The sequence below is a fragment of the Pelophylax lessonae genome (genome assembly GCF_965119305.1).
Source record: "Pelophylax lessonae genome assembly, chromosome: 11".
Classification (NCBI taxonomy): domain Eukaryota; kingdom Metazoa; phylum Chordata; class Amphibia; order Anura; family Ranidae; genus Pelophylax; species Pelophylax lessonae.
The window spans coordinates 128,720,184-128,792,272 of NC_138778.1; positions in this window are offsets into that span (position 1 = coordinate 128,720,184).

The window sequence follows — 72,089 nt, forward strand, 5'->3', positions numbered from 1 at the left end:
GCTGAAAATAAATCAATTATAAAATGCTAGTGGCTGAAAAAAAATGTAAAGTATAAAAAAATAGTGCCTGAAAAAAAATTGAAATATGAACCGAAAGTCATTGAAAAAATGTGAATTACCAAACACTAGTGGTTGAAAAAAAAATTGAACCCTGATGGCTAAAAAACTAGTGTTTGAAAAAATGGAAATTACCAAACACCACTGGCTAAAAAAAATTAAAACACAGATGGCTGGAAAATGTAAATTACCAAAGACTAGTGTCTGAAAAAAGAAATTAAATATGAAACACTTGTGGCTAAAAGAATGTAAATTAACAAATACTAGTGTTAAAAAAAAAAAACCATAGAGGTTGGAAAATGTTTATGATCAAACACTAGTGGCTGAAAAAAATGGAAATATGAACCGAAAGTTGTTGAAAAATTGAGAATTACCAAACACTAGTGGCTGAAAAAAGAAAGGAAACCCTGATGGCTGAAGAAATTAAACTGACCAAATACTAGTGGGAAAAAAATGAGGCACTAGTAGACAGTAAAAACGAAATGAGAATTGCCAAACACTAGTGGCTCACAAAAAAAAAATATACAGATATATAAAACACTGATGGCTGGAAAAACGAAAAACTAGTGGCTGAAAAAAAATATATAAAACAACGATGGCTGAAAAATTTAAATGACCAGAAAATTTAGTGACAAAGAAAAGGAGAACACTAGCAGATAAAAAAAATGTAACTTTCCAAAAACTAGAGGTTATTTTTTTTATTTTTTATTTTCAAATCGGAATCAATAGTGGTTGAAAAAATGTAAATTACCATACACTAGTGGCCGAAAAAAACAAATTAAATATAAAATGCTTGTGGCTAAAATAATTTAAATAAACACTAGTTTTAAAAAAAATAGAGGTTGAAGAATGTTTATCACCAAACACTAGTGGCTGAAAATAAATCAATTATAAAATGCTAGCAGCTGAAAAAAAATGTAAAGTATAAAAAAAAAATAGTAGCTGAAAAAATAGAAATATGAATCGAAAGTCGTTGAAAAATTGTGAATTACCAAACACTAGTGGCTGAAAAAAAAAATGAATCCCTGATGGCTGAAAAAATTGAAATGACCAAATACTAGTGGAAAAAAATGAGGCGCTAGTAGACACTAGATGTTTTTTTTTTTTTTTTTCAAATAAGAAACAATACAGGTTGTGAAAAATTTAAATTACCAGTGTATCACAATATATATATGTATATATATATAACACTGATGGCTGGAAAAACTTAAAAACTAGAGGCTGAAAAAATAATTAATATTTGAAACACAAGTGGCTTGAAAATGTGACATTTCATTATACTAGTGGCTAAAAGTATATGTAAAATATTAAACAGTGTTTGAAAAAATGGAAATGACCAAAAACTAGTGGCTGAAAAATACCAAACACCAGTGGCTAAAAAAAATAAATTAAAACACAGATGGCTGGAAAATGTAAATTACCAAAGACTAGTGGCTGAAGAAAGAAATTAAATATGAAACACTAGTGACTAAAAGAATATAAATGAACAAACACTAGTGTTAAAAAAAAAATAAAAAATCTATTGAGGCTGAAAAATGTTTATGACCAAACACTAGTGGCTGAAAAGAAATCAATTCTAAAATGTTAGTGGCTGAAAAAAATGTAAAGTATAAAAAAAATAGTGGCTGGAAAAAAAAATGAATCCCTGATGGCTGAAAAAATGACACTAGTAGACACTAGAGGTTATTTTTTTATTTTTTTCAAATAAGAACCAATACTGGTAGAAAAAAATGTAAATTACCATACACTAGTGGCTCACAAAAAAAAAAAAAAAATATATATATATATATATATATATATATATATATATATCTATATATAACACCGATGGCTGGAGAAACTAAAAACTAATGGCTGAAGAAAAGAAAAAACATTTGAAACACAAGTGCCTTGAAATTGTTGCATTTCATTATACTAGTGGCTAAAAGTATGTAAAATATGAAACACTAGTGTTTGGAAAAAATGGAAATGACCAAAAACTAGTGGCTGAAAAATGAAAAATACCAAACACCAGTGGCTAAAAAAAAAAAAATTAAAACACAGATGGTTGGAAAATGTAAATCACCAAAGACTAGTTGCTGAAAAAAGAAATTAAATATGAAACATTTGTGGCTAAAAGAATATAAATTAACAAACACTATTGTTAAAAAAAACCTATAGAGGTTGAAAAATGTTTATGACCAAACAGTAGTGGCTGAAAATAAATCTATTATAAAGTATTAGGGGCTGAAAAAAATGTAAAGTATAAAAAAATTGTGGCTGAAAAAAATTGAAATATGAACCGAAAGTCATTGAAAAATTGTCACTTACCAAGCACTAGTGGCTGAAGAAAAAAAATGAAACCATGATGGCTGAAAAAATTGAAATTACCAAATACTAGTGGAAAAAAATGAGGCACTAGTAGACACTTAAAAATAGTTGTGAATTACCAAACACTACTGGCTCACAAAAAAATATATACATATATATAAAACACTGATGGCTGGAAAAACTAGAGGCTGAAAAAAGAATTAACATTTGAAACACAAGTGGTTTAAGAAAGGTTGATGGCGGAAAACTTTTAAATTACCAAACACTAGCAGCTGAAAGAAAAATGAAACGGTAATGGCTAAAAAAATGTACATTTCCAAACAGTAGTTGTCTTTAAAAAAAAAAAAGAGATAACAGTAATGGTTGAAAAAAATGTAATCTATCAAACACTAGTGGCTGAAAAATATATATAAAACAATGATGGCTGAAAAATTGAAATGACCAAACACTAGTGGCAAAGAAAAAAATAAAATGAGAACACTAGTGGATAAAAAAAAAGAAAATGTAACTTTCCAAAAACTAGAGGTTATTTTTTTATTTAATTTTTTTCAAATCAGAACCAATAGTGGTTGACAAAATGTAAATTACCATACACTAGTGGCCAAAAAAAAAAACAAAACAAATTAAATAGGAAACGCTAGTGGCTAAAATAATTTAAATGAACAAACACTAGTTTAAAAAAAAAAAAAACCTATAGAGGTTGAAAAATGTTTGACCAAACACTTGTAGCTGAAAACAAAAAATGAAACCCTGACAGCTAAAGAAATTGAACTGACCAATACTAGTGGAAAAAAAAAATGAGGCACTAGTAGACACAAAAAAAATGAGAATTACCAAACAATAGTGGCTCACAAAAAAATATATATACATATATATAAAACACTGATGGCTGGAAAAATAAAAACTAGAGGCTGAAATAAGTAATAACTTTTGAAACACAAGTGGCTTAAGAAAATTTGATGGCTAAAAAAAATGTAAATTACCATACACAAATGGCTGAAAATAAATCAATTATAAAATGCTAGTGGCTGAAAAAAATGTAAAGTATAAAAAAATAGTGCCTGAAAAAAAATTGAAATATGAACCGAAAGTCATTGAAAAAATGTGAATTACCAAACACTAGTGGTTGAAAAAAAAATGGAACCCTGATGGCTAAAAAACTAGTGTTTGAGAAATGGAAATTACCAAACACCACTGGCTAAAAAAAATTAAAACGCAGATGGCTGGAAAATGTAAATTACCAAACACTAGTGGCTGAAAAAAAGAAAGGAAACCCTGATGGCTGAGGAAATTAAACTGACCAAATACTAGTGGGGAAAAAATGAGGCACTAGTAGACAGTAAAAACGAAATGAGAATTACCAAACACTAGTGGCTCACAAAAAAAAATATACAGATATATAAAACACTGATGGCTGGAAAAACGAAAAACTGGTGGCTGAAAAAAAATATATAAAACAACGATGGCTGAAAAATTTATATGACCAGTACATTTAGTGGCAAAGAAAAGGAGAACACTAGCAGATAAAAAAAATGTAACTTTCCAAAAACTAGAGGTTATTTTTTTTTATTTTATTTTTTCAAATCGGAATTAATAGTGGTTGACAAAATGGAAATTACCATACACTAGTGGCCGAAAAAAAACAAATTAAATAGGAAACGCTAGTGGCTAAAATAATTTAAATGAACAAACACTAGTGTTAAAAAAAAACTATAGAGGTTGAAAAATGTTTGACCAAACACTTGTAGCTGAAAACAAAAATGAAACCCTGACGGCTAAAGAAATTGAACTGACCAAATACTAGTGGAAAAAAAAATGAGGCACTAGTAGACACAAAAAAATGAGAATTACCAAACACTAGTGGCTCACAAAAAAATATATACATATATATAAAACACTGATGGCTGGAAAAATGAAAAACTAGAGGCTGAAAAAAAGTAATAACATTTGAAACACAAGTGGCTTAAGAAAAGTTGATGGCTGAAAAAATGTAAATTACCAAACACTAGTGGCAAAAAAAATTTACATTTCCAAACAGTAGTTTTTCTAAAAAAAAAGAGAAAGTAATGGCTGAAAAAAAATGTAATCTATCAAACACGAGTGGCTGAAAAAAAAATATATAAAACAATGATGGCTGAAAAATTGAAATGACCAGAAAATGAGAATACTAGCGGATAAAAAAAATGTAACTTTCCAAAAACTAGGGGTTATTTTTTTTGTTTTATTTTTTTCAAATCAGAACCAATAGTGGTTGAAAAAATGTAAATTACCATACACTAGTGGCTGAAAAAAACAAATTAAATATGAAACACTTTAAAAAAAAAAAAACTTATAGAGGTTGAAAAATGTTTATGACCAAACACTAGTAGCTGAAAATAAATCCATTATAAAATGTTAGTGGCTGAAAAAAATGTAAAGTATAAAAAAATAGAAGTATGAACCAAAAGTCATTGAAAAATTGTGAATTACCAAACCGTAGTGGCTGAAAAAAAATGAAACTCTAAAGGCTAAAAAAATTGAAATGACCAAATATTAGTGGAAAAAAAGAGGTGCTAAGTAGACACTAGAGGTTATTTTTATTCAAATAAAAACCAATACTGGTTGGAAAAAATGTAAATTACCATACAATAGTGTCTCACAAAAAAATATATACATAATACACTGATGGCTGGAAAAACTAGAGGCTGAAGAAAAGAAAAAACATTTGAAACACAAGTGGCTCGAAAATGTTAAATTTCATTTTACTAGTGGCTGAAAAATGAAAAATACCAAACACCAGTGGATAAAAAAAATAAATTAAAACACAGATGGCTGGAAAATGTAAATTACCAAAGACTAGTGGCTGAAAAAAGAAATTAAATATGAAACACTTGTGGCTAAAAGAATGTAAATTAACAAACCCTAAAAAGAATGTAAATTAACAAACACTAGTGTTTAAAAAATTAATAAAACCTATAGAGGTTGAAAAATGTTTATGACCAAACACTAGTGGCTGAAAACAACAATGAAACCCTGACGGCTGAAGAAATTGAACTGACCAAATACTAGTGGAAAAAAAATGAGGCACTAGTAGAAACTAAAGAAAAAATGAGAATTACCAAACACTAGTGACTCACAAAAAAAAATATATATATATATACATATACAACACTGATGGCTGGAAAAACAAAAAACTAGAGGCTAAAAAAAGTAATAACATTTGAAACACAAGTGGCTTAAGAAAAGTTGATGGCTGAAAAAATTCTCGCAGGCAGGCACTCTCCCTTTATCATTACAGTGAGCCATGTAAGTGCATTCCTTTGATTTTAATTCTTTCTTGTCAGATTAAATTTGGAATATGTATAATATGTATATATACACTGATTATTTGCAGACCACCCTCCCAAGGCACCCCTGAAGAAGGAGTGTTTCTCCGAAACGTGTCGGGTGTTCACACGGGGGTTCTATGGTGGATGTTCAACCCTGTAATGTGACGTATGATTTTGCTTGCCTCTGCTTTTATTTTTTACCTTTTGTATAAATAATTTCAATAAAGTGACATTTGTATTCTTACCTATGTGCAATTTTTGAAACACTAGTGCCTTAAAAGTCCCACCCACAGGGGAACCAACTGGTTTTTTGATTTCCAAACAGTAGTTGTCTTTAAAAAAGAGAGAGAGAACAGTAATGGCTGAAAAATATATAATCTATCAAACACTAGTGGCTGAAAAAAAATATTTGAAACAATGATGGCTGAAAAATTGAAATGACCAGAAAATTAGTGGCAAAGAAAATGAGAACACTAGCGGATAAAAAAAAAATCTAACTTTCCAAAAACTAGAGGTTATTTTTTTTTGTTTTATTTTTTTAAAATCAGAACCAATAGTGGTTGAAAAAATGTAAATTACCATACACTAGTGGCCGAAAAACACATTAAATATGAAACGCTAGTGGCTAAAAGAATTTAAATGAACAAACACTAGTGTTAAAAAAAAATAGAGGTTGAAAAATGTTTATGACCAAACACTAGTAGGTGAAAATCAATTATAAAATGCTAGCCGCCAAAAAAAATAAAAAATATATAACGTATAAAAAAATAGTGGCTGAAAAATTTGAAATATCAACCAAAAGTCGATGAAAAATTGTGAATTACCAAATACTAGTGGACAAAAAAAAAAAATTAGGCACTAGTACACACTAGAGGTTTTTTTTTTTTTTTTTTTTGTTCCAATAAGAACCAATACTGGTTGAAAAAAATGTAAATTACCATACACTAGTGGCTCACCCAAAAAAAAAATATATATATATATAAAACACTGATGGCTGGAAACCCTAAAAAATAATGGCTGAAAAAAGAAATAACATTTGAAACACAAGTGGCTTGAAAATGTTAAATTTCATTATACTAGTGGATAAGCGTATGTAAAATATGAAACACTGGTGTTTTTAGAAAATGGAAATTACCAAAAACTAGTGGCTGAAAAATGAAAAATACCAAACACCAGTGGCTAAAAAAAAAAAAAATGAAAACACAGATGGCTACAAAATGTAAATTACCAAAGACTAGTGGCTGGAAACAAGAAATTAAATGTGAAACACTAGTGGCTAAAAGAATATAAATTAACAAACACTAGTGTTAAAAAAACCTATAGAGGTTGAAAAATGTTTATGACCAAACACTAGTGGCTGAAAAATAAAATGCTAGTAGCTGAAAAAAATGTTAAGTATAAAAAAAAAAAGTGGCTGAAAAAAATAGAAATATGAACCGATAGTCGTTGAAAAATTGTGACTTACCAAACACTAGTGGCTGAAAAAAAAAATGAATCCTGGATGGCTGAAAAAATTGAAAAAATCTATTGAGGTTGAAAAATGTTTATGACCATTTTGGAGAAAAAAATAAGCCACTAGTAGACACTAGAGGTTTGTTTGTTTTTTTTCAAGTAAGAATCAATACTGGTTGAATAAAATGTAAATTACCTTACTCTAGTGGCTCACAGAAAAAAATTATATATATAAAAAACACTGATGGCTGGAAAAATAAAAACTAGAGGCTGAAAAAAGTAACTTTTGAAACACAAGTGGCTTAAGAAAAGTTGATGGCTAAAAAAAATGTAAATTAACATACACTAATGGCTGAAAATAAATCCATTATAAAATGCTAGTGGCTGAAAAAAATGTAAAGTATAAAAAAATAGTGCCTGAAAAACATAGAAATATGAACCGAAAGTCATTAAAAAAATCTGAATTACCAAACACCACTGGCTAAAAAAATTAATTAAAACACAGATGGCTGGAAAATGTAAATTACCAAAGACTAGTGGCTGGAAACAAGAAATTAAATATGAAACACTAGTGGCTAAAAGAATATAAATTAACAAACACTAGCGTTAAAAAAAAAAACCTATAGAGGTTGAAAAATGTTTATAACCAAACACTAGTGGCTGAAAAATAAAATGCTAGTGGCTGAAAACAATGTAAAGTATAAAAAAAAATAGTGGCTGAAAAAAATAGAAATATTAACCGATAGTCGTTGAAAAATTGTGACTTACCAAACACTAGTGGCTGAAAACATTTTTTTATCCCGGATGGCTGAAAAAATGTAAATGACCAAGTACCAGTGGAGAAAAAAATAAGCCACTAGTGGCTGAAAAAAGAAATTAAATATGAAACACTTGTGGCTAAAAGAATGTAAATTACCAAATACTAGTGTTAAAAAAAAAAAAAACATTAGAGGTTGGAAAATGTTTATGATCAAACACAAGTAGCTGAAAAAAATGGAAATATGAACCGAAAGATGTTGAAAAATTGTGAATTACCAAACACTAGTGGCTGAAAAAAAGAAAGGAAACCCTGACGGCTGAAGAAATTGAAATTGAAAAATGAGGCACTAGTAGACACTAAAAAAGAAATGAAAATTGCCAAACACTAGTGGCTCACAAAAAAATATATACACCTATATATATAAAACACTGATGGCTGGAAAAACGAAAAACTAGTGGCTGAAAAAAAATATATAAAACAATGATGGCTTAAAAATTGAAATGACCAGAAAATTAGTGGCAAAGAAAATGAGAACACTAGTAGATAACAAAAATCTAACTTTCCAAAAACTAGAGGTTATTTTTTTGATCTTCTTTTTTTTTTTTCAAATAAGAAACAATACAGGTTATAAAAAATGTAAATTACCATACAACAGTGTATCACAAAAAAAAATATATATATATATAACTAGAGGCTGAAAAAAATAATTAACATTTGAAACACAAGTGGCTTGAAAATGTTACATTTCATTATACTAGTGGCTAAAAGTATATGTAAAATATTAAACGGTGTTTGAAAAAATGGAAATTACTAAAAACTAGTGGCTGAAAAATACCAAACACCAGTGGCTAAAAAAAAATAAATTAAAATGTAAATTACCAAAGAATAGTGGCTAAAGAAAGAAATTAAATATGAAACACTAGTGGCTAAAAGAATATCAATTAACAAACACTAGTGTTAAAAAAAAATCTATTGAGGTTGAAAAATGTTTATGACCAAACACTAGTGGCTGAATATAAATCAATTCTAAAATGTTAGTGGCTGAAAAAAATGTAAAGTATAAAAAAAAAATAGTGGCTGAAAAATAAAAAATGAAACCCTGATGGCTGAAAAAATTGAAAGGACCAAATACTAGTGGAACAAAATGAGGCACTAGTAGACACTAAAAAAAAAATTGTGAATTACCAAACACTAGTGGCTCACAAAAAAATATATACATATATTTATATAAAACACTGATGGCTGAAAAAAAGAATTAACATTTGAAACACAAGTGGCTTAAGAAAGGTTGATGGCTGAAAACATTTAAATTAAGTTGTCTTAAAAAAAAAAGAGATAAAAAACAGTAATGGCTGAAAAAAATGTAATCTATCAAACACTAGTGGCTGAAAAATATATATAAAACAATGATGGCTGAAAAATTGAAATGACCAAACACTAGTGGCAAAAAAATATAAATTAAAATGAGAACACTAGCGGATAAAAAGAAAAAAATGTAACTTTCCAAAAACTAGGGGTTATTTTTTTTATTTATTTTTTTTTTCAAATCAGAACCAATAGTGGTTGAAAAAATGTAAATTGCCATACACTAGTGGCCGAAAAAAATAAATTTTAATATGAAACGCTAGTGGCTAAAAGAATTTAAATGAACAAACACTAGTGTTAAAAAAAAAACCTATAGAGGTTGAAAAATGTTTGACCTGAGGGATGAAGAAATTGAACTGCCCAAATACTAGTGGAAAAAAATGAGGCACTAGTAGACACAAAAAAAATGAGAATTACCAAACACTAGTGGCTCACAAAAAAATATACATATATATATATATATAAAACACTGATGGCTGGAAAAATTAAAAACTAAAGGCTGAAAAAAAGTAATAACATTTGAAACACAAGTGGCTTAAGAAAAGTTGATGGCTGAAAAAATGTAAATTACCATACACTAGTAGCTGAAAAAAAAATGAAACACTAGTGGCTAAAAAAATGTACATTTCCAAACAGTAGTTGTCTTGAAAAAAAGAGAACAGTAATGGCTGAAAAAAATGTAAACTATCAAACACTAGTGGCTGAAAAAAAATATATAAAACAATGATGGCTGAAAAATTGAAATGACCAGAAAATTAGTGGCAAAGAAAATGTGAATACTAGCGGATAAAAAAAAATGTAACTTTCCAAAAACTAGGGGTTATTTTTTTTTTTTTTTCAAATCAGAACCAATAGTGGTTGAAGAAATGTAAATTACCATACACTAGTGGCCAAAAAAACTAATTAAATATGAAACGCTAGTGTTAAAAAAAAACCTATTGAGGTTGAAAAATGTTTATGACCAAACACTAGTGGCTGAAAATAAATCAATTATAAAATGTTAGCGGCTGAAAAAAGATGTAAAGTATTAAAAAATAGAAGTATGAACCAAAAGTCATTGAAAAATTGTGAATTACCAAACAGTAATAGTGGCTGAAAAAAAAATGAAACTCTAAAGGCTAAAAAAATTGAAATGACCAAATACTAGTGGAAAAAAAAAATGAGGTGCTAAGTAGACACTAGAGGTTATTTTTATTCAAATAAGAACCAATACTGGTTGAAAAACATGTAAATGACCATACAATAGTGGCTTACAAAAAAATATATACATAATACACTGATGGCTGGAAAAACTAGAGGCTGAAAAAAAAAAAACATTTGAAACACAAGTGGCTTGAAAATGTTAAATTTCATTATACTAGTGGCTGAAAAATGAAAAATACCAAACACCAGTGGCTAAAAAATAAATAAATAAATAAAACACAGATGGCTCACAAAAAAATATACAGATATATAAAACCCTGATGGCTGGAAAAACGAAAAACTAGTGGCTGAAAAAAATATATAAAACAACGATGGCTGGAAAATTTAAATGACCAGAAAATTTGTGGCAAAGAAAATGAGAACACTAGCAGATAAAAAAAATCCAACTTTCCAAAAACTAGAGGTTATTTTTTTTTTTATTTTTTTCAAATAAGAAACAATACAGGTTGTAAAAAAATGTAAATTACCATACAATAGTGTATCTAAAAAAAAATAATATATATATATAACACTGATGGCTGGAAAAACTTAAAAACTAGAGGCTGAAAAAAATAATTAACATTTGAAACACAAGTGGCTTGAAAATGTTACATTTCATTATACTAGTGGCTGGAAAATGAAAAATACCAAACACCAGTGGCTAAAAATAAATAAATAAATAAAACAGATGGCTGGAAAATGTAAATTACCAAAGACTAGTGGCTGGAAAAAGAAATTAAATATGAAATGCTAGTGGCTAAAAGAATATAAATTAACAAACACTAGTGTTAAAAGAAAAAAACCTATAGAGGTTGAAAAATGTTTATAACCAAACACTAGTGGCTGGAAATAAATCAATTATAAAATGTTAGTGGCTGAAAAAAATGTACAGTATAAAAAAATAGTGGCTGAAAAAAAAGAAATATGAACCAAAAGTCGTTGAAAAATTGTGAATTACCAATCACTAGTAGCTGTAAAAAAAAAAATTAAACCCTGATGGCTGAAAAAAATGAAATGACCAAATACTAGTGGAAAAAATGAGGTGCTAAGTAGACACTAGAGGTTATTTTTATTCAAATAAGAACCAATACTGGTTGAAAAAAATGTAAATTACCATACACTAGTGGCTCACAATATATATATATATATACATATATATAAAACACTGAATGCTGGAAAGAGAAATAACATTTGAAACACAAGTGGCTTGAAAATGTTAAATTTCATTATACTAGTGGCTAAGAGTATGTAAAATATGAAACACTAGTGTTTGAAAAAAAAGAAAATTACTAAAAACTAGTGGCTAAAAAATACCAAACACCAGTGGGTAAAAAAAAAAAAAATAAAATAAAACACAGATGGCTGCAAAATGCAAATTACCAAAGACTAGTGGCTGAAAAAAGAAATTAAATATGAAACACTAGTGGCTAAAAGAATATAAATTTAACAAACACTAGTGTTAAAAAAAAAAAAAAAACCTATAGAGGTTGAAAAATGTTTGACCAAACACTAGTGGCTGAAAAATAAAATGCTAGTGGCTGAAAAAAATGTAAAGTATAAAAAAAATAGTGGCTGAAAAAAATAGAAATATAAACCGATAGTCGTTGAAAAATTGTGACTTACCAAACACTAGTGGCTGAAAAAAAAGTGAAACCCTGATGGCTGAAAAAATTGAAATGACCAAATACTAGTGGAAAAAAATGAGGCACTAGTAGACACTAAAGGGTCTTTTTTTTTTTTTTTTTTTCAAATAAGAACCAATACTGATTGAATAAAATGTAAATCACCATATACTAGTGGCTCACAAAAAAAATGATTATATGATATATATATATATATATATATATATAACACTGAAGGCTGGAAAAGCTAGAGGCTGAAAAAAGTAATTACTTTTGAAACAAAAGTGGCTTAAGAAAAGTTGATGGCTAAAAAAATGTAAATTACCATACACTAGTGGCTGAAAATAAATCAATTATAAAATGCTAGTGTCTGAAAAAAATGTAAAGTGTAAAAAATAGTGCCTGAAAAAAAAAACAGAAATATGAACCAAAAGTCATTGAATAATTGTGAATTACCAAACACTAGTGGCTGAAAAAAAAATATATTAAACCCTGATGGCTAAAAAACTAGTGTTTGAAAAAATGGAAATTACCAAACACCACTGGCTAAAAAAAAAAAAAAATTAAAACACAGATGGCTGGAAAATGTAAATTAGCAAAGACTAGTGGCTGAAAAAAGAAATTAAATATGAAACACTTGTGGCTAAAAGAATGTAAATTAACAAACATTAGTGTTAAAAAAAAGGAAAAAAAACATAGAGGTTAAAAAATGTTTATGACCAAACACTTGTGGCTAAAAAATAAAATGCTAGTGGCTGAAAAAAATGTATAGTATAAAAAAATAGTGGCTGACAAAAGTAGAAATATGAACCGAAAGTTGTTAAAAAAATTGTGAATTACCAAACACTAGTGGCAGAAAAAAAAATGAAACCCTGATGGCTGAAAGAAATGAAATGACCAAATACTAGTGGGAAAAAAATGAGCCACTAGTAGACACTAGAGGTTATTTTTATTCAAATAAGAACCAATACTGGTTGAAAAAAATGTAAATTACCATACACTAGTGACTCACAAAAAAAAATTATACTAGTGGGAAAAAAAATGAGCCACTAGTAGACACTAGAGGTTATTTTTATTCAAATAAGAACCAATACTGGTTGAAAAAAATGTAAATTACCATACACTAGTGACTCACAAAAAAAATTATATAGTGGCTGAAAAAAGAAATAACATTTGAAACACAAGTGGCTTGAAAATGTTGAATTTCATTATACTAGTTGCTAAGAGTATGTAAAATTTGAAACACTAGTGTTTGAGAAAATGGAAATTACCAAAAACTAGTGGCTAAAAAATGAAAAATACCAAACACCAGTGGCTAAAAAAAATAAATTTAAACACAGATGGCTGGAAAATGTAAATTACCAAAGACTAGTGGCTGAAAAAAGAAATTTAAATATGAAACAGTGGCTAAAACAATGTAAATTAACAAACACTAGTGTTAAATAAAAAAAACCTATAGAGGTTGAAAAATGTTTGACCAAACACTAGTGGCTGAAAAAATAGAAATATGAACCGAAAGTTGTTGAAAAATTGAGAATTACCAAACACTAGAGGCTGAAAAAATAAATGAAACCCTGATGGCTGAAAAAAATTGAAATGACCAAATACTAGTGGGAAAAAAATGGGACACTAGTTGACACTTGAGGTTATTTATGTTTTATTTTTTCAAATACCTAATACTAGTTGAAAAAATGTAAAAAAAATAATATATGGCACTTATGGCTGAAAAAAACTAAAAACTAGTGGCTGAAAAAAAGAAATAACATTTGAAACACAAGTGGCTTAAAAAGTTAAATTTCTTTACACTGGTGGCTAAAAATATGTAAAATATGAAACACTAGTGTTTGGAAAAATGAAAATGACCAAAAACTAGTGGCTGAAAAAAGGAAATTACCAAACAGTTTCAGCTGAAAAAAAAAAGAATTCTTAGTGGCTAAAAATTTAAATTTCCAAACACAAGTGGCTGGAAAAAAATAAAATTACCAAACACTAGCAGCTGGAAAAAATGAAACACTAGTGGCTAAAAGTAATTTTCCAAACAGTAGTTGTATTAAAAAAAAAAAAAAGTGGCTGAAAAAATGGCATCTATCAACACTAGTGGCTGAAAAAAATATATGAAACACTGATGGCTAAAAAAAATGTAAATTACCAAACCGTAGTGGCATAAAAAAAAAAAAAAAAAAAATGAAGCAATAGCGGATAAAGAAAATGTACATTTCCAAACACTAGAGGTTATTTTTATTTTTAGTAATTTTAGTTTTTAATAGTGGTTGAAAAATGTAAATTACCATACACTAGTGGCTGACGAGAAAAAAAAATATGTATATACATATATGAAAACACTGATGGCTGGACAAACTAAAAAATAGTGTTGCATATGTTATTTCTTTTTTCAGCCACAAGTGGCTTAAAAAAGTTAAAAAATTTTGTTCACTAGTGGCTAGAAATATGTAAATTATGAAACACTAGTGTTTGAAAACATGGAAATTACCAAAAACTAGTGGCTGAAAAATGAAAAAGACAAAACACCAGTGGCTAAAAGAATACATTAAAACACAGATGGCTGGAAAATGTAAATTACCAAAGTCTAGTGACTGAAAAAAATGAAACACTAGTGGCTAAAATAATATAAATTAACAAACACTAGTGTTAAAAAAAAATCAATTATTAAATGCTAGTGGCTGAAAAAAATGTAAAGTATAAAAAAAAGTGGCTGAAAAAAATAGAAATATGAACCGAAAGACGTTGAAAAAATTCGTTTTTTGTCTTACCGTAAAATCCTTTTCTCTGAATTTGACGAACGCAGTCTCTGTTTTTCATAACAGTAGGGGGCAGTATAACCCTACTATGCGTCCGCCAATTAACTTCAGAGAAAACTATTTTACTGTAAGACAAAACTCCAATTTTCTCTATCGTTCATTGACGAACGCAGTCTCTGTTCTTCATAACAGTAGGGTTATACTGCCCCTACAGGAGTAGGACACTAGGCAGAAAAAAAGTACTGGCTACGTCTATGGGCAGTCCCAGGGGGTATACCCTCTCTCCCTGCTATAGGATGTCAGTTTTGTAACAAAGCAGTGTCAGAGAAAACAATACCAACCCAACTCAAATAGAGGGGTGGGTACTGCATCCGTCAATGAACTTCAGAGAAAAGGATTTTACGGTAAAACAAAAATCCAATTTTCTCTATCGTTCATTGATGGACGCAGTCTCTGTTCTTCATAACAGTAGGGACTTCCCAAAGCAGTGCCATAAAACATGAGGGGTGGGAACAGCAGAAAATAATTCCCCAAGGCAACATAGAGCTCATCAGAACAACAAGATGAGACCCACCTAAAAAGCATTAAACATTAAGGGAGACTAAAACACCCTTAAAAACGGCAGCCTGCAAAACTTTACGGCCAAAGGAGGCATCTTGCAGATGTCAGCACATCCACTTTATAACATTTTGTGAAGGTGTGAACAGACGACCAGGTAGCCGCCTTGCAAACCTGAAGCATAGATGCCTGATGGAGAAAAGCCCAGGAATCACTAAGCGCCCGAGTAGAATGCACCATAACAGGGAAAGGTGGAACCTGATCCTTAATTGAATAAGCCTGCACAACAGTCTGTCTGATCCATCTGGAAATAGTCGCAGCAGATGCAGGCAGCCCTTTCTTTGGTCCATCCGTGAGAACAAAGAGCGAATCTGACTTTTGAAAAGACTCAGTAGACGCCAAGTACACCCTGATTGCCCGAACCACATCCAAATTATGCAGTGCAAATTCCTTAGGATGGTTAGGTTTAGGACATGAGGGCAACACAATGTCCTCATTTAAGTGGAAACTGGAAACCACCTTCTGAAGAAAGGATGGATCCGGACGAAGCACCACTTCTCCCAATCTGTTGGTTCACAGGGATGAACAACAGGACAACCCTGCCAGTTCTGACACCCTGTGCGCAGAAGTAATAGCCACCAAAAAGGCCACCTTCTGGGATAAAGTAAGCAGGGGAATCTCTGGAATATTTTCAAAAGGTGGTTTCTGGAGCACCGACAGCACCAAATTAAGATCCCAAGGTGGCAATGGCGGTCGCACCGGAGGTGCTAAGTGTCGCACCCCCTGGACAAAGTTACGCACCAGGGAATGGGTGGTTAATGGCCTCTAGAAGAAAATAGCCAAGGCTGAAATCTGACCCTAGATAGTACTCAAGGCCAATTTTTAATCAGCTCCCCATTGAAGGAAGGCCAAGATCGGAGCCACCGAGTAAGAGCAAGGAGGAATCCCAATAGACTCACACCACGCAATATACGACTTCCATGTATGATGATAGATCCTTCTAGAAGTCGCTTTCCTTGCTTTAAGCAGAGTGGGAATCACTAAAGCAGACAATCCCCTGTCCTTCAGCACCTGGCTTTCAACAACCAAGCTATCAAAGTCAGCCACAGTAAAGCAGAATGGAAGATCGGCCCTTGAGACAGTAGATCCTCCCTGAGAGGAAGTCTCCAAGAAACGTCTGTGACTAGCCTGACCAAGTCGGCGTACTAAGCTCGGCGAGGCCAGTCCGGAGCCACAAGGATCACCGGAATCCCTTCCGCCTCGATTCTGTGAAGAAGTCTTGGCAGCAACTTGAGAGGGAGAAAGGTATACATCAGCTGATACTGACCCCACAGAGCCACCAGCGCGTCTGTGGCATCTGCCAGCGGGTCCCGAGATCGGGCTACAAACCTCTGCACTTTCCTGTTGATCCGAGATGCCAACAGATCTTCATCTGGAGTGCCCCAACGAATGCACAGCTGCTGGAACCCCTCCGGATGGAGAGACCATTCCCCTGGAGTCAAGGCCTGCCGACTGAGATAATTCCCCTGCCAATTTTCCACTCCTGGAATGTGAATGGGGGAAAGAGCTGAAACAAAATGTCCCACCCAACGAAGGATGCTCGCCCCCTCTAAGGCTGCTAGGGCACTCCTGGTGCCCCCTTGGTGATTGACATAAGGCACAGCCGTGGCATTGTCCAATTCAATGAATGCGCACTGACTGTCCAGTGGACTATGCAAAGCCTGATCAGAGGCTCTTGGCTCCAGAATATTGATCGGTAACCTGGATTCCTCCAGAGACCAGACCCCTTGAGCAGAAAGCTTGATAGAGCACCTCCCCACCCGGACAGACTGGCATCCGTGGTAATCACTGTCCAATATATAGGAAGGAATGATTTTCCTAGAGTGAGCGCCGGGGACCAAAGCCACCATTATCAGGGACCCCCTGGTCACCTGGCTCAGCTGGATCTGGTTGTCCAGGGAATTTGGATCTTTGTTCCATTTGAGAAGGATTTCCTTTTGGAGTATTCTCGTGTGGAATTGAGCAAAAGGTACTGCCTTGAAGGATGACGCCATCAGTCCCAGAACTCTCATACAAGTCTGAAGGGACGACCATTTGCTGGTCAGCAATAGCTGAATCACAGTCTGGTGCTTTTGAAGTTTTTCCAATGCAAACAGATTCCATCTTCGATTTTTGAACTCGCACGAAGCAATTCAGTGCTTTTAGATCCAGAATTGGACGCACCTTGCCCTCCTTCCTGGGGACCATAAACAGCCCTGAAAACGGAACTCGAACTATTACTCCTTGTTGTAACAGGTCCTAAACCGCCCCAAAGAGAGCCTTTAAGCGATCTGGGGATAGTTGCACAGTGGAAGGGAAAAACCTTACCAGAAGGAAAGACCGAAACTCGATCTTGTAGCCGGACTGTATGACCTCATGGATCCACTTGTCTTGTAGCCGGCATAGCCACAGGTCCGGAAACTGGCAAAGACACCCCACCCCAGATACGGGTAAGGGCGCACCTTCAGGCCAAAGGGGTCTTATCCGCCGGTCTAGAGGAACCCGACTTCTGCTTTCCAGACCAGTGTCGCTTGGAGCCACCCGAGGAGCCCTTGAAGGACTTTGATACTTTATCACTCGCCCCCGAGGGATGAAAAAACTGTGTGCTGAAAAGGTTGGACCCTGTCTACATCTTTACCCTTGTTAGCCTGTGGGAGAAAAGTACTCTTACCCCCTGTAAGACCTTTGATAATGTCATCAAGGGTAGCCCCAAACAGGCGGTCATCCTGAAAGGGAAGATCAGTCAAAGCTGCCTTAGAGGTCTGATCTGCAGACCAGTATATTAGCCAAAGTATACGCCGGAGGACCACTGCTGAAACCGACAGTCGGGCAAATATTTGAGCCGCATCCAGTGAGGCATCGTATACAAAATGCAGTCCCTGAACCAACTGGTCCGTCAGCTTCGCAAAGGCAGAGGGAAGTTTTACCCACTCCAGGTCACGGCGTAGTAACTTAGCCCATTCAGTCAGTTTGTGACACAAGGGCAATAGTAAACACTGGTCTGAGCACAGACCCCGCCAGGGAGTATATTGCGGGCCACAGACCCAGCCTTTCTATCTGCCAGGTCCTTAACCACTTTCCACCCGCCCACCGTCAAATGATGGTGGAGCGGTGTGGCTCTTGTTCTGGGACAACGTCATATGACAGCGCCCCAGAACGAGCTCTCCAGCGTACCCGCGGGTGCGCTCAGTGCGGCGATCGTGGCCGCGCCATGTTGCTAGGACACGACGCGACCCCGATCTTGGTAAACAGCCAATGACTTGGCTCTTTACCCATGTGATCGGCTGTATCCAATCACAGCCGGTCACATGTAAATTGTTTTTTGGCTCTCCTCGCCTCACTCTGTCAGAGTGTGTGGCGAGGAGAGCCAATCAGTGGCTCCTCCTCAAAGAGGAGGCTTGGACAGGTAATCAGGGCACTGATCATCAGTTCCCTGATTACAGAAAAGTGAAAAGAGTGCCCACAATCAGTGCCTGCTCATCTGTGCTGCCCATCAGTGCCACCCATCAGTGTGGCATATTAGTACCTCCTCATCAGTGCCGCCTCATCTGCGCACATCAGTGAAGGAGAAAAATTACTTATTTTCAAAATTTACTGACAGAAAATAAGAAAAACGTTTTTTTTTTTTCAAAATGTTCTTTTTTTCTTTTTTTTTTTTTAATAAGAAATAAAAAACCCAGCGGTGATTAACCACTTGCCGACCGCCGCACGACTATCTACGGCGGCGGTCAGCCCCTCACAGGCAAAGTGACGTAGGTCTACGTCGCTCGCCTGTGAGGGTTTAGGGAGCGAGCGCGCGCCGCCGGAGGCGCGCTCCCGCTCCGCATGGTCACGGACCCCCCCGCGCGTGTGACCGGCGGACCCGATCGCCGCCGGCCACTCTGCGATCGGCGGGGGAGAGGGAGAAAGTCAGGCAGCTTGTGTAAACAAGCTGCCTGTCATTCTCCTCTCTGTATGAGAGATGATCACATGGATCTACTATGTAGATCCATTGATCACTCTGCATACAGTTGAAGCCACAGCCAATCACAGTTAGAATCACACCCCTAGGGACACACACAGCCCCTCCCTCTCAAATAAAGTTAACCCCTTCACTACCAGTGTATTTTTACAGTAACAGTGCATATATATAGCACTGATTACTGTAGAAATGTCACTGGTAACCCCAAAAGTGTCAAAAATGTCAGTCAAGGGTACGATCAGTCCGCCGCAATGTCGCAGTACCGCAAAAAAAATCGCAGATCGCCGCCATTACGCGTTAAAAAAAAAAAACAACAAAAATGACAAAAATCTTTCCCTTTGTTAGTAAACGCAATAACTTTTGCGCAAACCAATCAAAATACGCTTTTTGTGATTTTTTTTACCAAACATAGGTAGCATAAAACAAATTGGCCGAAAATATTAAAAAATTTTGATTTTTACATTTTTTTGGGGGGGAAAAAGGGAAAAATATTGCTATTTTTGCAAAATTTACGCTCTTTTTTTGTTTATAGCGCGTGATCAAAAAATCGCACAGGTGATCAAATACCGCCAAAAGAAAGCTCTGTTTGTGGGAAAAAAAGGACGCCAAATTCGTTTAGGTACAGCGTCGCACGACCGCGCAATTGTCCGTTAAAGTCACGCAGTGCCGAATCGCAAAATACCCTCTGGTCGTTTAGCAGCCAAATCCTCCGGGGCTTAAGTGGTTAACAACCAAAAGAAAGCTCTATTTGTGTAAAAACAATTCTAAAAATTTCATATGGGTACGGTTTAGCATGACTGCGCAACTGTCATTCAAATTGTGACAGCGCTGAAAGCTGAAAATTGGCCTGGGCAGGAAAGGGGTGAAAGTGCACTGTATTGAAGTGGTTAACTACTTGCCATCCACTCACGTTGCTGCTACTGCAGCAGAGCGGCTCAGCTAGGTCTGGCGACGTAGACCTATGTCGCACGCATTCACTGCGAGCCGATCCTGGAGTGATTGGGCTCAGAACCAATCAGTCATCAGATGCAGACCAATGATTTTTGGTCTGGATCTGGTGATCGGTCCTGCCCAATGGCATCATGTCCCCTGCCTGTGTAATATAAACACAGGCTGGGTAAGTGATGTAATCTTCCCTCCTGGAGCCCTTTCGGTTCCAGGAGAAGGAGACAGCTAAACGTGAGTTCCAGAAACACTACACTGACACTAACACACACAGGTACACATTTAACCCCTTGATCACCCCCCAAACCCCTCACAGTGAACACTATATACAGTGGTATACAGATCTTTTACTGATCACTGTATTTAGTGTCACTTGTGACCCTAAAACGCGCTTGCGCTAGGCCCAAATAGGTTTAGAGCACCTAAATAAAGTTTTAACCCATTGATCACCCCCAGTTAACCCCTTCACTCCCTATCACACTGTGCACTAAATGCAGTATATAGGTAGCTACTGATCACTGGAAATGAAAAAAAGTGCACTGATAATTGTGATGTGCTGCTACCAAAGATCCAATGTGTGGAAATGAATGTTGGGAAAATTAATTTGGTGCACTACAATGTGATCGGATGTTTACATAAACAATAATAAAACATTTATATATAAACAAAGCAATAAATGTATTATCCACCAAGTGAATACAAATGCTGAACAAAAAGTGGTAGGTGTTCATACAAGTGCTGAACAAAAAATTATAGAACAAATCTTAATGTCCAAAACAAGTGCTGAACAAAATCAAATCTCTTTCCAAAGAGAATTGTAGTGTAGAAATTGTGACGAAAATAAACTGGTGATGAACTGATTTCGGCAAGATGTGACCGTTTCCCACCACCTCTTAAATGTGCTTCTTACCAGAGTTAAAGATAAAAAGGGCATATAAATGATAATCGTTTCCAAGAAACCTCTGATGACACCTCAAAAACTCGGGGTGAATCAATAATCCCTTCACCAAGTAAACAGGCAGCCTCTTACCAGATGAAAAGAAATGAAGAGCGTTTTAAATCATTCCTTTCTCCCTGTACTTGAAGTGATGGAAATGTTTCTCCTGGCACTTGCACTCAGTTTAACATCCATAGCAATTCAGCGTCAGGGTCCCACCAGACCACCGTTATTTAGCGTCAGAGTCAATTACACTAACAAACACACACATACATACATACACCTCCATTACTATGTCTGGATTATTGGGGGGTGGTTAAAATAATAATAAAAAAAAATGGATCTAAAAAGCCATGTATATTTCATATTATGCATATAAGATTCTGAATGGTGCAGCGTCCATCTTGTTTTTAAGGTGAAAAAGAGTTCATATGTTCATTTTCAAAATGTCTCTTACAAGCTTACAATAGGGTCTTATAATTTCAACAGAGGTCTTCGTATCTATGTGGTCATAAATAAGGTGATACATTGACATCTCTATCAGATAAGACTCGGTCAGCCTGACGCTATACCAGATGTTAAGGGGGTAGTGCCAGTCTGTCTATAAGTATTTAACAATGGACAATACCCCAGTATACTCTAGCAGACATTTAAAGATGAACTATATAAGTTTTAAAAGAGACATCATTATGTGTGTGAAGATATTAGCACTAATTATGTCATTATATTATGTAAGGCATATACATATATATTTAGGAATGTTATATCACATTTTGGGTTTATATTCTTACAGTAGTAATCTTACATAGGATTATTTTTCTAATAAGTGTAAAGACATGTGTATCTCGTCACTAATTACCACATTTCAGCTGAAGTTTGTGATTGAGTGTTCAAGGTGTTGTAAATTCTACAAACCAGACGAGATGTCTGACAGCCTATAGCATGGTCAAATAAGTAATGGCTTTTCACTAGCCAACAGGTCAAAGGTCATCAGATAACAATATATTCGAATTATTATAACTACAAAATCTAATGAACGGTACGATACTGCCCTCTATAGACGAAATACCAAATGCAGTTTTGGGATATTTTAGATATTTCTCATATAGAAATATTATATTGTATTAAAAATAATTATTATTGAAATGGCATTACTTGCCAAGGTGAATGATGGAGATACAGATGGACATTTATGTATGTACTGGGAGTATGGACAAAGTTTTATGTTGTGTTTTAGGATTACTCTTACATATAGAGAAATCATCCTTTAATTTTATTATACATACATTGGGTTAATTATCAGAAGAGGTGTGTCTCTGACCTCACCAGTTAAGGTATAGAATATCCCGACCAATGGGGATAATGTTTCATCCCTCTGGGTTTAACTTATGGTAATTTTTATAGCCCTTTGTTCATACCATATAAAAGAACAACCCAGATGAGAGATAGGACACACATTACATTACACTACTGACAACACACCTTACACTTACATCACACACGCTACCACGTCCATCTATAGACTCATCCAGACATACTCCATCTTGCTACATCATTCATCTGAAACTTTGAGGGACGCCAAACGAAACTCCTCCCTCACTGGCATCCATCTTAGGACTCTGGTAACGACCATTTGAAGCTAGCGGCCATCTTAAGTGTGGTAAATATGCCTTGCTATGTTATTTGATTTTATTCAATATTGTTTATTCCTTCCTTATATGTTTTATATTGCATATTTAAGGGTAATAAGATTACAATCCCAGCCGTATAAACCATAGTAGATTTTTCTCTAAAAAGCTGATTTTTGTTTTTATACATTTTTATTAATATCAGATTTAGCGCATTATTGCGAATTTCGTCTTCCGTTTTGCATGGCTTATTCTCACTCCATCTGCAGTGGAATGACCTTCGGCCGTGTGATTCACAGACAATTGTGGTTTGTTTATATAGAACACATGTAACGCTAAGCGCTCCGGGTCCCGCAGCTTCCCCGGAGCGTCATCGTCCCCGACCGTGAGCGCTGTCCCCCTGCATGTGGACCCGGCAGGTAAGTGACTTGGGATGCGGTCCGCGCGGCGGGACGTTCCCGTCCGTGGACCGCATCCCAAGTCACTTACCTGCCGGGTTCCGTCCTGTCGTCCTCTCGGCGCGCGCGGCCCCGCTCCCTAGGGCGCGCGCGCGCCGCTGCACTAAGATTTAAAGGGCCAGTGCACCACTAATTGGTGCCTGGTCCAATCCGTGCAAATTGTATAAAAACCCACTTCCCCTTCCTGTCCTTGCTGGATCTTGTTGCCTTAGTGCCCTGAGAAAGCGTTTTGTGTATTGCCCTGCCTGTGTATCTGACCTTTTGCCGTTGCCCCTGACTACGAACCATTGCCGCCTGCCCTGACCTTCTGCTACGTCTGACCTTGCATTTGCCTTGTCCTACTGTACCACGCCTGTCTCAGCTGTCAGTGAGGTTGAGCCGCTACCGGAGGACACGACCTGGTTGCTACCGCCGCAGCAAGGCCATCCCGCTTTGCGGCGGGCTCTGGTGAAAACCAGTAGCAACTTAGAACCGGTCCTCTGGTACGGTCCACGCCATTCCCTCACTGACACAGAGGATCCACCCCTTGTGTCCTCACCTGCCGCCAGTCCGGATCCTGACAGTAGATCCGGCCATGGATCCCGCTGAGGTGCCGCTGCCTAGTCTCGCTGACCTCACTACCGTGGTTGCCCAGCAATCCCAGCAGATTGCCCAACAAGGACAACAGCTGTCGCAGTTGAAAACAGAAATAATAAACTTATGCGCGATTTTGAGGTAAGCGATCAAATGGATCTTCCCAATCTAAAAAATAGATGTGGAACTCCTCCAAGCCAGCAGCTGATTCTGATAGTGTCACCACTAATAACAACGTAATTAAAAAATATAAAGATCAGCGCTCAACTTTTTAACAGGGGGACCACTAGATCTAATATAAATGTATGTAGAAAAGACGTGCCTTAAAAGAATATTGAATGGTGGTCAAATTAATAAATGTGTCAATAAAAGTGTGTTCAAAAATGCTGAATGTATAGGGTAAGCCGTACCGACGTCACTTCCGGTCTTCGGCCGTGACCGGAAGCTTCGGATTGCACCGCATCGGCGGTTTGTGACACTACCTGCTTTGTTTTATCGACTGTAATGTGAGTAGCCTGCACTACTATTGTCTGTTAATAAATACTACCCTACGTTTCTGCACCATGAGAGCCTCTCTTTTTAAGTTACCAACACAGGAATTAAGGCAGTTCTGAGCTTCCTATGCTGCGATATCTCCATTATTGTATCCATTGCTGCTGGAGCACGCTGGGTTGTTAGCGAACAAGTTGAAAAGGGTTGCCAGGATTGTTATATCTAACGCTCAATCTGAGTGTTGTGGAGGTGAGCGGCCACTGCACTCAGTGTCTGGATTGTATGCTCACCGTGATACACTCACCCTGCTGTGTTTGAAGAGCACCTTTCACTTTTTTGAGTTGATTGGAAAGATCACCATATATAGAAAGATTTGTTTTGGCACACTGCACTTTATTTACTTCATTTGGGACTGCTATCATGAATGTTTGTTAAATTAATATACGCACTTTATGGACTATTGAAGCACTTTTTTAGCTTAATATTGCTATATGTAGTTGCCTTTATTTTTGTCACTGTCACTCATGTTATACACTTTTATGAGTTGAATTTATTTGATCGTATAGAGTCGCACATGAGTTTGGTTTACTTGAACAGTCACTCAGCATTGCATCTTTGATTGGATTTATTTTGTACACATTTATCTATTCTATCATCACTCTATACATTCAGCATTTTTGAACACACTTTTATTAGCTGTCGCAGTTGACCGCCATGATTCAACAGCTTCTGCCTCCACAGCCAGCTCCAGCATCTCCTCCTCTCCGAGCTGCCGCTGCTACCGCTAGAGTCCGCTTGTCTCTCCCGGACAAGTTTGATGGGGACTCTAAGATGTGCCGGGGATTCTTGTCCCAATGTTCCCTGCACCTGGAGATGTTGTCAGACCAGTTTCCCACAGAACGGTCTAAGGTGGCGTTCGTGGTCAGTTTACTATCTGGGAAGGCCTTGGCCTGGGCCACGCTGCTCTGGGACCGCAACGATCCTGCCACTGCCTCCGTCCTGTCCTTTTTTTCTGAAGTCCGCAGTGTCTTCGAGGAACCTGCCCGTGCCTCGTCCGCGGAAACAGCCTTGCTAAACCTCGTCCAAGGAGACTCTACGGTGGGCGAATATGCTATACAGTTTTGCACTCTGGCCTCCCAAGTGGCCTGGAACAATGAGGCTCTCTGCGCGACCTTTAAAAGTGGTTTATCCAGCCATATCAAGGATTGTCTGGCCGCACGAGACATACCTGCCTCCCTGACTGAACTCATCCAGTTGGCTACTCGCATAGATATACGCTACATTGAAAGACGTCAGGAGCTCCGTCAGGAGAAAGATCTTGTTCGCATCAGGCGATACCCACGCCTGGCTCCTCTCTTCCAGCAGCCTGTAACTGTGCCTTCCGCCGAGGAGGCCATGCAAGTGGATCGGTCTCGCCTGACCCAGCAAGAGAGGACTCGCCGGAGGAACGAGAACTTATGTTTATACTGTGCGAGCTCTGAACACTTCTTAAAGGACTGTCCTCTTCGTCCTCAGCGTCAGGGAAACGCTCGCACCTAGTGAACGTGGGAGAGGCGTCACTGGGTGTAAATTCTTTCTCTCCACGCCTGATTGTTCCAGTACGGATTTCTCCAGCCGCTAAAGTCTCCTTCCCTGCGGAGGCCTTCTTGGACTCTGGTTCTGCAGGAAACTTCATTAAAGCCTCCTTCATCAACCGCTTTAGCATCCCTGTTACCCGTCTCGTCAAGCCCTTCTTTATTTCCACAGTTAACGGAGAGAATCTGAACTGCACCGTGCGTTACCGCACAGAACCCGTACTCATGACCATAGGGGTTCTCCACCAGGAGACAATTGAATTTTTTGTTCTGCCTAACTGCACTTCTGACATCCTTCTTGGCTTGCCCTGGCTCCAGCGCCACTCTCCTACCCTCGACTGGACCTCTGGGGACATTAAATCATGGGGCCCTACATGCCACACTCGTTGCCTCAAGTTGGTACCTACTAGCCAAGTCTCCATCTCTTCTCCATTGCTCGGCCTTCCTAAGGCCTATCAAGACTTTGCTGACGTCTTTTGCAAAAAACAGGCAGAGGTCTTACCACCACATAGACCCTACGACTGCCCCATTGACTTGCTTCCTGGTACCTCACCACCCCGTGGCAGGATTTACCCTCTCTCCGCTCCTGAAACCAAGGCCATGTCGGAGTACGTTCAGGAGAATCTCAAGAAAGGTTTCATCAGGAAGTCTTCTTCTCCTGCCGGAGCAGGATTCTTCTTTGTTGCCAAGAAGGATGGGTCACTACTAGTGTTGAGCGAACACGGACTGTATTATTCGTGTTCGTACCGAATAATTGGATTTTTTGTACCCGAACACGGACACGGACACTTTACTGTATGTTCGGGTAAAAATCCGTGTTCGGTCGTTTTATTTCCGGGTTTTGCATGCTTTGGCGCTCTTTTCATGGCGGGCTTTCAACAGCCAATCAACAATCGTTTAACTGGTGTGCCTTAAGCCATCCCAGCCATGCCTGCAAATGTCTCAGTAGCTGTGATTGGCCGTCTGAAGCATGTGACCAAGTCTTTATAAGTTCGAGGCAGCCGCAGCGGCGTCATTATGCTGCTTAGATTCAGGGACAGAGCACACATCAACGTGCTGGCTGCTGATTAGGGAAAGATAGGCAGGAAAAAACCATTTGTGTCCGGATAGAATTGAGGGACAGGTTGGAGTGTTTAGGCAGGGCGAGTTGTAGGCATTTTAGGGATAGAGTCTGCTGAATTATATAGGGTCAGTGTCTTCTACAAACTACAATCGATATTGCTGTGTGGGGGGTGGGGTCTGCACTCAATCCTGATCTACGATCTCTTCTCAATCCTGTTAGGGACAGAGTCTGCTGAATTTTAGGGAAACTGTGTTCTACAAACTACAATCGATATTGCTGTGTGGTGTGGGATTGGAGATAGGCAGGTGTCAGTGATCCACATCCATTTTTCTGTGTGTGAGCTGCAGTGAACACAATCTTTTTGGGCTGCAGTGAACACAATCTTTTTGGGCTGCAGTGAACACAATCTTTTTGGGCTGCAGTGAACACAATCTTTTTGGGCTGCAGTGAACACAATCTTTTTGGGCTGCAGTGAACACAATCTTTTTGGGGTGCAGTGAACAAAATCTTTTTGGGGTGCAGTGAACACAATCCTTTTTGGTGTGCAGTGAACACAATCTTTGTGGGGTGCAGTGAACAAAATCCTTTGTGGGGTGCAGTGAACACAATCTTTTTGGGGTGCAGTGAACAAAATCCTTTTTGGGGTGCAGTGAACAACATCCTTTTTGGGGTGCAGTGAACACAATCTTTTTGGGGTGCAGTGAACAAAATCCTTTGTGGGGTGCAGTGAACACAATCTTTTTGGGGTGCAGTGAACACAATCTTTTTGGGGTGGAGTGAACAACATCCTTTTTGGGGTGCAGTGAACAAAATCCTTTTTGGGGTGCAGTGAACAAAATCATTTTTGGGGTGCAGTGAACACAATCTTTTTGGGGTGCAGTGAACACAATCTTTGTGGGGTGCAGTGAACACAATCTTTTTGGGGTGGAGTGAACAACATCCTTTTTGGGGTGCAGTGAACAACATCCTTTTTGGGGTGCAGTGAACACAATCTTTTTGGGGTGCAGTGAACACAATCTTTGTGGGGTACAGTGAACAGAATCTTTGTGGGGTGCAGTGAACACAATCTTTGGGGGGTACAGTGAACACAATCTTTGTGAGGTGCAGTGAACACAATCTTTGTGGGGTGCAGTGAACACAATCATTGTGGGGTGCAGTGAACTCAATCTTTGTGGGGTACAGTGAACACAATCTCATACTGAAGGTTTGAGGGTGCTGCCTGTTCCATACTCCCCCTACTCCTCATCTAGCCTTTTAGGGGTACAAACAATAGTAATTGGGGCCTAGTGTGGTTGTGTACGTGTGATATACATACACTTTTTTGGGATCATATTTTCTATTCCGCTATTTAATCAAAAACCTTTGGGGATCAGTTAAATTGGGGGATAGTCTGTGTTGGTACGTGTGAGAGAGATCCACCTTTCCAAGTTGTTGGGGTTCATCTCATACTTCTGAAGGTTTGAGGGTGCTGCCTGTTCCATACTCCCCCTACTCCTAGCCTTTTAGGGGTACAAACAATAGTAATTGGGGCCTAGTGTGGTTGTGTACGTGTGATATACATACACTTTTTTGGGATCATATTTTCTATTCCGCTATTTAATCAAAAACCTTTGGGGATCAGTTAAATTGGGGGATAGTCTGTGTTGGTACGTGTGAGAGAGATCCACCTTTCCAAGTTGTTGAGGTTCATCTCATACTTCTGAAGGTTTGAGGGTGCTGCCTGTTCCATACTCCCCCTACTCCTAGCCTTTTAGGGGTACAAACAATAGTAATTGGGGCCTAGTGTGGTTGTGTACGTGTGATATACATACACTTTTTTGGGATCATATTTTCTATTCCGCTATTTAATCAAAAACCTCTGGGGATCAGTTAAATTGGGGGATAGTCTGTGTTGGTACGTGTGAGAGAGATCCACCTTTCCAAGTTGTTGGGGTTCATCTCATACTTCTGAAGGTTTGAGGGTGCTGCCTGTTCCATACTCCCCCTACTCCTAGCCTTTTAGGGGTACAAACAATAGTAATTGGGGCCTAGTGTGGTTGTGTACGTGTGATATACATACACTTTTTTGGGATCATATTTTCTATTCCGCTATTTAATCAAAAACCTTTGGGGATCAGTTAAATTGGGGGATAGTCTGTGTTGGTACGTGTGAGAGAGATCCACCTTTCCAAGTTGTTGAGGTTCATCTCATACTTCTGAAGGTTTGAGGGTGCTGCCTGTTCCATACTCCCCCTACTCCTAGCCTTTTAGGGGTACAAACAATAGTAATTGGGGCCTAGTGTGGTTGTGTACGTGTGATATACATACACTTTTTTGGGATCATATTTTCTATTCCGCTATTTAATCAAAAACCTCTGGGGATCAGTTAAATTGGGGGATAGTCTGTGTTGGTACGTGTGAGAGAGATCCACCTTTCCAAGTTGTTGAGGTTCATCTCATACTTCTGAAGGTTTGAGGGTGCTGCCTGTTCCATACTCCCCCTACTCCTAGCCTTTTAGGGGTACAAACAATAGTAATTGGGGCCTAGTGTGGTTGTGTACGTGTGATATACATACACTTTTTTGGGATCATATTTTCTATTCCGCTATTTAATCAAAAACCTCTGGGGATCAGTTAAATTGGGGGATAGTCTGTGTTGGTACGTGTGAGAGAGATCCACCTTTCCAAGTTGTTGAGGTTCATCTCATACTTCTGAAGGTTTGAGGGTGCTGCCTGTTCCATACTCCCCCTACTCCTAGCCTTTTAGGGGTACAAACAATAGTAATTGGGGCCTAGTGTGGTTGTGTACGTGTGATATACATACACTTTTTTGGGATCATATTTTCTATTCCGCTATTTAATCAAAAACCTCTGGGGATCAGTTAAATTGGGGGATAGTCTGTGTTGGTACGTGTGAGAGAGATCCACCTTTCCAAGTTGTTGGGGTTCATCTCATACTTCTGAAGGTTTGAGGGTGCTGCCTGTTCCATACTCCCCCTACTCCTAGCCTTTTAGGGGTACAAACAATAGTAATTGGGGCCTAGTGTGGTTGTGTACGTGTGATATACATACACTTTTTTGGGATCATATTTTCTATTCCGCTATTTAATCAAAAACCTTTGGGGATCAGTTAAATTGGGGGATAGTCTGTGTTGGTACGTGTGAGAGAGATCCACCTTTCCAAGTTGTTGAGGTTCATCTCATACTTCTGAAGGTTTGAGGGTGCTGCCTGTTCCATACTCCCCCTACTCCTAGCCTTTTAGGGGTACAAACAATAGTAATTGGGGCCTAGTGTGGTTGTGTACGTGTGATATACATACACTTTTTTGGGATCATATTTTCTATTCCGCTATTTAATCAAAAACCTCTGGGGATCAGTTAAATTGGGGGATAGTCTGTGTTGGTACGTGTGAGAGAGATCCACCTTTCCAAGTTGTTGAGGTTCATCTCATACTTCTGAAGGTTTGAGGGTGCTGCCTGTTCCATACTCCCCCTACTCCTAGCCTTTTAGGGGTACAAACAATAGTAATTGGGGCCTAGTGTGGTTGTGTACGTGTGATATACATACACTTTTTTGGGATCATATTTTCTATTCCGCTATTTAATCAAAAACCTCTGGGGATCAGTTAAATTGGGGGATAGTCTGTGTTGGTACGTGTGAGAGGGATCCACCTTTCCAAGTTGTTGGGGTTCATCTCATACTTCTGAAGGTTTGAGGGTGCTGCCTGTTCCATACTCCCCCTACTCCTAGCCTTTTAGGGGTACAAACAATAGTAATTGGGGCCTAGTGTGGTTGTGTACGTGTGATATACATACACTTTTTTGGGATCATATTTTCTATTCCGCTATTTAATCAAAAACCTTTGGGGATCAGTTAAATTGGGGGATAGTCTGTGTTGGTACGTGTGAGAGAGATCCACCTTTCCAAGTTGTTGGGGTTAATCTCATACTTCTGAAGGTTTGAGGGTGCTGCCTGTTCCATACTCCCCCTACTCCTAGCCTTTTAGGGGTACAAACAATAGTAATTGGGGCCTAGTGTGGTTGTGTACGTGTGATATACATACACTTTTTTGGGATCATATTTTCTATTCCGCTATTTAATCAAAAACCTTTGGGGATCAGTTAAATTGGGGGATAGTCTGTGTTGGTACGTGTGAGAGAGATCCACCTTTCCAAGTTGTTGGGGTTCATCTCATACTTCTGAAGGTTTGAGGGTGCTGCCTGTTCCATACCCCCCCTACTCCTCATCTAGCCTTTTAGGGGTACAAACAATAGTAATTGGGGCCTAGTGTGGTTGTGTACGTGTGATATACATACACTTTTTTTGGATCATATTTTCTATTCCGCTATTTAATCAAAAACCTTTGGGGATCAGTTAAATTGGGGGATAGTCTGTGTCGGTACGTGTGAGAGAGATCCACCTTTCCAAGTTGTTGGGGTTCATCTCATACTTCTGAAGGTTTGAGGGTGCTGCCTGTTCCATACTCCCCCTACTCCTCATCTAGCCTTTTAGGGGTACAAACAATAGTAATTGGGGCCTAGTGTGGTTGTGTACGTGTGATATACATACACTTTTTTTGGATCATATTTTCTATTCCGCTATTTAATCAAAAACCTTTGGGGATCAGTTAAATTGGGGGATAGTCTGTGTTGGTACGTGTGAGAGAGATCCACCTTTCCAAGTTGTTGGGGTTCATCTCATACTTCTGAAGGTTTGAGGGTGCTGCCTGTTCCATACCCCCCCTACTCCTCATCTAGCCTTTTAGGGGTACAAACAATAGTAATTGGGGCCTAGTGTGGTTGTGTACGTGCGAGATACATACACTTTTTTTGATCATATTTCCTATTCCGCTATTCAATAAAAACCTTTGAGGATCAATTGAATTGCGGGATAGTCTGTGTCGGTACGTGTGAGAGAGATCCACCTTTCCAAGTTGTTGGGGTTCATCTCATACTTCTGAAGGTTTGAGGGTGCTGCCTGTTCCATACTCCCCCTACTCCTCATCTAGCCTTTTAGGGGTACAAACAATAGTAATTGGGGCCTAGTGTGGTTGTGTACGTGTGATATACATACACTTTTTTTGGATCATATTTTCTATTCCGCTATTTAATCAAAAACCTTTGGGGATCAGTTAAATTGGGGGATAGTCTGTGTTGGTACGTGTGAGAGAGATCCACCTTTCCAAGTTGTTGGGGTTCATCTCATACTTCTGAAGGTTTGAGGGTGCTGCCTGTTCCATACTCCCCCTACTCCTCATCTAGCCTTTTAGGGGTACAAACAATAGTAATTGGGGCCCAGTGTGGTTGTGTACGTGTGATATACATACACTTTTTTGGGATCATATTTTCTATTCCGCTATTTAATCAAAAACCTTTGGGGATCAGTTAAATTGGGGGATAGTCTGTGTCGGTACGTGTGAGAGAGATCCACCTTTCCAAGTTGTTGGGGTTCATCTCATACTTCTGAAGGTTTGAGGGTGCTGCCTGTTCCATACCCCCCCTACTCCTCATCTAGCCTTTTAGGGGTACAAACAATAGTAATTGGGGCCTAGTGTGGTTGTGTACGTGTGATATACATACACTTTTTTTGGATCATATTTTCTATTCCGCTATTTAATCAAAAACCTTTGGGGATCAGTTAAATTGGGGGATAGTCTGTGTCGGTACGTGTGAGAGAGATCCACCTTTCCAAGTTGTTGGGGTTCATCTCATACTTCTGAAGGTTTGAGGGTGCTGCCTGTTCCATACCCCCCCTACTCCTCATCTAGCCTTTTAGGGGTACAAACAATAGTAATTGGGGCCTAGTGTGGTTGTGTACGTGCGAGATACATACACTTTTTTTGATCATATTTCCTATTCCGCTATTCAATAAAAACCTTTGAGGATCAATTGAATTGCGGGATAGTCTGTGTCGGTACGTGTGAGAGAGATCCACCTTTCCAAGTTGTTGGGGTTCATCTCATACTTCTGAAGGTTTGAGGGTGCTGCCTGTTCCATACTCCCCCTACTCCTCATCTAGCCTTTTAGGGGTACAAACAATAGTAATTGGGGCCCAGTGTGGTTGTGTACGTGTGATATACATACACTTTTTTTGGATCATATTTTCTATTCCGCTATTTAATTTAACTGGGCCTCCATGCGAGACCTGTGTGCCTTGTTGCGCTGTTTTGAGTACTCCACCAACATGGCCAGTGGCAATGACGCCGTTCTCAGCTTAACTATCCCACTTCCATGCCTCCTTGAAAAAACAATTCGGGCGATGATGGAAGAGGATGTGGCACAGGATGAGGAGGAGGAGGAGGATGAAGAGGTAACATTTCCAAGGCTTTCAGGGCAGTCATTCGCAAGGGGCTCCGAGGGTGGGTTCCTGCACACGCAAACGCCAGGGACGCAATTGTCCAGCAGGGGCACAGTTCTGGAGGATGAGGAGGATGAGGAGGAGGAGGAGCTGGAGGAGGAGATGGAACCATGTTCACAGCAGGGTGGCACCCAGGCCAGCTCATGGCCATCACTGGTGCGTGGCTGGGGGGATACAGAGGACACGGACGATACACCTCCCACAGAGGACAGCCTTTCGTTGCCTCTGGGCAGCCTGGCACACATGAGCGATTACATGCTGCAGTGTCTCCACAACGACCGCCGAGTTGCCCACATTCTAACTTGTGCTGATTACTGGGTGGCCACGCTGCTGGATCCCCGTTACAAGGACAACGTACCGTCCTTAATTCACTCACTGGAGCGCGATCGCAAGATGCGCGAGTACAAGCGCACGCTGGTAGACGCCATGCTGCTGGCATTCCCATCTGACAGCGGGGCCACAGTGGAAGCACAAGGCAGAGGAGGAGGAGGAGGAGGTCGCCAACGCAACCAGGGCACCGCCAGCACCTCAGAAGGCAGGGTTAGCATGGCCGAAATGTGGAAAAGCTTTGTCAGCACGCCACAACAAACAGCAGCACCAGCAGCTCAGATGGAACGTCTTAGCAGGAGGCAGCATTTTACCAACATGGTGGAGCAGTATGTGTGCACACGCCTACATGTAGTGAATGACGGGTCTGCCCCCTTCAACTTCTGGGTCTCCAAATTGGGCACATGGCTTGAGCTTGCCCTTTACGCCTTGGAGGTGCTGGCGTGCCCTGCAGCCAGTGTATTATCTGAACGGGTATTTAGCACGGCTGGGGGCGTTATAACAGACAAGCGCAGCCGCCTGTCCAGAGACAATGTGGACAAGCTCACGTTCATTAAAATGAACCAGGCATGGATCCCACGGGACTTTTCCGTACCTTATGCAGAATAGCAATGGATACCGACCTTACCCACCCATTGTTCCATTTTTGCTCTTTCTCACTCTTTTGGGGTGTACCCTCATTTAAAATTTTTGAAAAGAAGCAGTGTTGGCTACCTCGTCCTCCTCCTCAGGGCCAGATTAATGTAGGGGCTATTGGAGCTGCAGCTCCAGGCCCCTACCTTTTATATAGGCCCCGGGTTGGCCATATTCACTGTTACCGCTCTTCTGTCACTTGTAAACACAGAAGTCTGGCTTCTATGCTCGCTTCCCCAGGCAGCACCCTCAGAACCTCCCCACACAGCGTGAAGGCCGGACAAGGAGGGACAGTTGGCGATGCATGGATGTGTTTATGGGCTTCAGAGACAGCATCCCATGTTGAATTAGGCATGCATGGCTGCACCCTTCCTCCTCTGGGTGCATGGCAAGGCACGGCCCTTAAGGCCCTTCAAAATCCTCAGCACCAAGCCCATGATGCTGTTAATCCGGCCCTGGTCCTCCTCCACCGCCGCTTCCACCTACACCGCCCATAGGTGTGCGCAGCCTATTGCATTAAGGTGTGCACCCCAAAGTTGAAATACACATGCATGTGTTTGCCAGCAGGGAGAGTAATGTATCGGGGCCATGTACCTGTAGGCAAGGAGAAATAGAGCAGAGCAGGTCCCAGGGAGATCTTTCCCATCTCCTCACTGGCAATGCTATGTGCCCTAGGTGATTAGGGTGTGCCCAGGCACACCCAGCACACCCTGTGCGCACGCCTATGTCACCGCTAGGCTTGTGACGGTATCAGATTTTCATGCTGCGATTAATTGATTAAGGTTTTGCCACGGTATACGGTATTATCACGGTATTCTATTATTAAATTTAAATTATTAAATTTCCACCTCACTTCAATTTCATTGCTGAATTTAGGGGCTTTGGTTCACTTATGCACATTATTATATAGTCAGTCAGTACAGACTCTGTGAACCAGGCCTAAAATAGGTCATCAAGCAGTGTCTGGCCTAACTGGTGATAACTGGTTCTGGCGCTCGGCTCCGATCCGATGGCCTGGTCATTAAGAGGGCAAATCCTTGTGGTCAAGAAGTGGTTAAACCTGAAGGAGGTGTTGTTTATAAATTACTTTACTATTGCTTTAGGCCTGGTTCACATGTATGCGGGTTGGTGGTTCACATTTGCACAGGCATAGCAGCCCATTGATTTGAATGGGCTGCTATGCCCTCATTTTCCGCAGAAAAAAGGTGCATGCAGCATTTTTTTAAAATTCAGTGGCCTTGAAATCCATCCTGCTTTTGCACCATGCGACTAACCTGCAGTTCCTGCTCTGGCAAGCTTTCTGCATTTTTTGTATACGTGGGCACGGCATTTAAAAATAAACAGTTTGCGTGTGCAGCAACGGCAGGTAAGTCGCATGGTGCAAAAAAAGGATGGATTTCATGGCCACTGCATTTTTTTAAATTCTGCATGCACCTTTTTTCAGCTGAAAACGCAGGCATAGCAGCTCAAGCCCATTCACATCAATGGGCTGCTATGCCTGTGCAAATGTGGGCCCCCAACCCGCATACATGTGAACCAGGCCTAAAGCAATAGTAAAGTCATTAATTGGTTAAACCTGCAGGAGGACCGGTGTTTTTATCTATTAATGACTTTACTATTGCTTTAGGCCTGGTTCACATGTATGCGGGTTGGGGGCCCACATTTGCACAGGCATAGCAGCCCATTGATGTGAATGGGCTTGAGCTGCTATGCCTGCGTTTTCAGCTGAAAAAAGGTGCATGCAGAATTTAAAAAAATGCAGTGGCCATGAAATCCATCCTTCTTTTGCACCATGCGACTTACCTGCCGTTGCTGCACACGCAAACTGTTTATTTTTAAATGCCGTGCCCACGTATACAAAAAATGCAGAAAGCTTGCCAGAGCAGGAACTGCAGGTTAGTCGCATGGTGCAAAAGCAGGATGGATTTCAAGGCCACTGAATTTAAAAAAAATGCTGCATGCACCTTTTTTCTGCGGAAAATGAGGGCATAGCAGCCCGTTCAAATCAATGGGCTGCTATGCCTGTGCAAATGTGGGCCGCCAACCCGCATACATGTGAACCGCCAACCCGCATACATGTGAACCACCAACCCGCATACATGTGAACCAGGCCTAAAGCAATAGTAAAGTCATTAATAGATAAAAACACCGGTCCTCCTGCAGGTTTAACCACTTCTGGATCGCAAGGATTTGCCCCTTTAAAGACCAGGCCATCGGATCAGAGCGCCAGGACCAGTCATCACCAGGTAGGCCAGACACTGCTTGATGGCTATATAATAATGTAATGTGGGCTGCTAGGCGTGTGTGTGTGTATATATATATTTATTAGAGCTGCACGATTCTGGCCAAAATGAGAATCACGATTTTTTAGCTTGGAATAAAGATCACGATTCTCTCACGATTCTCTGTGTAACAAAAAAAAGAAAAATTGGGATAACTTTACTGTTACGTTTTTTTTTTTTTTTTTTATTCATTAAAGTCTAATCATTGCGTTTGAAAGACTGCTGCGCAAATACAGTGTGACATAAAATATTACAACAATCGCCATTTTATTCTGTAGGGTCTCTGCTAAAAAAATATATAAAATGTTTGGGGGTTCTAAGTACTTTTCTAGCAAAAAAAAAACTGATTTTAACTTGCAAGCAGCAAGTGTCAGAAAAAGATCCAGTCTTTAAGAGGTTAAACTTCCTTTCTCCCTGGCAGAGGGAAGGAAAAGATACAAATGTAATCATTTTTGTTTATAGTTAGGAGACTTAATGCTGAAAGGTGTTAGCTGAGTGAGTGAATGAGTCATCCAGCTCACTGAAATGTATCAATTCACAAGTCAGGCAGACTTGACAGAGAAACTCGGTATTTTAAAAATGCCACAATAACAATACCGTGGCTATGCAATACCGCGATATATCGAATTACCGAAAACCGGCATATGTCTAGTCACCGCCACATCCACCACCACCTCAACCTCCCTCCTACTCCATATGGGCCTCGTCCTTCAGAGATGAAGAAGAACATTGTTTTATTTTTCTGTTTTTTTTTGTTGTTTTAAGTTATTTCCCTATCCACATTTGTTTGCAGAGCACTTGCCATGCTCTTAATTACGTTTTGCTGCCATTTGCAGCACTCTAGCCCTTTCCTTTGGTGTTTTAGAGCCATTTTAGTGCCTTAAAGTTCGGGTCCCCATTGACTTCAATGGGGTTCGGTGTCCGGGAAAAGTTCGGTAAAAGTCCGGGACACGGACCCGGACTTTTTTTTAAAGTTCGGCCGAACCCGTCGAACACGGACATCTAGGTGTTCGCTCAACCCTAGTCACTACGCCCTTGTATTGATTACCGCGGTCTCAACAAAATCACTGTAAAGAATCGCTACCCTCTGCCTCTCATCTCGGAGCTCTTTGACCGTCTGCGCGGAGCAAAGATCTTTACCAAGCTTGACCTCAGGGGCGCTTATAACCTCATCAGAATCCGTGAAGGAGATGAGTGGAAAACTGCTTTCAACACCAGAGATGGCCACTTCGAATACCGTGTCATGCCTTTTGGTCTTTGCAAGGCCCCTGCAGTCTTTCAAGACTTTGTCAATGAGATATTCCGGGACCTGTTGTATACCTGCGTAGTGGTCTATCTTGACGACATACTAATCTTCTCCTCCACTCTGGAGGAACACCGTCTCCATGTCTGTCAAGTGCTCCAGCGTCTCCGTGTTAACCATCTCTACGCCAAAATTGAAAAGTGCCTCTTTGAACGTAGCTGTCTTCCGTTTCTGGGATACCTAGTTTCTGGACAAGGTCTTCAAATGGACCCCGACAAGCTCTGCGCGGTTTTGGATTGGCCACGCCCCTCGGGACTTCGCTCTATCCAGCGCTTCCTCGGATTTGCCAATTACTACCGCCAGTTCATCCCCCACTTCTCCACTATCGTGGCGCCTATTGTGGCACTATCCAAGAAAGAAGCGAATCCGAGATCCTGGCCTCCCCAAGCTGAAGAAGCCTTTACTCGCCTTAAGACCGCCTCCGCCTCCGCTCCAGTCTTGACTAGGCCCGATCCTCTGAAACCGTTCTTCCTGGAGGTAGATGCCTCCTCAGTTGGAGCCGGAGCGGTCCTTCTTCAAAAGTCCGCTAAAGGAAAAAACGTCATCTGCGGCTTCTTCTCTAAAACTTTTTCTCCTCCAGAAAGGAACTATGCTATTGGAGACCGTGAACTACTAGCCATTAAGTTGGCACTAGAGGAATGGAGACATCTCCTGGAAGGATCCCTTCATCCTATCACCATCTACACTGACCACAAAAATCTGTCATACCTTCAGTCTGCCCAGCGCCTTAATCCTCGCCAGGCCAGGTGGTCATTGTTCTTTGCCCAATTCAATTTCCAGATCCACTTTCGTCCTGCTGACATTAGGGTGGATGCCCTATTATGCTCCACCGATGCCTCCGAAGCTGAAACCGTTCCTCAACACATCATACCTCCTGAGTGTCTGATTTCAGCTGCTCCTGCTTCACTGGTACCAGTTCCTTCAGGAAAAACATATGTTCCTCCACGTCTTCGCCTCCGGACTCTCAAATGGGGCCACTCCTCCCACCTAGCGGGTCACGCTGGAATTAAAAAGACTATTCAGTTAATTGCCAGACACTATTGGTGGCCTTCCTTTGAGGAAGATGCGACTGAGTTCGTTCGGGTCTGTACTGTCTGCGCACGTGACAAAACTCCTCGCCAGAGGCCTGCAGGTCTTCTCCTCCCTCTGCCAGTGCCCGAACAGCCTTGGTCCCACATAGCGATGGGCTTCGTCACTGACCTTCCCGTATCCCATGGCAACACAGTCATATGGGTGGTCATTGACAGATTTTCCAAGATGGCACATTTTGTCCCGCTTCCTGGTCTCCCCTCTGCGCCACAGTTGGCGAAGCAATTCTTTTTGCACATATTCCGTCTCCATGGTCTTCCAACACATATCGTCTCTTATAGAGGCGTTCATTTCATCTCAAAATTTTGGAGACCACTCTGCACCCAATTAAAGATCAAATTGAATTTTTCTTCCGCCTACCACCCTCAGTCCAATGGGCAAGTGGAGAGGGTTAACCAGATCCTTGGTGACTATCTGCGACACTTCGTCTCCTCCCGTCAGGACGATTGGGTCGACCTGTTGCCCTGGGCCGAATTCTCATACAACTTCAGAGACTCTGAGTCATCCACCAAATCTCCATTTTTTGTGGTGTACGGCCGTCACCCGCTGCCCCCCCTCCCCATTCCCACTTCTTCTGGACTTCCTGCCGTTGATGAGTTGACCCTGGACTTCTCCATCTGGAAAGAAACTCAAAAGTCGCTCATCCTGGCCTCTTCTCGCATGAAGAGACATGCAGATAAAAAAAGAACTCCTCCTGTATTTGCCCCTGGTGACAGAGTGTGGCTCTCTGCCAAATACATCCGGTTTCGGGTCCCTAGCTACAAGCTGGGTCCGCGTTACCTCGGGCCTTTTAGAATCAAAAGCCAAATTAACGCTGTTTCTTACAAACTCCATCTTCCTCCCTCTCTCCGTATTCCTAACTCCTTTCATGTATCCCTTCTCAAACCCCTCATTCTTAACCGATTTTCCCCCAAGGTCACCGTTCCTGCTCCTGTCTCTGGGTCCTCTGACGTCTTATCGGTGAAAGAGCTCCTCGCCTCCAAGGTCGTCAGAGGTAAAAAAAAATTTCTTGTTGACTGGGAGAATTGTGGTCCCGAAGAGAGGTCATGGGAGCCCGAATCCAATATCCTCGACAAGGAGCTCATCCACAGGTTCCTGGGCTCCAAAAAGAGGGGGAGACCAAAGGGGGGGGGGTACTGTAACGCCAAGCGCTCTGGGTCCTGCGGCTTCCCCGGAGCGCTCGTTGCGTTCTGCGGGCAGCAGCGCTCAGGTCATCGTCCCCGACCGTGAGCGCTGTCCCCCTGCATGTGGCAGGGATGCGGTCCGCACGGCGGGACGTTCCCGTCCGCGGACTGCATCCCAAGTCACTTACCTGCCGGGTCCCGTCCTGTCCTCCTCTCGGCGCGCGCGGCCCCGCTCCCTAGGGCGCGCGCGCCGCTGCACTAAGATTTAAAGGGCCAGTGCACCACTAATTGGTGCCTGGTCCAATCAGTGCAAATTGTATAAAAACCCACTTCCCCTTCCTGTCCTTGCCGGATCTTGTTGCCTTAGTGCCCTGAGAAAGCGTTTTGTGTATTGCCCTGCCTGTGTATCTGACCTTTTGCCATTGCCCCTGACTACGAACCATTGCCGCCTGCCCTGACCTTCTGCTACGTCTGACCTTGCATTTGCCTTGTCCTACTGTACCACGCCTGTCTCAGCGGTCAGTGAGGTTGAGCCGCTACCGGAGGACACGACCTGGTTGCTACCACCGCAGCAAGACCATCCTGCTTTGCGGCGGGCTCTGGTGAAAACCAGTAGCAACTTAGAACCGGTCCTCTGGTACGGTCCACGCCATTCCCTCACTGACACAGAGGATCCACCCCTTGTGTCCTCACCTGCCGCCAGTCCGGATCCTGACAACACTTAACTATGGTTCATGCTATAACTGGAGAAATGGTAATCTTGCTTTCGTTTCACTTTCACTTTGTTTTACTTTCACTTTCATTATTGAGCTAAACATCACATTGCATTGATTGTTTGAAGTTTGTATTTTCTGTAGAAGTTATCTTTTTGTGTCATTTTAAGTTTGATCATATATTGTGATTACATGTCTTGAGAATAAATATTTTATATATATTCCTTACTGTAGACTGTACTCACTGAGATTGGTATATGCTTTTAAAAAGAAATTAATCGATTAAAAAGAATTCATTACATATTGATTTGTGGAAATAGTCGGAGACTCTCCTTCCTCATAGATCTTTGCTTATTAACCATAAATAGACACTGTTCAGAGCAGTATAAACATTCTGACATAATTAAGTACGAGCGCGAGATATTATTATTAAATATTCTTACAACTAGTATAGTGTTTGAACAAATCAATATCTGATCAGAACTATACTAGCATCCCCATAGTTTAATGTTCCCAAAACGTGGTGTTTGCACGATCAGCACTGATTCCTGCCAGCACCTGCGTTTAGCTCCTCCGCCCAACCCACTCTACCCAGGCAAGTGCAGTAATCAATAGATTACTGTCACTTCCAAAAAACACAAATCACATAAAACCGCTGCGTTAGCAGAGTCAGGCCTGATCTCTGCTAGCACTAGCAGTTTTTTTTGTAGCGACCAGAGAAAAGTGGCTCGCTGACAGATGGGTCCGTGTTAAGGTCAGGCGTACCCGACCCCATTCTAGAGTTGCTGAGTTGCAAGCAGAGTGCCAGTGCCGCTCACACTTCTGGTGATCTGGCAAGCATGAGCGGCCTAATACACCCTGGACCTAGACATACCAGATCTGCAGTAAGACTTGGTGACGTGGCGAGTCCCGTAAGTGCAGTAGAAGCTGGTGTAGTGGCTAGCACGAGTAGTGGGCCGCAGCCACCGCGTATTCGAAGACAGGCCCATAGTGCCCTCCCTGAAGCGCTGGCATATCCTAATTGGCAGCCCACTGATACTACAGCGCCCGTACTTCCCCCAGTCACTGCCCAACCTGGAATTCAAGTGGAAACAGATAGTTTTAATCCTCCTTAATTTTGAACTGTTTTTCACTGAAGATCTTAACAGATCTATTGTGGATCAAAGTAATTTGTATGCTAGCCAATTTATCACCGCCAATCCAAATTTCTCCCTTGCCAGAGAATTCGGCTGGAAACCTATAACGGTTTCCGAATTTACGACCTTTCTGGACCTATCCTTCAACATGGGCATTACAAAAAAGAGTGAGTTGCGGTCATATTGGTTCACTGACCCAATTCACCAAATGCGCGTGTTCTCTGCTGCTTTGTCCAGGGTTCGATACAAACAAATATTTTGATTCATGCATTTCAACGACAATTAACTCTGTCGTCCTCAAGGAGACACTGAATATAACTGGCTCCACAAAATTCGGCTCCTCCTAGACCACTTCAATCAGTGGTTTGCAGCCTTGTTTATCCCCCAACAAGATGGCTGTGTTGACGAGTCCCTGATAAAGTTTACTGGTTGCCTTGCTATCAGACAGTATCTTCCCAGCAAGCGTGCTAGATACGGGGTCAAGCTGTATAAGCTGTGTGACAGGGCCACAGGCTATACAGTTAGTTTCCCTGTCTACAAGAAAAAAGATAGCACTGTGGAGCCCCCCAACTCCCCAGACTACATAGGGAGCAGCGGCAAGATATTTTGGGACCTGGTGTCACCCTTATTCGGACAGGGGGACCACTTGTACGTGGACAATTTTTATTCGAGCGTGCCACTTTTTAGACACCTCTTTCAATTACAAATTGGCGCTTGTGGCACCGTGCGATCTAATCGCTGGGGCTTCCCCCAACGGCTGGTTAATGCCCCACTGAGTCTGGGGGAGAGAGCCTGCTTGAGGTGCAATGAATTGCTTGCAGTGAAGTGGAGGGACAAACGGAATGTTTTTGTTCTGTCCTCCATTCACCCAGACACGGCAGTCCAAATTACTACGGTCACTGGTGTTGTTGAGAAGCCCCTCTGTGTCCACGACTATAACTGTAAAATGGGAGGGGTGGACTTCAACAACCAGATGATGGGACCGTACTTAATTGCCCATAAGGCCAGACGCTGGTACAAAAAAGTGTCTGTATACTTATTTCAATTGGCTATTTACAACACTTTTGTCTTATACAAAGCGTCTGCTGGAACATTATCCTTCCTACACTACCAGGAAGAGATAATCAGAGCCCTTTCCAGCAGGTGCTCCTGCCCAACTTCCCGAACCAGATGCAGTGAGCCGGCTGCATAAGAGGCATTTTCTGGAATTCCTCCCGAGTACCCCTACCCAAAGATACCCCCAAAAAAGATCCCGTGTCTGCAGCAAGCGCGGATTTAGGCGTGACACCCATAATTATTGTGCCGACTGTCCTGACCGACATGGTCTTTGCCACGGTGACTGTTTCCGTCGCTACCACACACTAGTGGATTATTAGCATAGGGTACAGCATGGTACAGTTTAGGGCACACTTACACAGGGTCTCAAAAGATGTTCGATGGCTATCGTCATTTTGAGAGACCCTAACCTTGAAGAAAAAAAAAATGTAAAAAAAAATACAAAAAAAAAAAAAAAATTACAAAAAAACCAAAATAAAAAAGCCAAAAATAGTTGTGTGAGTTATTTTTCTGTTCTTACTCTGCTCTTCTACTTATACTCTTCCTACTTTTACTGTTTTTCATTGGTACTTTTTAGGTACCAATGTAATGTTTTATGCTTACTGTTCACTTTGCCTTGCAGGCACTCATCGGCTGCCACACTGATTTTATATATTCTGACACAAACAGCGTTTGCGCTCAGCATATATGGATACCTCTGATGGCAGCGCTGTGGTAGGTGATTTCACAACTGCAGTTTAAATACCATTAAGTATACATGGAATTTTGTCATGTATACCCGCCATTAAGAAGTGGGTTTGGATGTTTGGGCGGTTAATGGTGGGTATACTACACAATTTTCTTGCGGAGATATCGGTTAGGTTGCTGGATAGAGATGTCCCGAACTGTTCGCCGGCGAACAGTTCCCAGCGAACTTCGCATGTTCGCGTTCGCCGCTGCGGGCGAACATATGCGATGTTCGGTCCGCCTCCTATACATCATCATTGAGGCAAACTTTGACCCTGAATCTCACAGTCAGCAGACACATTCCAGGCCAATCAGCATACCTCCCTCCCACACCCTCCCACCTCCTATAAATAAGCAAGGGCAGCATCCATCTTAGATCATTTCTGTGTTACTGAGAGCAGGGAAAGTGCTGCTGCTGCTGTTATAGCTAGGGACAGTTAGTCAGTGTTCCCGGTCTTGTTAGCCAGTGTTCTTGGTACACTCCTGCTGTAAGGACAGCACCCCAAAAAGCCCTTCCTAGGGCTGGTATTTGAGGTTTTTTTTGGATATATATATATATATATATATATATATATATATATATATATATCTATTGTCCCCAAAAAGCCCTTTTGAGGGCTGGTATTTGTGTAATTTATATATATATATATATATATATATATATATATATATATATATATATTGTGCACTGCAGTTACCTGCCCGCTGTGTGTGAGAGGCCACAGACCCACCACAGACTGTACTGTGTGCACACCACACTCATTTCGGGTGGCACAGGCACAGTACCTTGCATTTTAAAAAATATTTTTTCTTTTCCTCTGTCATAATTGCAGTGAGTGCTGTGTCAGGTCCACAGAGTGTACTGTACCCACTGCAGTGCACTGCCCACCACTGATATATATACGGTGGCACAGCATCTTGTTGCAAATTGAAAAAAAAAAAAAAATATTTTTTATTATTGCAGTTGCCTGGGCTGCCAGTGACTGTCAGGTCCACAGAGTGTACTGTGCCCACTGCAGTGCCACTGCCCACCCACCACTGATATATACGGTGGCAGGCATGACTTTTTTTGGATTAGTGTCTGGGGGGGTCTAAAAAGCGTACCTGTGAAGTTTCAGCTCTGTAGCATGTCCAGAACCAGAAAAAAAAGATCATATAGGTGTAAAAGGGGTTCCCACCATCCCTGCTCTACTGAAAAATGATCCTTTTTTCTGGTTCTGGACATGCTACAGAGCTGAAACTTCACAGGTACACTTTTAGACCCCCTAGACACTAAATCACACAAAAAAACTTGTTAAAATTTGTCATTTTTGATAGCCAATTATTGGAAAAATAAAAAAAAAAAAAAACAAAAAAAAAAAAAATTTCTTTGGATTTATTGTCTGGGGGGTCTAAAAAGTGTACCTGTGAAGTTTCAGCTCTGTAGCATGTCCAGAACCAGAAAAAAAGATCATATAGGTGTAAAAGGGGTTCCCACCATCCCTGCTCTACTGAAAAATTATCTTTTTTTCTGGTTCTGGACATGCTACAGAGCTGAAAATTCACAGGTACACTTTTTAGACCCCCTATACACTAAATCACAAAAAAGTTCTTAAAAATTGTCATTTTTGATAGAGAGCCAATTATTGGAAAAATTAAAAAAAAAAAAACTTAAAAAAAAAAAAATTCTTTGGATTTATTGTCTGGGGGGTCTAAAAAGTGTACCTGTGAAGTTTCAGCTCTGTAGCATGTCCAGAATCAGAAAAAAAATAGAATTAGGGCTAGGGTTACTGCTAGGGTTAGGATCAGGGCTAAGGTTAGGGTTATTTTTAGTGCTTAGGGTTAGAGGGTTAGAGTTAAAGGGGTAGGGCTACTAACTCTAGCCCTAAGTATCTCACCGTAACCCTAACCCTAGCCCCTAACACTAAACCTAACCCTAACCCTCTAACCATAACCCTAACCTTAACCCTAACCCTCTAAGCCTAGCCATAAAAATAACCCTAAACCTAACCCTAGCCCTAACCCTAGCCCTAACCCTAGCCCTAAGCCTAACCCTAGCCCTAACCCTAATTCGTATTTTTTTCTTGTTCTGGACATGCTGCAGAGCTGAAACTTCACAGGTACACTTTTTAGACCCCCCCAGACGCTAAATCCAAAGAAATTTTTTATTTTTTTTTTTATTTTTTTTCCCAATAATTGGCTCTCTATCAAAAAATTACAATTTTTAAGAACTTTTTTTGTGTAATTCAGTGTCTGGGGGTCTAAAAAGTGTACCTGTGAAGTTTCAGCTCTGTAGCATGTCCAGAACCAGAAAAAAAATTAGAATTAGGGTTAGGGCTAGGGTTAGGGCTAGGGTTAGGGCTAGGGTTAGGGTTATTTTTAGTGCTTAGGGTTAGACTGTTAGGGTTAGAGGCGTAGGGGTAGGGTTACTAACTCTAACCCTAAGTATCTCACCGTAACCCTAACCCTAGCCCCTAACACTAAACCTAACCCTAACCCTTAAAGCCCAGTTTCTGTCCCATTTTGGTCGGTTCTGGTCTGTTTGCGGTTGTTTGCGGTGCGTTAAAACGGGGAGTTTGGTCTGTCACTGTGAAGCGGGCGTAACCCTTACACTACCTGATCGATACAACATCATACCTGATCGTATACACACACTGGATGTTTTAAAGCACGTTATTCCAAACAATTTAGGAATGTTAGGTAATTTATGCTCTTTATGGAATAAAACCCGACTCTGCGTCAACTACGTAATTTTCCATGGGAGTTTTGCCATGGATCCCCCTCCGGCATGCCACAGTCCAGGTGTTTGTCCCCTTGAAACAACTTTTCCATTACTATTGTGGCCAGAAAGAGTCCCTGTGGGTTTTAAAATTCGCCTGCCTATTAAAGTCTATGGCGGTTCGCAATGTTCGCCGGTTCGCGAACATTCGCCGATGTTCGCGAACGGCGAATTTTATGTTCGCGACATCACTATTGCTGGACTTTGCGTGGTTATACCAGGATGATGCCTGCAGATTTAGGGATCATCTTGGTATCATTTTATACAGCCAGCGGTCGGCTTACATGTTAAAACAAACCTAGCAGATAATTGCAAGTAGTGTTGAGCGAACACGGACTGTATTATTCGTGTTCGTACCGAATAATTGGATTTTTTTTACCTGAACACGGACACGGACACTTTACTGTATGTTCGGGTAAAAATCCGTGTTCGGTCGTTTTATTTCCGGGTTTTGCATGCTTTGGCGCTCTTTTCATGGCGGGCTTTCAACAGCCAATCAACAATCGTTTAACTGGTGTGCCTTAAGCCATCCCAGCCATGCCTGCAAATGTCTTAGTAGCTGTGATTGGCCGTCTGAAGCATGTGACCAAGTCTTTATAAGTTCGAGGCAGCCGCCGCAGCAGCGTCATTCTGCTGCTTAGCTAAGGGACAGAGCACACATCAATGTGCTGGCTGCTGATTAGGGAAAGATAGGCAGGAAAAAACCATTTGTGTCCGGATAGAATTGAGGGACAGGTCGGAGTGTTTAGGCAGGGCGAGTTGTAGGCATTTTAGGGATAGAGTCTGCTGAATTATAGGGTCAGTGTCTTCTACAAACTACAATCGATATTGCTGTGTGGGGGGTGGGGTGAATCTGCACTCAATCCTGATCTACGATCTCTTCTCAATCCTGTTAGGGACAGAGTCTGCTGAATTTTAGGGAAACTGTGTTCTACAAACTACAATCGATATTGCTGTGTGGTGTGGGATTGGAGATAGGCAGGTGTCAGTGATCCACATCCATTTTTCTGTGTGTGAGCTGCAGTGAACACAATCTTTTTGGGCTGCAGTGAACACAATCTTTTTGGGCTGCAGTGAACACAATCTTTTTGGGCTGCAGTGAACACAATCTTTTTGGGCTGCAGTGAACACAATCTTTTTGGGGTGCAGTGAACAAAATCTTTTTGGGGTGCAGTGAACACAATCCTTTTTGGTGTGCAGTGAACACAATCTTTGTGGGGTGCAGTGAACAAAATCCTTTGTGGGGTGCAGTGAACACAATCTTTTTGGGGTGCAGTGAACAAAATCCTTTTTGGGGTGCAGTGAACAACATCCTTTTTGGGGTGCAGTGAACACAATCTTTTTGGGGTGCAGTGAACAAAATCCTTTGTGGGGTGCAGTGAACACAATCTTTTTGGGGTGCAGTGAACACAATCTTTTTGGGGTGGAGTGAACAACATCCTTTTTGGGGTGCAGTGAACAAAATCCTTTTTGGGGTGCAGTGAACAAAATCATTTTTGGGGTGCAGTGAACACAATCTTTTTGGGGTGGAGTGAACAACATCCTTTTTGGGGTGCAGTGAACAACATCCTTTTTGGGGTGCAGTGAACACAATCTTTTTGGGGTGCAGTGAACACAATCTTTGTGGGGTACAGTGAACAGAATCTTTGTGGGGTGCAGTGAACACAATCTTTGGGGGGTACAGTGAACACAATCTTTTTGGGGTGCAGTGAACACAATCTTTGTGGGGTGCAGTGAACACAATCTTTTTGGGGTGGAGTGAACAAAATCATTTTTGGGGTGCAGTGAACAACATCCTTTTTGGGGTGCAGTGATCAAAATCCTTTTTGGGGTGCAGTGAACACAATCTTTTTGGGGTGCAGTGAACAAAATCCTTTGTGGGGTGCAGTGAACAGAATCTTTGTGGGGTGCAGTGAACACAATCTTTGGGGGGGTACAGTGAACACAATCTTTTTGGGGTGCAGTGAACACAATCTTTGTGGGGTACAGTGAACAGAATCTTTGTGGGGTGCAGTGAACACAATCTTTGGGGGGTACAGTGAACACAATCTTTTTGGGGTGCAGTGAACACAATCTTTGGGGGGTACAGTGAACACAATCTTTTTGGGGTGCAGTGAACACAATCTTTGTGGGGTGCAGTGAACACAATCTTTTGGGGGGTACAGTGAACACAATCTTTTTGGGGTGCAGTGAACAACATCCTTTTAGGGTGCAGTGAACACAATCTTTGTGGGGTGCAGTGAACAACATCCTTTTAGGGTGCAGTGAACACAATCTTTGTGGGGTACAGTGAACAGAATCTTTGTGGGGTGCAGTGAACACAATCTTTGGGGGGTACAGTGAACACAATCTTTGTGAGGTGCAGTGAACACAATCTTTGTGGGGTGCAGTGAACACAATCATTGTGGGGTGCAGTGAACTCAATCTTTGTGGGGTACAGTGAACACAATCTCATACTTCTGAAGATTTGAGGGTGCTGCCTGTTCCATACTCCCCCTACTCCTCATCTAGCCTTTTAGGGGTACAAACAATAGTAATTGGGGCCTAGTGTGGTTGTGTACGTGTGATATACATACACTTTTTTTGGATCATATTTTCTATTCCGCTATTTAATCAAAAACCTTTGGGGATCAGTTAAATTGGGGGATAGTCTGTGTTGGTACGTGTGAGAGAGATCCACCTTTCCAAGTTGTTGGGGTTCATCTCATACTTCTGAAGGTTTGAGGGTGCTGCCTGTTCCATACTCCCCCTACTCCTAGCCTTTTAGGGGTACAAACAATAGTAATTGGGGCCTAGTGTGGTTGTGTACGTGTGATATACATACACTTTTTTTGGATCATATTTTCTATTCCGCTATTTAATCAAAAACCTTTGGGGATCAGTTAAATTGGGGGATAGTCTGTGTTGGTACGTGTGAGAGAGATCCACCTTTCCAAGTTGTTGGGGTTCATCTCATACTTCTGAAGGTTTGAGGGTGCTGCCTGTTCCATACCCCCCCTACTCCTCATCTAGCCTTTTAGGGGTACAAACAATAGTAATTGGGGCCTAGTGTGGTTGTGTACGTGTGATATACATACACTTTTTTTGGATCATATTTTCTATTCCGCTATTTAATCAAAAACCTTTGGGGATCAGTTAAATTGGGGGATAGTCTGTGTTGGTACGTGTGAGAGAGATCCACCTTTCCAAGTTGTTGGGGTTCATCTCATACTTCTGAAGGTTTGAGGGTGCTGCCTGTTCCATACTCCCCCTACTCCTCATCTAGCCTTTTAGGGGTACAAACAATAGTAATTGGGGCCTAGTGTGGTTGTGTACGTGTGATATACATACACTTTTTTTGGATCATATTTTCTATTCCGCTATTTAATCAAAAACCTTTGGGGATCAGTTAAATTGGGGGATAGTCTGTGTTGGTACGTGTGAGAGAGATCCACCTTTCCAAGTTGTTGGGGTTCATCTCATACTTCTGAAGGTTTGAGGGTGCTGCCTGTTCCATACTCCCCCTACTCCTAGCCTTTTAGGGGTACAAACAATAGTAATTGGGGCCTAGTGTGGTTGTGTACGTGTGATATACATACACTTTTTTTGGATCATATTTTCTATTCCGCTATTTAATCAAAAACCTTTGGGGATCAGTTAAATTGGGGGATAGTCTGTGTTGGTACGTGTGAGAGAGATCCACCTTTCCAAGTTTTTGGGGTTCATCTCATACTTCTGAAGGTTTGAGGGTGCTGCCTGTTCCATACCCCCCCTACTCCTCATCTAGCCTTTTAGGGGTACAAACAATAGTAATTGGGGCCTAGTGTGGTTGTGTACGTGTGATATACATACACTTTTTTTGGATCATATTTTCTATTCCGCTATTTAATCAAAAACCTTTGGGGATCAGTTAAATTGGGGGATAGTCTGTGTTGGTACGTGTGAGAGAGATCCACCTTTCCAAGTTGTTGGGGTTCATCTCATACTTCTGAAGGTTTGAGGGTGCTGCCTGTTCCATACTCCCCCTACTCCTCATCTAGCCTTTTAGGGGTACAAACAATAGTAATTGGGGCCTAGTGTGGTTGTGTACGTGTGATATACATACACTTTTTTTGGATCATATTTTCTATTCCGCTATTTAATCAAAAACCTTTGGGGATCAGTTAAATTGGGGGATAGTCTGTGTTGGTACGTGTGAGAGAGATCCACCTTTCCAAGTTGTTGGGGTTCATCTCATACTTCTGAAGGTTTGAGGGTGCTGCCTGTTCCATACTCCCCCTACTCCTAGCCTTTTAGGGGTACAAACAATAGTAATTGGGGCCTAGTGTGGTTGTGTACGTGTGATATACATACACTTTTTTTGGATCATATTTTCTATTCCGCTATTTAATCAAAAACCTTTGGGGATCAGTTAAATTGGGGGATAGTCTGTGTTGGTACGTGTGAGAGAGATCCACCTTTCCAAGTTGTTGGGGTTCATCTCATACTTCTGAAGGTTTGAGGGTGCTGCCTGTTCCATACCCCCCCTACTCCTCATCTAGCCTTTTAGGGGTACAAACAATAGTAATTGGGGCCTAGTGTGGTTGTGTACGTGTGATATACATACACTTTTTTTGGATCATATTTTCTATTCCGCTATTTAATCAAAAACCTTTGGGGATCAGTTAAATTGGGGGATAGTCTGTGTTGGTACGTGTGAGAGAGATCCACCTTTCCAAGTTGTTGGGGTTCATCTCATACTTCTGAAGGTTTGAGGGTGCTGCCTGTTCCATACTCCCCCTACTCCTCATCTAGCCTTTTAGGGGTACAAACAATAGTAATTGGGGCCTAGTGTGGTTGTGTACGTGTGATATACATACACTTTTTTTGGATCATATTTTCTATTCCGCTATTTAATCAAAAACCTTTGGGGATCAGTTAAATTGGGGGATAGTCTGTGTTGGTACGTGTGAGAGAGATCCACCTTTCCAAGTTGTTGGGGTTCATCTCATACTTCTGAAGGTTTGAGGGTGCTGCCTGTTCCATACTCCCCCTACTCCTAGCCTTTTAGGGGTACAAACAATAGTAATTGGGGCCTAGTGTGGTTGTGTACGTGTGATATACATACACTTTTTTTGGATCATATTTTCTATTCCGCTATTTAATCAAAAACCTTTGGGGATCAGTTAAATTGGGGGATAGTCTGTGTTGGTACGTGTGAGAGAGATCCACCTTTCCAAGTTGTTGGGGTTCATCTCATACTTCTGAAGGTTTGAGGGTGCTGCCTGTTCCATACCCCCCCTACTCCTCATCTAGCCTTTTAGGGGTACAAACAATAGTAATTGGGGCCTAGTGTGGTTGTGTACGTGTGATATACATACACTTTTTTTGGATCATATTTTCTATTCCGCTATTTAATCAAAAACCTTTGGGGATCAGTTAAATTGGGGGATAGTCTGTGTTGGTACGTGTGAAAGAGATCCACCTTTCCAAGTTGTTGGGGTTCATCTCATACTTCTGAAGGTTTGAGGGTGCTGCCTGTTCCATACTCCCCCTACTCCTCATCTAGCCTTTTAGGGGTACAAACAATAGTAATTGGGGCCCAGTGTGTTTGTGTACGTGTGATATACATACACTTTTTTTGGATCATATTTTCTATTCCGCTATTTAATCAAAAACCTTTGGGGATCAGTTAAATTGGGGGATAGTCTGTGTTGGTACGTGTGAGAGAGATCCACCTTTCCAAGTTGTTGGGGTTCATCTCATACTTCTGAAGGTTTGAGGGTGCTGCCTGTTCCATACTCCCCCTACTCCTCATCTAGCCTTTTAGGGGTACAAACAATAGTAATTGGGGCCTAGTGTGGTTGTGTACGTGTGATATACATACACTTTTTTTGGATCATATTTTCTATTCCGCTATTTAATCAAAAACCTTTGGGGATCAGTTAAATTGGGGGATAGTCTGTGTTGGTACGTGTGAGAGAGATCCACCTTTCCAAGTTGTTGGGGTTCATCTCATACTTCTGAAGGTTTGAGGGTGCTGCCTGTTCCATACCCCCCCTACTCCTCATCTAGCCTTTTAGGGGTACAAACAATAGTAATTGGGGCCTAGTGTGGTTGTGTACGTGTGATATACATACACTTTTTTTGGATCATATTTTCTATTCCGCTATTTAATCAAAAACCTTTGGGGATCAGTTAAATTGGGGGATAGTCTGTGTTGGTACGTGTGAGAGAGATCCACCTTTCCAAGTTGTTGGGGTTCATCTCATACTTCTGAAGGTTTGAGGGTGCTGCCTGTTCCATACCCCCCCTACTCCTCATCTAGCCTTTTAGGGGTACAAACAATAGTAATTGGGGCCTAGTGTGGTTGTGTACGTGTGATATACATACACTTTTTTTGGATCATATTTTCTATTCCGCTATTTAATCAAAAACCTTTGGGGATCAGTTAAATTGGGGGATAGTCTGTGTTGGTACGTGTGAGAGAGATCCACCTTTCCAAGTTGTTGGGGTTCATCTCATACTTCTGAAGGTTTGAGGGTGCTGCCTGTTCCATACTCCCCCTACTCCTCATCTAGCCTTTTAGGGGTACAAACAATAGTAATTGGGGCCTAGTGTGGTTGTGTACGTGTGATATACATACACTTTTTTTGGATCATATTTTCTATTCCGCTATTTAATCAAAAACCTTTGGGGATCAGTTAAATTGGGGGATAGTCTGTGTTGGTACGTGTGAGAGAGATCCACCTTTCCAAGTTGTTGGGGTTCATCTCATACTTCTGAAGGTTTGAGGGTGCTGCCTGTTCCATACTCCCCCTACTCCTCATCTAGCCTTTTAGGGGTACAAACAATAGTAATTGGGGCCTAGTGTGGTTGTGTACGTGTGATATACATACACTTTTTTTGGATCATATTTTCTATTCCGCTATTTAATCAAAAACCTTTGGGGATCAGTTAAATTGGGGGATAGTCTGTGTTGGTACGTGTGAGAGAGATCCACCTTTCCAAGTTGTTGGGGTTCATCTCATACTTCTGAAGGTTTGAGGGTGCTGCCTGTTCCATACCCCCCCTACTCCTCATCTAGCCTTTTAGGGGTACAAACAATTGTAATTGGGGCCTAGTGTGGTTGTGTACGTGTGATATACATACACTTTTTTTGGATCATATTTTCTATTCCGCTATTTAATCAAAAACCTTTGGGGATCAGTTAAATTGGGGGATAGTCTGTGTTGGTACGTGTGAGAGAGATCCACCTTTCCAAGTTTTTGGGGTTCATCTCATACTTCTGAAGATTTGAGGGTGCTGCCTGTTCCATACTCCTCCTCCTACTGCTCAACCATCCTTTTAGGGGTACAAACAATAGTAGTTGGGGCCTAGTGTGGTGGTGTACGTGCGAGATACATACACTTTCTTTTTGATCATATTTTCTATTCCGCTATTCAATTAAAACCTTTGGGGATCAATTCAATTGCGAGATAGTCTGTGTCGGTACGTGTGAGATCCACCTTTCCAAGTTGTTGGGGTTCATCTCATACTTCTGAAGATTTGAGGGTGCTGCCTGTTCCATACTCCTGCTCCTACTGCTCAACCATCCTTTTAGGGGTACAAACAATAGTAATTGGGGCCTAGTGTGGTTGTGTACGTGCGAGATACATACACTTTTTTTGATCATATTTCCTATTCCGCTATTCAATAAAAACCTTTGAGGATCAATTGAATTGCGGGATAGTCTGTGTCGGTACGTGTGAGATCCACCTTTCCAAGTTTTTGGGGTTCATCTCATACTTCTGAAGATTTGAGGGTGCTGCCTGTTCCATACTCCTCCTCCTACTCCTCATCCATCCTTTTAGGGGTACAAACAATAGTAATTGGGGCCTAGTGTGGTTGTGTACGTGCGAGATACATACACTTTTTTTGATCATATTTCCTATTCCGCTATTCAATAAAAACCTTTGAGGATCAATTGAATTGCGGGATAGTCTGTGTCGGTACGTGTGAGATCCACCTTTCCAAGTTTTTGGGGTTCATCTCATACTTCTGAAGATTTGAGGGTGCTGTCTGTTCCATACTCCTCCTACTCCTCATCCATCCTTTTAGGGGTAGAAACAATAGTAATTGGGGCCTAGTGTGGTTTTGTACGTGCGAGATACATACACTTTTTTGGATCATATTTCCTATTCCGCTATTCAATAAAAACCTTTCTAGGGCAAGATCTTAAATTACAGAAATATGAGGAGACCGTCAAATAAGGGCCGTGGCCTGGGTCGTGGTGCTGCTGGTAGAGCTCCTGTTGCAAGGAGAGGACGTGGTCGATCTGTGCCAGCTACATGCACAAGTGAAACACCTTCCTCAAGTGTGAGTAGGCGACAGAACCTGCATCAGTATTTGGTAGGGCATCAAACGCCCCTAGAAGTGATGAGGCCAGAACAAGTTGAGGCGATAGTAGATTGGTTTGCTGCTGACAGTGCCTCCAGTTCCTTCACATTGTCTCCCACCCAGTCTACTGCAGAAAGGTCAGAGTTGGCACCTGCAGCCAATGTCCAACCGTCTTTCACCTCACCCCCTTGCAAATCAGGCCAGCAGTCTGAGCCCCAAGCCATACAGCAGTCTCTTATTCTTTTTGAGGACTCTGTCAGCAGGGTTTCCCAGGGCCATCCACCTAGCCCTGCCCCAGAAGTGGAAGAGATTGAGTGCAGCGATGCCCAACCACTTATTTCTCAAGATGAGTACATGCAAGGATCATCGCAGCACGTCTCCGATGATGACGAAACGCAGGTGCCAACTGCTGCGGCGTTCAGCATTGTGGAGACCGACAAGGAGGGCAGGGGTGAAGACTGGGTGGAAGATGATGTGGAGGACGATGAGGTCCTCGACCCCACATGGAATGAACGTCATGCAGGTGACCTGAGTAGTTTGGAGGAAGAGGCGGTGGTCGCACAGAGCCACCAGCACAGCAGAAGAGGGAGCAGGGTGCAGAAGCGGAGCGGCCGTGCCCTAGACACTATGCCCGCTACTGCCCAACGCAGCAAGGGAACGAGCGCACCAAAGTCAGCTCAAAGGAGTTCTCTAGCGTGGAAGTTCTTTAGAAAATGTGCTGATGACAGGACACGAGTGGTTTGCACCCTGTGCAATCAGAGCTTGAAGCGAGGCATAAACCTTCTCAACCTGAGCACAACCTGCATGATCAGGCATCTAAGTGCAAAGCACGAGCTGCAGTGGAGTACACACCTTCAAAACCAAGAAACGTCTCTGGCTCATCCTGCTTCCTCTTCTGCTGCAGTCTCGGCCGCTCCAGCCACATCTGTAGTGATACCGGCACCTGCCACCCCGCAAACAGACGATCTGTCAGCAACACCACCACCTGGGTCACCAACAACCATCTCCACAATGTCCCGTGGAAGCGTTCAGCTTTCCATCTCCCAAACACTTGAGAGGAAGAGGAAGTACCCCCCTACCCACCCGCGATCCCTGGCCCTGAATGCCAGCATTTCAAAATTATTGGCCTTTGAAATGCTGTCATTCCGTCTGGTGGAGACGCACAGTTTTAAAAACCTTATGTCGGTGGCTGTCCCACAGTACGTCGTGCCCAGCCGCCACTACTTTTCCAGGCAAGCCATCCCTTCCCTGCACAACCAAGTGGGGGAAAATATCAGGTGTGCACTGCGCAACGCCATCTGTGCCAAGGTCCACCTAACTACGGATACGTGGACCAGTAAGCACGGTCAGGGGCGTTATATCTCCCTAACGGCACACTGGGTAAATGCAGTGGCGGATGGGCCTGAGGCGGATAGCAATTTGGCGCATGTCCTTCCACCACCGAGGATTGCAGGGCGCTTCAGTTTGCCTCCTGTTCCTAACTCCTCCTACTCCGCTTCCTCATCCTCTACCGCCTCCTCATCCGGACAGCGTAACACCTTCACCACCAACTTCAGCACGGCCAGGGGTAAACGACAGCAGGCAGTTTTACAACTTGCCTGTTTGGGGGACAAACCACACACCGCGCAGGAGTTGTGGAGGAGCATGGAACAGCAGACAAATGAGTGGTTGCTGCCAGCGAGCCTCAAGCCCGGCCTGGTGGTGTGCGATAACGGGCGAAATCTCATAGCAGCTCTGGGCCTAGCCGGTTTGACGCACATCCCTTGCCTGGCGCATGTGCTGAATTTGGTGGTGCAGAGGTTCCTTAAAAACTACCCCGATATGTCAGAGCTGCTGCAGAAAGTGCGGGCCGTTTGTGCGCACTTTCGGCGTTCTCACCCTGCTGCTGCTCGCCTGGCAGCGCTGCAGCGTAACTTCGGCCTTCCCGCTCACCGCCTCATATGTGACGTGCCCACAAGGTGGAACTCCACCTTGCACATGCTGGAAAGACTGTGCGAGCAGCAGCAGGCCATAGTGGAGTTTCAGCTGCAGCACGCACGCGTGAGTCGCTCTGCGGAACAGCACCACTTCACCACCAATAACTGGGCCTCCATGCGAGACCTGTGTGCCTTGTTGCGCTGTTTTGAGTACTCCACCAACATGGCCAGTGGCAATGACGCCGTTCTCAGCTTAACTATCCCACTTCTATGCCTCCTTGAAAAAACAATTCGGGCGATGATGGAAGAGGATGTGGCACAGGATGAGGAGGAGGAGGAGGATGAAGAGGTAACATTTCCAAGGCTTTCAGGGCAGTCATTCGCAAGGGGCTCCGAGGGTGGGTTCCTGCACACGCAAACGCCAGGGACGCAATTGTCCAGCAGGGGCACAGTTCTGGAGGATGAGGAGGATGAGGAGGAGGAGGAGCTGGAGGAGGAGATGGAACCATGTTCACAGCAGGGTGGCACCCAGGCCAGCTCATGGCCATCACTGGTGCGTGGCTGGGGGGATACAGAGGACACGGACGATACACCTCCCACAGAGGACAGCCTTTCGTTGCCTCTGGGCAGCCTGGCACACATGAGCGATTACATGCTGCAGTGTCTCCACAACGACCGCCGAGTTGCCCACATTCTAACTTGTGCTGATTACTGGGTGGCCACGCTGCTGGATCCCCGTTACAAGGACAACGTACCGTCCTTAATTCACTCACTGGAGCGCGATCGCAAGATGCGCGAGTACAAGCGCACGCTGGTAGACGCCATGCTGCTGGCATTCCCATCTGACAGCGGGGCCACAGTGGAAGCACAAGGCAGAGGAGGAGGAGGAGGAGGTCGCCAACGCAACCAGGGCACCGCCAGCACCTCAGAAGGCAGGGTTAGCATGGCCGAAATGTGGAAAAGCTTTGTCAGCACGCCACAACAAACAGCAGCACCAGCAGCTCAGATGGAACGTCTTAGCAGGAGGCAGCATTTTACCAACATGGTGGAGCAGTATGTGTGCACACGCCTACATGTAGTGAATGACGGGTCTGCCCCCTTCAACTTCTGGGTCTCCAAATTGGGCACATGGCCTGAGCTTGCCCTTTACGCCTTGGAGGTGCTGGCGTGCCCTGCAGCCAGTGTATTATCTGAACGGGTATTTAGCACGGCTGGGGGCGTTATAACAGACAAGCGCAGCCGCCTGTCCAGAGACAATGTGGACAAGCTCACGTTCATTAAAATGAACCAGGCATGGATCCCACGGGACTTTTCCGTACCTTATGCAGAATAGCAATGGATACCGACCTTACCCACCCATTGTTCCATTTTTGCTCTTTCTCACTCTTTTGGGGTGTACCCTCATTTAAAATTTTTGAAAAGAAGCAGTGTTGGCTACCTCGTCCTCCTCCTCAGGGCCAGATTAATGTAGGGGCTATTGGAGCTGCAGCTCCAGGCCCCTACCTTTTATATAGGCCCCGGGTTGGCCATATTCACTGTTACCGCTCTTCTGTCACTTGTAAACACAGAAGTCTGGCTTCTATGCTCGCTTCCCCAGGCAGCACCCTCAGAACCTCCCCACACAGCGTGAAGGCCGGACAAGGAGGGACAGTTGGCGATGCATGGATGTGTTTATGGGCTTCAGAGACAGCATCCCATGTTGAATTAGGCATGCATGGCTGCACCCTTCCTCCTCTGGGTGCATGGCAAGGCACGGCCCTTAAGGCCCTTCAAAATCCTCAGCACCAAGCCCATGATGCTGTTAATCCGGCCCTGGTCCTCCTCCACCGCCGCTTCCACCTACACCGCCCATAGGTGTGCGCAGCCTATTGCATTAAGGTGTGCACCCCAAAGTTGAAATACACATGCATGTGTTTGCCAGCAGGGAGAGTAATGTATCGGGGCCATGTACCTGTAGGCAAGGAGAAATAGAGCAGAGCAGGTCCCAGGGAGATCTTTCCCATCTCCTCACTGGCAATGCTATGTGCCCTAGGTGATTAGGGTGTGCCCAGGCACACCCAGCACACCCTGTGCGCACGCCTATGTCACCGCCACATCCACCACCACCTCAACCTCCCTCCTACTCCATATGGGCCTCGTCCTTCAGAGATGAAGAAGAACATTGTTTTATTTTTCTGTTTTTTTTTGTTGTTTTAAGTTATTTCCCTATCCACATTTGTTTGCAGAGCACTTGCCATGCTCTTAATTACGTTTTGCTGCCATTTGCAGCACTCTAGCCCTTTCCTTTGGTGTTTTAGAGCCATTTTAGTGCCTTAAAGTTCGGGTCCCCATTGACTTCAATGGGGTTCGGTGTCCGGGAAAAGTTCGGTAAAAGTCCGGGACACGGACCCGGACTTTTTTTTAAAGTTCGGCCGAACCCGTCGAACACGGACATCTAGGTGTCCGCTCAACCCTAATTGCAAGCAAATAGCTTGGAGTGTCTACTTTGCAAAATGGGGTAATTTGGGGGGGTGCTATCTTGGCATTTCATGGCCTTCAAAACTGTGATAGGTAGTAAGTAGTGAAATCAACAATTTACGCACTTAGAAAGCCTGAAGGTGGTGATTGGTTTTTTGGGTCCTGTACGCGGTTAGACTACAAAAAAGTCTCACACATGGGGTATCCCCATACTCAGGAGAAGCAGCAGAATGTATTTTGGGGTGTAATTTTACATATACCCATGGCATATGTGGGCAATATATCATTTAGTGACAACTTTGTGTAAAAAAACAAAACAAAAAAGAATAATTTTCCCGGAACTTGTGGCAAAATATAAAATATTCCATGGACTCACCATGCCTCTCTGCAAATAGGCTGGAGTGTCTATTTAGAAAAATGGGGTCATTTGGGGGGGGGGGGGTTGTGCTATCTTGAAATTTCAGGGCATCTAAAACTGTGACGGGTAGTGCGGAGGTGAAATGCACAATTTACGCCATTAGAAAACCTGAAGGTGGTGATTGGGTTTCGGGGTCCCGTACACAGCTAGGCTCCCAGAAAGTCTCACACATATGGTATCCCTGTACTCAGGAGAAGCAGCAGAATGTATTTTGGGGTGTCATTCCACATACACCGATGTCATGTGTGAGCTATTTATCTTTTAGTGACAACTGTGTTAAAAAAAAATGTAATTTTCCCAAAACTTGTGGCAAAATGTAAAATATTCCATGGACTCACCATGCCTCTCAGCAAATAGCTTGGGGTTGGGGTGTCTACTTTCCAAAATGGGGTCATTTGGGGGGGGGGGGGGGGGTTGTGCTATCTTGACATTTCAGGGCCTCCGAAACCGTGATAGGCAAAAGGTTAAAGAGTCTGACCATATGAGGGCCAAACGTGGGTAAGAAAGCCCTGTGATATGGTATAGTAAAGCCATCCGAGCCTGTAGCCTTACCCAGCTTGAAGGAGCCAATTACCACACGCAATCCTTCCATAGAGATAGGGGCCTCTAACTCCGTATCTTAGTCAGGGCATCTGAGAAGAGGAAATATAGTCCTCCATGTGAGACTGGGGGAACCTGATGGTCAGGCAGATTGTACAAGGAGGCATAGAATTCTCCAAATTCCTGCGCTATATGTTGGGGGAGTGTTATCTTCTGCCCTGTGTTAGAGACCAAATGGTGAATATAACTCACCTGCCTTTGATCCCGCATTGACTGCGCCAGAAGTTTCTCACACTTGTTCTCAGAAACGTAAAATGATTTATGACATTTCTGAAAGTCAGCCTTGGCTTTAAAATACAGGAGGTCAGTAACTTGCTTGTGAAGCAACAACAAGGCTTTCTCAACTCTCGGGTCTTGGCGTTTATGGAGCGTTTCTATGTCATGAATCTCATTTAAAAGAGAGGTGAGTTTCTCCAAACAAGCTTTTTTAATGCAAGAGCCGTGTTTAATAAGGACCCCTCTGATCACAGCCTTATGGCCAGTCTCTATTCTATAGCTATCACAGCTGTCTCCCCCGCAGAAACCCGGTCAGCTAGAGTTCTCACCTCCTTATGGACCGCCTGTACCTCCTGCCGATTAGTCTCTTCTATGCGGCCCACCATCGCCTCCAGGTCCACCTTGCTGGGTAGAGAGCGTAGTAGAGCGCGCAACTCCTCATCCGCGCACATTGCCAGAGGGCCCTGTGACGAACCGGAAGGGTGAGGGAGGAGGGCAGCAGAAGTATCCCAGAATGCCTCCGAAAACCAAGGAGGGAGCAGGAGAAGCTGGGGAATCCCGGACCTCTGGCTCCTCGTAGCGCTGCATACGTGACTCCGCCATCTTGGAGGGGGTCTTTGAGGCCGCAAACAAATTTTGTATCTCAGCCTTTGTGGCTGGTTTGCCGGGTGTCCGTGGTCCTGGGGGTGCCCTTAGTCTTCCTTTTCTTTGCCAATCGCATTCCCACACTTTATAACCCATAGGAGCCAGGCTGGGTGAAAGAGGAGACGAAGCTCACTGGAAGTGGGACTTCACCCGTCCATGTTTAGGCCACGCCCCCCTGACCTAGCGAGATGTTTAACTCGCAGAGCCAATCCCCGTCCAGTGGGACTATGTTGCGGCCGACCTAGCCTTGAGCTGGGGTCTGCACGTGCTCGATGGCCGGCTGGGGTGACGACTGGATCTATATATCCAGCCCGTAGCCAGCTAGCTAGAACAGCTAGCTAGAAAAAAATATCTAGAAAAAAACTTTTGCCAGAACCAGAGATCCCAGCAAGGAACTGAATCCTCACTCCTGACTAGGCAGATTAAAACTGACATCCTATAGCAGGGAGAGAGGGTATACCCCCGGGGACTGCCCATAGGCATAGCCAGAACTTTTTTTTCTGCCTAGTGTCCTACTCCTGTAGGGGGTAGCATAACCCTACTGTTATGAAGAACAGAGACTGTGTCTGTCAATGAACAATAGAGAAATGAAAAGTATGAAACACTGATGGCTGAAAAAATTTAAATGAACAAACACTAGTGGTTAAAAAAATTAAATATAAAACACTAATGCCTTAAAAAAATTTAAATCCGATACATGAGTAGCTAAAAAAAGTAAAATCTCAAATAATAGTGGCTATCAAAACCATAAAATATGAAACACTAGTGGTTGAAAAAATGAAAATTAACAAAAACTAGTGGCTGAAAAATACAAAACACTAGTTGCTGAAAAAAATTTACAAAACAATTACTCGAAAAATGTAAATCACCAAAAACTAGTGGTTGAAAAAAAAAATATAGAACTCAAAACACTAGTGTTTAAAAAAAAAAAATTAAATAAGAACAAATAGCGGTTGAAAAAAATTGTAACTTACCAAACACTAGTGGCTGAAAATAAATAAATTATGAAGCGCTTAAGGCTGAAAAAAAATGAAAATCACAAAAAACTAGTGGCTGCAAAAAAAAAAAAAAAAAGAAATATGAACCAAGAGTAAATTACCAAGACACTAATAGCTCAAAAAAAAAAAAACGCACCTTGAAAAACATGTAAATTACCAAACACTAGTGGCGTAAAAACATATGAAAAACTAGTGGCTGAAAAAATGTAACTTGCTAAATATAAGTGGCTGAAACAAAATTAAAATATGAAACCTTAGTGGCTGATGAAATGTAAATTACCAAACAGTTGTCTAAAAAAAAAATCTCTATTGTTCATTGACGGACGCAGTCTCTGTTCTTCATAACAGTAGGGTTATACTATCTCCTACAGGAGTAGGACACTAGGCAGAAAAAAAGTTCTGGCTACGCCTATGGGCAGTCCCAGGGGGCATACCCTCTCCCTGCTATAGGATGTCAGTTTTAATCTGCCTAGTCAGGAGTTTTTTTTCTAGCTAGTTTTTCACCGTATTTCTTTCCTGTGAGATCTACAAGTAACTATGCCGGACTCGGGCTATAGGCTGGATATATAGATCCAGTGGTCACCCCAGCTGGCCACCGAGCACGCACTAGGTCAGCCATGACATAGTCCCACTGGACGGGGAATGGCCCCGCGAGTTAAACATCTTGCCAGGTCGCATACGACCGGGTCTAGGCCCGAGTCGCAGAGTTCCTATTGGCCGACAGCCCCACCACTTTGGCGGAGAGGGATTTTATCACTAGATGGTGCCTGCCTGTTCCAGGTATGGTAACTAAATTGTTTCCCCCTTTCTCCCTGGTGGGTTTTGGGGTGAACACGGGCCCTTCCTTGGGAAAGTCGGGCCCTCACTTTCCCGGGTTCCTCTCTGTCCTGTCATGCACCCCCCCTTGCCTGTCCACCCTGCCCCCTCACTATTGGGGCTATGGGGAAATTGGAGCTACTTCTGGGGGCTAGGACCGGGTGCAGGGCAATGGTGGGGGCTGGGAGGTGCACCGCCGGTAATCGGACGATCGATCGATCGTGCAGGGGGGGGGGTTCATCTGTCACTCCAGGGCCACTTTTCTTGTCAATCCCATCCAGGAGGCTGGGGGGGTCCCCACGAGGGCCCCTAGAAGCTCCATAGGCCACCATTTTCTTGTAGCCCATGTGCTGAGGAAGATTGGTACGCCCGAGCGGCCATTTTGCTGTGGATTCCCATTGCATTCAATGGCGGCCATGTTCTTGGAGTCCCTAGAGGCGTTTTTTGGTGGTGGTGGAGCCCCTCCCTATACTCTAGTGCTGACACTTTCTGAGACATTCTGGGCCTTCTGGTGCACCTTTGGTGCGGGTGGGGGGTTTTTCTCTTTCTCTCTGCTGGGGGGGTCTCTGTGCGTTCTGTCTGAGCTCTTGGGGGCGCTATAACATGGTGGAACGTTTAAAAAAAACTTTTTTTTTTCTTTTTTCTGCGGGGTTCCCCTGGTGCAACATGGACCCTGCGGAACATTATTCCCTATCTGACCCCTCAAGGAGGCCGCAGGCCCTTCCGCATCCCAGCTATCCATAGATGCACTGTCGGCAGTCTTGGATTCCTTTGTGTCCCGGGTGGAGGTGGCCTGTAAAGGGCGAGGTGCCAAAAAAACGCCCCCCACCTACCCCTGCCTCATCTGATGTGTCAAATGAATCTGATTCAGCCGCCGCAGACGTGGGTCTCCCTGCCAGGTCTACCTCCTCGCGCCCTGTCTACTCTGATAGTGAGGGTGACACCTCTACCTCCGCCACCGTGCAAGAAAAGGCGCTGGTGGACGCACTGGTTGTATCTGTGCATGAGACCCTAAAAATGGAGGGCGCAGCTGCGACTGAGGCGCAAGTTACATTTGGCACTCACAAGCCATCCAGAGTGGCAAAGGTTTTCCCCCTTCCCACGTATTTTGACAACATGGTCGAAAAAAAGTGGGACCGCCCAAAGCGTCCCCTGGGGTGCCGAAGCACATTTCTAGGTGCTACCCCTTGAGGTGTCCCTTATTAAATAGTGGACTGTGCCACCTACGGTGGACCCTGCGGTCTCCAGACTGAATAAAGCTACCATGAATCCAGTACTTTAACCGGTAGACGACCACCCGCCGCAGTTATACGGCGGCAGGCAGCTGCTTCCAGGTGAATCGCCGTAGCTGTATGTCGCTCGCTCCCGCGCACCTTCCGTTCCAGGGATGGTCTGATTTGGTACAGAATCAGTCATCAGGTCCAGGCAAATGATTTTTGGCCTGGTCCTGGTGATCGGTTCTGACCAGTGGCAAACTCCCCTGTGTCTGTTTTGTAAACACAGGAACAGGAAACGGTGCTCTCTTCCTTCCTGGAGCCCTTTTCGGTTCCAGCTTGAGAGAAGAGAGCATCAAATTGGAGTACACCAAACAGTACACTTACAAACACCTAAATAGGCACATTTAATCCCCCGATCACCCCCAGTTAACCCCTTCACCCCCTGTCACAGTGCACACTACATACATTATATAGCAGTTTTGCTGATTTCTGTAATAGTGTGCCTTGTGACCTAATTTAGCGCTAGCGACCATTAGTTTCTTTCCAAAATTGGTTTAGGCTAGTTAGTGTCAGTCTACGAACCTGTAGAGTGCAGTGGCTCCCTAACAGATAGCTCCAACAACGGAGGGGTCCCTGCTAAGGTCAGGCAGGGGTACCCGGCCTCGTTCTGGAGTTGCTGAGTTGCAGCGATCGCAGGGTGCTCGTATGGAGCAGAGTGTTGGTACTAGTGCCGCTCAAACTTCTGGTGAACTGGCAAGCACCAGCAGCCTAGTACATACACCCTGGTCATAGTGAAACTAGCACTGCAGTATCACTTGGTGACGTGGCAAGTCCCATAAGTGCTGGTGCGGTGGCTAGCACAAGTAGTGGCCCACAGCTACAGAGAATTCAAAGACAGGCCGTAGAGCCCATAGTGTCCTCCCTGATGTGCTGATGTGCTGGCAAATCTTGAGTGGCAGCCCGCAGATTCTGTGTTTCCCCCATTCACTGGCCAACCCAGAATTTAGGTTTGAAACAGCCAATTTTACTCCCCTTGATTTTCACGAGCTGTTTTTCACAGAAGATCTTTACAGATCTATTGTGGACCAAAGCAATTTATATGCTGGTCAATTCATCGCCGCACATCCAAATTTGTCCCCCACCAGACCATTTGGCTGGAAACCTATAACGGTTTCCGAGTTTAAGACTTTTCTGGGCCTATCCCTCAACATGGGCATAACTAAAAGGAGTGAGTTGCGGTTATATTGGTCCACTGACCCAATTCACGTGTTCTCTGCTTCCATGGCCAGGACAAGATACAAGCAAATTCTGCGGTTCATGCACTTCAGTGACAATGAACTCTGTCGTCCTCGGGGAGACCCTGGATATGACCAGCTCCACAAAATTCGGTCCCTCGTAAACCATTTTAATCAAAATTTTGCAGCCTTGTATATACCCCAACAAATTGTCTGCGTTGAGTCCCAGATTACATTTTCTGGCCGCCTTGCTATCAAGCAGTTTGTCCCCAGCAAGCATGCCAGATACGGGGTCAAGTTGAATTAGCTCGGTGACAGGGCCACAGGCTATACAGTTAGTTTTCGTGTTTATGAGGGTAAAGAAAGCACTGTGGAGCCCCCCAACTGCCCAGACTACATAGGGAGCAGTGGCAAGATTGTGTGGGACTTGGTGTCCCCCCTATTTGGAAAGGGGTACCATTTGTACGTGGACAAATTTTAGTCAAGCGTGCCACTTTTTAGTCACCTGCTTGAATGTTGCATGTGGCACCGTGCGACCTAATCGCCGGGGCTTCCACCAATGGCTTATAGATTCCCGACTAAGTCGGGGGAAGAGAGCCTGCTTGAAAACGGACAAATTGCTTGCAGTGAAGTGGATGGATACACGGAATGTTTTCGTTCTGTCCTCCCTTCACACGGACACGACGGTCCAAATTCCTACGGCAACTGGTGTTTTGGAGAAGCCCCTCTGTGTTCACGAATACAACCATAATATGGGAGGGGTGGACCTGAACAATCGTTGATGGCACCGTACTTAGTTGCACGTAAGGCCAGACCCTAGTACAAAAAAGTGTCTGTTTATCTATTTCAATTGGCTTTGCTGAATGCTTTTGTGCTATACAAAGCATCAGGACGTAGTGGATCCTTCCTAAAATTCCAGGAACAGATCATCAGAGCCTACCTGTATCCAGGAGGTTGTCCGACCCAACTTCCCTTACCAGATGCAGTGAGCCGGCTGCATGAGAGGCATTTTCCACATGTCCTCCAGAGTACCCCTACCCAAAGACGCCCCCAAAGAAGATGTGGTGACTGTAGGAAGCACGGATTTAGGCGTGACACCCGTACTTATTGTCCCTCCTGTCCTGACCAACCTGGTCTCTGCATCAGGGAATGTTTCCAATGCTACCACATACTAGTGGAGTATTAGCGTAGGGTACAGCTCGGCACAGTCTAGAGCACACTTACACAGGGTCTCAAAAGATGTTCGATGGCGATCGTCATTTTGAGAGACCCTAAACTGAAACGTTAAAGTTGAAGAAAAAAAAAGTTACAAAAAAAGTTAAAAAAATAAAATAAAAAAGCCAAAAATAGTTGTCGTTTGAGTTAATTTTCTGTTCTTATTCTGCTCTTCTACTTCTACTCTTTCTACGCTTACTGTATACTTTATTGTTACTGTTTTTCATTGGTAACCATTTTTTACTTTTCAGGTACCAATGTAATGTTTTATTTTTACTGTTCTATTGTTAACCAGTTTGCCTTGCAGATTCACCCATCAGCTGCCACACTGATTTATATATATTCTGATACAAACCGAGTTTGCGCTCAGCATATATAGAAATCTATGATGGCAGCACTGTAGGAGGTGATTTCACCACCGCAGTTAAAAAAAAAAAAAAGGCATGCATGGCTTTTATAATGTATGCCCATCATTAGAGAGAAGTGGGTGGATGTTTTGGGCGGTCTAATGATGGGTATACTACACATTTTCTGGTGGAGATTTGGATGAAGGATGTGGATGAAGGAATCTCTTGTGGATGAAGGAATCTCTTAGGTTCTCTTTTTTTCGTTCAGCCCACAGGCTGCATAAAAAAGAATAAAAACCTACAATATATGCTGAACAAGGACCAGCAATGTACTGATTCTTCCTTTTTTTATGGATAGTGTAGGACCCACTGACAATGGGGTACTTTGACGTAGTGGTGGGCTTGAGCACGATATGGCCATATGGTGGGACCAAATCCCCATTTTTATTTATGGATTGTCTTCATATTTGATAGTCATTTCATTTGCATGTGTGCGCTTTTCTTTTTTAATATGCATGTCGCTTGGTTCATAACTGCACCAGCTTTAGAAATACATGTTCAGGGTATGCTCCCCCAACTTTTTGCTTGTTTATTATGTATTCGGTCTAACCAGACTTCTGAGGTTGAGCACCCCACCCCCCACACACAACTGTACTCTATCAGTGTCCACTATCAAGTAGATATAGGAGGAGTCCCTTGTAGTGCAGTAGCACATCTCTCCCAGCAAGGAGTGTTGTCTCCAAGGGTTAGAGAGCCTGGATTCATCCTTTTTTTTATGGATAGTGTAGGACCCACTGACAATGGGGTACTTTGACATAGTGGTGGGCTTGAGCACGATATGGCCATATGGTGGGACCAAATCCCCATTTTTATTTATTGTTTGTCTTCATATTTGATAGTCAGTCATTTTTTTTGCATGTGTGCGCTTTTCTTTTTTAATATGCATGTCGCTTGGTTCATAGCTGCACCAGCTTTAGAAATACATGTTCAGGGTATGCTCCTCCAACTTTTTGCTTGTTTATAATGCACTGATACGTCGCTGGACATTGAGTGGTTATACCAGGATGATGCCTGCAAATTTAGGCATCATCTTGGTATTGTTTTTTTCAACCAGCGGTCGGCTTACATGTAAAGGCGATCCTAGTGGATAATTAACCGCTAGACTGCTTTTACAAGCCCCCCCCCCCCCCCACCGCCTTCTGCGGTTTTTCTCTGGCTCTCCTGTCCCACCGGGTAACCTGAGAGTGCAGCTGGTGGTTTCATTATCTGACCATAGAGCTGATTGGAGACGAGAATGGCTCCAATCATCTATATGGCCTAAGATACCGGAAGCTATGAGCATTAAATGACTTTGGTTTCGCCAGAAATAAACAGCGCCATTGGGAAAGCATCTTATCACACCAATCTTGGTGGTCAGATGCTTTAAGGTCATTCCCTGCTAAACCGCTTCTGGGCATGTCCAGAAGCTGTGCAGGGATGACGTGCCTGCACCGGAAGTGATTAGCACGGCATTCTGGGACTCCGATGTCACCGAAGAGGATGCTCCGGCTTCAGCTGCCCACACCTGAGATGGCAGAGCTGGACAATACATTTTCAGGATAAGTATTTCTTCTAAAAGGTAAGTGAACCCAAGGACAGTTCAGAGGCTATCATTGCTGAAATGCACTAGCCCTTACTGAAAGGGAATGTGTCAAAATAACATAAAAAAGCAAAATAAAAAAAAAATAAAATTCAAAAGCCCCCCCCCCCCCCCTCCCCGTGTTAGCGCGCAAAGGCGCACGCAAGCGTCGGTCTAGTGTCGTATGTAAACCACAATTGCAGCATGAATGTGAGGTATTTCCGCGAATGCCAGGTCAAGAGCAGTAATTCTTGCAGTAGACCTCCTCTGTAAGTCTAAAGTGGTAACCTGTAAAGACTTTTAAAGGCTTTTAAAAATGTACGTAGTTTGTTGCCGCTGCACGGGCATGCGCAATTTTAAAGCATGTCATGTTTGGTATCTATGTACTCGGCATAAGATCATCTTTTACATTTTACCAAACAATTATGAAATATATAGTGTATTTGTGCAATAAATAAAAAAATGTATTTTTTTTGCAAAAATTGCGTTTGGAAAATCTTTGCGCAAATACCGTGTAACAAAAAAATTGCAACATCCACCATTTTGTTCTGTAGGGCCTCTGCTTTAAAAAATATATATAATGTTTGGGGGTTCAAAGTAATTTTCTAGTAAAAAAAAAAATATTATTTCATGTGAACAAAAAGTCACAGAAAAGGCTTGGTTTTCAAGTGGTTAGAAGAGTAGGTGATGTGTGGCTAAGATTGAGCATAAAATGCCACGATAGTTCAAACACCCCCCAAATAACCCCTTTTTGGAAAGCAGACACCCAAAGCTATTTGCTGAGAGGCATATTGAGTCCATGGAGTATTTTATATTTTGCCCTAAAGTTTTGGGAAAATGACAATTTTTTTTTTTTTTTACACAAATTTGTCACTAAATAATATATTGCTAACGCATGCCATGGTTATATGTGAAATGACACCCCAAAATACATTCTGCTGCTTCTCCTGAGTACAGGGATACCACATGTGAGACTTTTTGGGAGCCTAGCTGTGTACGGAACCCCGAAAACCAATCACCACCTTCAGATTTTCTAATGGCGTAAATTGCTTATTTTACTTCCTCACTACCTATCACAGTTTCAGAGTACCTGGAATTTCAAGATAGCACAAAACCCCCCAAATGACCCCATTTTGTGCTATCTTTACATTTCAGGGCCTCTGAAACTGTAATAGGTAGTGAGAAAGTGAAATGAGCAATTTACGCCCTTTGAAATTCTGAAGGTGCTGAATGGTTTTTGGGGTCTTGTACACAGCTAGGCTCCCAAAAAGTCTCACACGTGGTATCCCTTACATAGTTAGTGAGGTTGAAAAAAGACATCAGTCCATCCAGTTCAACCTATGATGTGTGTGTGTGTGTTTGCTTTTAACTGTACATTGTATACCCCTGTATGTTGTGGTCTCTAAGGTGCCCATCTAATAGTTTTTTGAAACTATCAATGCTCCCTGCTGATACGACTGCTTGTGGAAGAGAATTCCACATCCTTACCGTTCTTACAGTGAAGAACCCCTTACGCATTTTAAGGTTAAACCGCCTTTCCTCTAGTTTTAGTGAGTGGCCACGTGTCTTATTGTATTCCCTTACTCTGAATAGTTTGTTTCTTATGCTAGGGTCGCCAGTACAGTATTTGTACATTGATATCATATCCCCCCTCAATCATCTCTTCTCCAGAGAGAATAGGTTCAGTGCTTGTAGTCTTTCCTCATAGCTGATGTCCTCCATTCCCCTAATTAATTTGTTACCCTTCTCTGGACTCTCTCCAGTTCCAGCACATCCTTCCTGAGGACCGGTGCCCAGAACTGGACAGCATACTCCAGATGTGGCCGGACCAGAGTCTTGTAGAGCGGAAGAATAATCTCTTTATTTCTGGAGTGAATCCCCTTTTTTTATACATCCCAGTATTCTGTTGGCTTTGCTTGCAGCAGCTTGGCATTGCATGCCACTGCCAAGCCTGTTGTCTACCAGTACCCCCAAGTCTTTTTCCATCCTAGACTCACCCAGAGGTGAGTCCCAATCAAGTTGACACGACCTGCAACAGATAGTGCATTTAGATCGAAACCTTTGCAACAGAGGTACTAAGTTCAGGTCAAGATATTTAGAAGAATCCGGGGAGACAATGATCACAGTCAGGGAGAGGCGCAGGTAAAGGATCTAGTGGCATCAGGACCGATTTGTCCCAGTTTATGGAGAAACCCGACAAAGACCCAAAGAAATCTGAGGGACATCACTGCCTGGAGAGATTCCTGGGTGTCACCAAGGTAGAGCAAGGTGTCATCCGCATACAGTGAGATGACATCCATGTGTGGTCCCCGTCGAAAGCCCACTATCCCAGGGGAGGTACGGATCCGTGCTGCCAAGGGCTCTAACGCCATGGCGAATAGTAATGGAGAAAGCAGACAGCCCTGCCTGGTCCCCCTGTAAAGACAGAAGGACTCAGAAAGATCTCCATTGATTCGTAATCTAGCCGTCGGATTCGCGTACAGCACCTTCACCCATGAGAGAAAAGTCTCGCCTACACCAAACCGTTTTAAGATCGCCCACAAGTACGTCCATTCGACACTGTCAAATGACTTAGCGGCATCAAACGAGAAGACAGCCCGATTTCCCGGGTTATCCACCGGTATTTGGAGATTTAGATATAGGCGTCTGAGATTCAGCGCAGTCGATCGAGTAGCGATAAATCCCGATTTGATCTCTATGTATAATTTTTTGTATAACTTGAGAGAGTCGTGTGGCTAGAATCTTGGCTTAAATTTTAACATCCGCAGTAAAGAGGGAAATGGGTCTATAGGAATAAGCCAGTAAGGGATCCTTGTTGGGTTTAAGTAGAAGGACCATAATCGCTTCAGACATAGAAGCCGGTAAGCTCCCAGTACGAAATGCCTCATTATAAACCCGGAGCAGGGCTGGCACCAATTGTTCAGCGTACCTCCCATAGACCTCTGAGGGAATACCGTCCGCCCCCGGGGATTTACCTTGCTGAGTAGATTTTAAGGGGCCGAAGATATCATCCTCCGTGAGGGGAGCATCAAGCATAGTCCCATCCGAGGCAGAAAGCCTGGGCAATTCGCAGGCATCCAGAAAATCCTCAATCTCCCGAGTACCAGCTGTTATTTTGGAAGAATAGAGGTCAGCGAAGAATTCACGCATCACTCTCCCTACGTCAGACGTGGCATGCCAGTGCACCCCCTGGGAGTGTCTAATCGCGGGTATAAAGGCCGCCGGCTGTTGTGCCCGGACTAACAGAGCCAGCATATGGCCCGTGTTTTCCCCCTCCTCAAAGTACCTCTGTTGCAAGGAGAAACGCTTGTTTTCGGCTCGCTGAACCGATACCGTTTTAGCTAACGACTGGGCAGCCAACCACGATCTCTGAGTGGCGTCTGAAGGGGCTGCAACATAAGCCCCCTCCGCCCTAGACACTTCCTCCAGCACTTTATTTTCCCAGGCCTTGGTAGCAGTTTTAATACCATTAATGATATGTATAAATTGACTTCTCATAAATGCCTTAGCAGCATCCCAAACCACCC